Source organism: Poecile atricapillus, chromosome Z, assembly GCF_030490865.1.
Source record: "Poecile atricapillus isolate bPoeAtr1 chromosome Z, bPoeAtr1.hap1, whole genome shotgun sequence".
Lineage (NCBI taxonomy): Eukaryota > Metazoa > Chordata > Aves > Passeriformes > Paridae > Poecile > Poecile atricapillus.
The window spans coordinates 21,734,864-21,795,811 of NC_081289.1; the positions used below are offsets into that span (position 1 = coordinate 21,734,864).

The following is a 60,948-nucleotide window of genomic DNA, read 5'->3' on the forward strand; positions in this document are numbered from 1 at the left end:
AAAAAAACATGAAGCCACCCAGGTTTATAGAAAACCACTTCAAATTTTCTTACTGCACAGCCAGGTTCAGAAAGAAAGTATGGAAAATTGAGTAATACTGCTCAAGTTCCAGATTGATGGCACAGATTCAAAATATTTTAAACCTGCTGTACTCTAGGTTCATTTCACTTTCAAAGCCTGGCAGGAATCCAGCAGCTACCTCAAATGGTATAGTACCAAGATACTTACCAGACATTTCTAGTCTTCTCCACCAAACCAGTTGCTAAGCTTTTTTAGCTTTTTTTTTTTTTTTTTTTTTTGGCATTTGCATTTAAACCTCAGGGACTCGTGTTGATCCTACCAGAAAACTCATGACTTCCCGTGTTCCTTGGTGTTTTATTCTCAAGAATTTTAATTTCAGACAGGTCCACCCCAACAAAGGAGGCAAAATGCTAAGGTCTAAAGTAAATACAGTACAAGAGTTCTCTTAAAAGACACACCATCAGCCTACAGTGCCTGTAAAAAGACAAGACTGTAGATATGCAGCAAATCAGTAATTTTGGTAGAGCTAGACTTCATGAAGACTTGTTCTTGCAGCAGTTGACAGTTGTCAGCTTCATCTTCAGTACTATGTGAGAGCCTTGTTTTCATGGTGAAATGTGAGACAATAATCCTTCCTGTGGACTAAAAATGCATTTGCTAAAACTTAACGGTGTTAGATAAGGGTCTGCAAACAATGATTTATTGGCCAGTTACACAGAGCAAAAGGCTGGAAAAGAACAAACCTCCTAAGAGAAAATGGTCCTGATTCAAATCTCACTGAAGATATTTGCACTGCTTTCCTCACAGAATTTGAGTACTGTGCTTAAGCCTGAACTAGATAGTCACTAGCTTGGAATTAAGTCAGGTGAAAAAAAATCATTATGATTTTAATAAAATCTTTCTTGGGAAAATCTGCTAATGATGACACTTGAATGAAACATCCAAAAGAAAAAGTAAGAATTTAAATTTGCTAAATGTATTTAAAGGCTCTTTTCTAACTGAAAGTTTATATGCACAGACGTGCTTGAAGGATCTCAGGTAAAAGTTTTGTTACCTATGGTTCCAGTGCTGCTTGTTATCCATTGTGAGCTGAGAGAAACTACTCTTCACAGTATCTGAGCAATGTTCTTATCACAAATGTGAATCAGGATAGCATCTTTAGTCGATGAATAAGACACAAGAGCATATAACAGAGAGATAAAAGTAGTTTCTCTCTAAGTCAACACATTACACTCTGTTTTTAGCAGTCCTCTGGTTGCCTTTAGCTTTCTCTGAATCAAGAACAAGGTTTTCATAGAAAATCAATGCTGTTTTCAACTCTACTGAATTTAGTTTGCTAACGTTAGCCATGGCAATATGTGAATAACATTCCTTCTGCTAGTCTCTTTAATAATGATGAGAAACAAAATTGCAATGGAAGAGAAAAAAATAAGGATATAAACTGCCAGTAAATTAGATAACATCTAATCCATGAAAGAAGAGGGCCCATCTTACACCATTTTACTTATGTTTGTATTGTGTCAGATAATACAGAAGCTTGTAGGATACAGGTGCCCCGGGGAATTACCTGCAATTAAATCCTACCACTGCTGCAAAGGAAGAATTTTGTCCAACCTATGAGGGTGATAACTGCTTAGATAAGAAAAGTTCTGATTTCATTTCAGTGCTACCATCTGGTGGGCAAAATGCAGACAGCAAAACTCCCATTGCTGTAACACTGGAACATTCTGATACAGTGAGTTTTTGTTTTATTTTGTGAAGGAAACATAAGATATTATTAAAACAACTTGAACATCTGGTTTGGGGATAAAGTCATTTTGCAGTGTTGCTGCCAACCCTCAGGGCCAAGTGCAAAGAGAACAACCTTCCCTTCCAGACTCTCCATAATGCATAACACCAAACTAAAATTTCATGTCCAACACAAATGAAGAACAAAATATACTGGAGCTGTAGCTGTACACATCTAGGGAAATTCTGCTGATAGCTTGAAAGCCAGAGAATTGTATGAGATTGAAGCTGCAGAATTTTAAAAACTAACAGCAGGGAAGAGGAGTCGTGTTTATTTTATTATGGATAAGTTAAAGACAAAGTTACATCAGGCATTTTGAGGAGAAGAAATAGAAAGGAAAATCACTAGGAAATCTATGTGATTAGTTATTGAAAGGATCTGTTAAGACATCATAATGAAGAGCAGTGTTGTTTTCTTTGGTACACTTAGAACTTACACTGTGAAGGTGGAAATAAGGGTCAGATCTGATCTTCTCCAACTATTGCCTGAATTTTGGAGATCTGGAAGAAAAGGGACTAATTGTTCCAATTTTGTTACTTACTTTCAAATGAATCTAGTCCAAAACCTCAAGCATTTATGCAAACTTCTTGCCTGTTAAGATGTATGTAACTGTCATAACCACACCACTTTACTTTTTACAAAACTTTGAGGGAGTTTTTGCAGAAAAACTTCTTCAGGGTAGAAGTTCTGGTGTTATTTAACCTTAGTATGGCTGAAATTTTACCCTTAGCATTCTTCAGCTTTCCTATACTGTCATTTTCTCAGGTGTAAATAAGAACTGGCCATTGATGTTTCAAATGCTTCTAGTCCCAACTCAAATGCTCTTTTTGGCCCTCTGCCTGCATGCAAAAATGAGCTGTCTTTTAAAAAGTGATTGAAGTTGTATTATACCATCAGGGATTGCTGTCACTTTTAACCTGGCATAAATTTAAACCCAGGTAGAAAAATTTAATCAATAATGAGGTTTTTGAGCAGGTGTGAATACTGAGACTGATATATTCAACCCATTTAACTTGGCAAGTTTTATATAAAAAACTTCAGTGATTAAGTGCTGATATTGGTATTTTTTGAGTCTTGGGTAATGTAAATCTACTACTTCAGAAGGTCAGCCAGTAGGTGACTTAATGTCTCTAAGAACTTCCACTAATGAATACAACAGTAATTCATGATAATTTCAACCTTGGTAACAAGGTTCACAGAGATCTGGTCAAGCATTCCAGACCTCCAGCTTCATCAGGAAATTTGTACTGTGGTTGAACAAGAATAAATAGCCTTCTCTGAGATTTGTCTCTTATATTGGTCTACTGAGTTCCTGCCAGCCTGTCAACTAAAACAAATATTCATATCTTCCAGTATAGATTAAAGTGATTTCTATTTTTCCTACTACAAACTTGGCCCTTGTCTTAGAAGTGATAGAGATCAGATGCAAGGAAGACTGAGGTGAGTTACTGTGTTATATGTAAAGAAATGGATACCGTTTTTTGTCTCTCGACAAAAAATATTCCTGAGGTTTCAGAGGTTTAATCCCCTCAATATATTTCATGATGAAAAGGTGACTAAATCATAGAAATTCACAGATTTTAATTCCAGAAGAGCAGAAAGAGCAACTGCTGTTCATTTAATCAGATTTCCTACAGCAAGTATTTCAAGGGAGTATGGAAGTTTGTGGAGCTTGTGGTGTGTTTTGGTTTCCTTTTTTATTAATGCAAGTGTATTCTCTTTTGAGATATCTCTTTCTTGCAGTACCCCAGAAATTCAGTGATTCAGTGATGGCTCCCATTAAGATCTTCTACACAGAGGAAATTGCACATGCTGGCTCAGAGATGTTACTTCTTCCATATGTACTGTTCTGTATTTTTTGAGGCGCATCACTGATCAGAATATCTTTTGCCAAATGCTGAGGTTGAAAGGAGCTCTGGGAGTTTGATACAGTGTACTTTCCCTTCAATTTAAAGAGTTTACTAGGCATTTATTGTCAGAGATAGGCTACTGGGCTTAGCAGAGCTTCTCTGAGGCTGTGCTTGTGTTTATTAGAACACTCATGTGAGGCCCAGTCACTGCTTTCCTTTATGGAAAAACCACCTCAGAACCCACATGCCCTAAAGAAGAGCAGCTTCTAGTCTAAGAGGGCATGGAGCAGCTGCCTTTCTCCCTGGACAGAGATCTCAGAGGGAACCGGGGGTCAGGAACAGCTGCCTCAGGCTAGAGGCCATATCCTGACTCGGTGGTACTGACTCTTGGATCCAGCTGAATTCCAAGTTTACCATGTGCCCCAGCTTCCATGGGGATGGAATCTTCTCTGTTTGAGAGGCAAAAGATTTTGGATCCCCCTTTACTGACCTATATTAATCTTTCCTTTTTATTTCAAGCCCCGCCTGTATAATCCCAGCCATAAATTATTTCCTAAAAAATGCTTTATTTAACATATTTCTTCATTTTGATCGCTACAATATCTTTTAGAAGGAGATCTAGTTTCTGACTTGAAAACTTGACCTGATAAATTTTCCTTCCCCTCCTCAACATTCAGTAACCCTATTAGATTTGTGTGCATACATTTATTTTTTCATTGGCTTTGAGTTAGGACAGTTCATGTGCACGGAAAAGACCTAAAAACATGGCCAAAAGAAAAGGATGAAAAGAAAGCTGCAAGGATTTCTTACTCAGGCTTTAGTGCCTTTTGAGGAAAATTCTTTTTGACATTTTTTCACAGTTTTTGGCATGTGCTTTGTGGTAGTTTGCAATAAGCATTTTGAGGTAAATACTCCTTAGAGAGCATGACTGGAAAGATCTCCACATCATGATAAGGCGCTGGTAGTACTGTAGGAACAATATTCCTTTGAGATGATCTAGAAGGTGTGCTAGGTTTTCTGTTGCATCATTTGATATTTTTTTCTGATGACCTACACAGATGGTTGCATGAAATTTGTCTTGGGCTCTGGTCTTCTATGGAGGCATGATTACCACAATTGGAATGACCTGATCTTTAATGAAGATTTTCTGGCCTTCCTAATTTTCTTCACTGCGGACTAAAGGCCTTGCTGCTGTCCATGTCATTAGATGTACTCAGAGGGTTTCTTGCTCCCTCCACAGGGGGCCCAAATTGGTTTTTAAACTGAGAGTAGCAAAGATGTAGCCCTGCAAATACTGTGTATTTTTTGATATGTCTAGCAATACTAGATTTGAGAGAGGCAATTTCCTGTATTTAATGTTTAAACATGCTGAGTGGTGAAGTAATGACTATTTTCAATAATAGAAGTTTTTTGGTTTTTTTTTTTTTCCAGTGGAAGCTCATTCCCTTTTCATACAGCAGCTGCTTCCTACAGGGTGACTTTAGGGCTGCAGACATTACAAAGAGGTATTGAAAGTGACAATGGCTGGATATGCTTCAAGTACATTGGAAGAGAACCCTACTTGGCCCTCAAAGTGCCTGGGATGGGTGGCATGGGATTAGAGGATGGGGAATGGTACTCCTATTGGATCTGAAGCTGGATCCCAAGAGTCCATCTGTTCTGGGCTTTTGTTACTTATCCATGCATTAGCAATAATTTCACATATATTCTGCCAGTTCCCCAGGCTTGTCTGGTTGTAGGGTTCCTTCCGCCAGATTTTTCCGTCTGTCTTCTGGAGCCCTTCTCTGGGGGATCACTCCCACTTCCTTTATGTCAGAATGGATAACAAGGCACTTACCTCTGTAAGCCAGCAGAGTCTATCCAACCTTTCCCTGCAGGCTTCGGCTTGGATAACGAGTGGGATTGTCTCTGGCAAAGACTAGTGCCTTGTGATACAGTCCTTTTAAAAGCTCTGGTGAAACAGGGTTTACAGTGATACTGGCCTTTGAGAATTTGATTTCTCTGGTGCTGTTAATAGAGTTGTTTTCTCTCACCTTCAGCTTTTTGTCTCATAGCAGTACAGTCCACTCATTTTTTGAACATACGAATCGTTTCATGGCCAGCAATGATGTCTGGCACTATAACATTTGATCGTGGACAGCAGAACAGAAAGTGAAAATGTAACCTTCCTATAGAAATTTTAGAGATTTCAGGGGAGATGTATGGAATATACAGATTAGAGTAGAACCTTCCTCTAAGTGGCTGGCTTTCCAGGCTTTTGTTATTGGTGCAGTACAGAATAAATTGCACTGTATCACCATTTAACTTTTTACTTCTGTATTTTGAATAGTACCACAGCCTAATGAGTGAAATTCTTGGATTCCAGTACTAGCTTTTTCAAGACCCAGTAAACTCTAGTGAAATTCCTTTTTCTTTTATTTTCTTTTCTGTAGTATTCAGCTATGGAGATAAACATTTCACTAGACCTATGGAACACCTTCTAACAACTTTCCTGAGTTTTACAACTCTGTAGATGGGAGGGGGGAAAAAAAGCCAGTCTTTCTTAGAAGACTTAATTAAAAATAAATGGAGTGGGTAAAAACTGCTTCTAACTTCACTGGACCTAGGAAAAGAATGATGAGTATATAGTCTTTCCAGTGTAAATCCTCCTATATACCTATGTTTGTAGACATAATATCTTCATTTGTAACATAGGATTACTCAACAAGTCACAGATAACTGTTAGACAGCAGGCAAAACTGCAAGCAAACGACTAAAAAAAAAAATAAAAAAAATCAAAAGACCAAACCATAGACAATACATTTCTGTAAAGGCAAGATAAAGTTCAAAGAGAGAGCTCAGACATTAATTTATGGGAGATTTATGACTGTACTAGAGAAATATTTAAATATGACAGTTCCCTTGTTTATGGGTAAAATAGCATGTTCCCACGCGATAAATAAAATGCATTTCAATATTCTTACTCTAGTCTTTGTTTATATGAGTTTATTCCAGAATTCAGACTAAAGATAAGGATTTGCTACTGCAAATAACTAAAGATTAATCCAGATATTGGTGTTGTTTCTTAGAGGAGTAGAAAGCAGATTTATTGAGAGCAGTGGAGCTGCTGTTGATGGTTTCTTATCTTTGGTATTACATTTTGTAATGTGTGGCAGAGATGAAAGCAGTGCATGGAATGGATGAATGATATTTCAATAATTGGTAAGGAGCAGTTAGTAAGAAACATATTTTGTACCCAATGGTGGATAATCTTAAGGTATTCAGCCTCATCTTCAGTGCTTCTGTTGAATTCTGTTGAATTATATGTCCTTATTAAAAATTGGATTTCCCTTATGTCTTTTTCATTGTTAAAGGGAAAAACATTGTGGTTTTGCCATCAAGAGTTGTGGGGTTTCCTTTTTAGGGGAAAAAAAAAAAAAAAAGGTGTTGTTCTGCTCTGTAAATCTGAATGCTGTGTTGAAGAGTGGGATGGAATGTGAGCCCTTTGACTTTACTATGGATCAACAGATAGGGAAAAACCTGCTCACTCCTAGTGCACAGAAGGGCAGCTGCTACTCACTAGATTTCCTGGGAACCATGGAAGCTGGAGGCCTCGTTCAGTCCAATAGCCAGTTTGTAATCTCGGCTCATATTTACATAGGAGAAATATCAATAGCCACTCAGTGAGACCATGAACAGCAAAGAGTGGGGGTTGCAGGGAGAGGAGCATTAAAGCTCCATTTACTCTTCCAGAAATTTGAAACCTTTTCATTTCCAGCCTAACTTTAGTCCTAGACAATGTGCAACCACTGAGATTGTTATTGTCTAGATGTTCAAATTTCTTCTCTCTGTCTAGTTTTTCTCCTTACGTCTGCTGAACTTGCAGTCATTGGGACATCCAGCACCTTTTGATTTGCTGGGCTGAGCGAACAGTTGGTTTAGGTCTTCTGCAAGGCAGGTTCTGATCAGCTGCTTGGCCATTCTTTGTACCTGCTTCATTTTCAATATATCTTTGCCACACATGGGTGGTCAGAATTGTATTGTATTCAGAGTGGAGGCTTGCCAAAGCTTTCTGGAATGACAATAATTCTTCCCTTTCTTTAGCAAGACATGCTAGAGTCATAGCTGTCATCTTCTTTGTGGCTGCATTTCATTAATGACTAATCATCAACCTTTTCCCCCTTCTGTCCTGTTAGAGCTGTCCTAACAAGATCTATAGCTATGAGCTGTAGCTAATAAGATAGATATTTTTTCTTTTGCAAGGCAGTGCTTGATATTCCCATAAAAGTTTCAAAGGGGAAGTTCATTCTCTTCTCACTTTTTAGGCAAAATTGGCTGTTCACTCTGATCTCAGTAGCCAAAAGGTTATTTTAATAGGTGTGGGTTTACAGGTAAAGAGTTAACAAGTGAGGTTGGCTTGGTGGTGACTTTTCCCCCTTTTTCATGCTTTGCCGTGATTATGAGGAGAGATCCAGGGATTAAGATAACCAGAGTCACCCTGTGTCTGATGGTCCCACATCTTGATTGTTGACAAAGAGAAAGAATTCATCAGCTCAGTGTCAGGACCATGTTTTTTAGGTGATTAACATTTTCCTTGACAGTGCCACTTGGCAGCGGTGCTCATGGCCGGAGCTGGACCCTGCTTAGCCCTGCCTGCCTTCCCTCACACCAGCCTGAAGGAGCTGCCTGGGCCAGGGCTCAGTTATTAAGAAATACACACAAAATCTCACAGGTGTAGAGGAACAGAAAAGCAGAACTGTCAGGGGTGCACTCATTCTCTCAGCGGCACACACCTCGAGGTTCCCTGATACCCCAAATCACCACTTGCTTCCTAATGTGCTCTGATGCCCATCTCTCAAACTGTTAGCTCCAGAATGCCTATTGAGGAACTAGAAAGGTCATAGAAACATATAATGGTTTGGATTGGAAGGGACCTTTAATGGTCATTTAGTTCAATGCACCTGATGTGGACCACGTGTTGATTTGTCTTCTCTCTGGGAAATAAATTTAAATCCGTCTATGCTGTTCTCTGTGTTATGGTCATGGTAGTCACCATAAGCTGTAGTTTGGGACATTTGAGTCATTGCTGCAAGCTTTTATCAATAGGATCCAGCACCATCAGTCCTTGATTCCTGGTTGATATAAATACCCCAAGGCTGTTTTCCCACATTTGCAGGGAAGAAGTGTCTATGTTACTTCAAGGATTCTTGGGACACTGCTTCTTCACTAGGAAAGCAAAGTCAGTGGAGAAGCAGACTGGATCTTTGGTCAGTCTCTAAAGACCCCCTTCCCTCTCTCTTAACCTCAGAAGAGCTTCAGGCATTTCCAGGGTGCATCCCAGCCTGCTGGTTTGTATTCTTCTCCAAAGAAAGTAGAGAAAAGCAAGAGAAAGCTTATGGCCAGAATATCTAACAGCCCATGAAGCCAGGCCTGAGGATCAGCAACAACAGAATCTATTTTTCCTTGCCTTTGCCAAACTTTTAACTGGTTAGAGGATTTTAAGAAGCCTGGATAATCCTCTGTCCCTGCTTCCAGTGTTAGGAGCTTAAAATCCTGACAAACTAAGCCCTAGTCAATGTCTTCAGAATGGATTAGGTGGAATGCTCTAGGATTTACTAGAACTCCATTAGGAATACACTAGGAATAGAGTTTATCCCTTCACAGCCTATTGATACATTAATGTTGCTACTGCTACGACAATAAATACCAATAATCATAAATATTACAGCTTATAAAGTACCTGAAGGACACCTAAGACTGATATAAAAGACTATGTATATTTTAAATAACATTTCATTCAATTTTTAATCTACTTCATGTTCACTTTCCTCGGGCATTTGACAACGTTGACATTGGTTTTCTTGTCACTGAAGTACAAATTTCTCTCTGAGGCATGATTCTCTGCCTTCTCCTGAGTAATTTGTTTTGATTTTCAGCTTTCCACTGGGTGTAAAATATGGCCATCAGCAACAAGTGGCTCTTTTGCATGGAAAACACATGGCTCTCTTTGTTTTGGTAAGACCACTTTGATGCATAAAAGTGGCTTTACTGCTCTGCTCCCAGTCCCATGATCCCAAAGCATTTGATCAAGTCTCTCAGTGGTTTCTTTACCACCAGAAAGTCCCTTTTTTATGCTGCTCATAACTCCCAAAAGGCTGCTTCTTGAGCCAGAGAGCAATAAGGCTTTAAGGTCTTTTCATTTACACTGTTATGTTGCTGCCCTGTGCAGTGCAGGGACTTGAGCTGAGTGCTGCAGTATTCCCAAACTGCCATCCTCTGTAATGCAGAGCGCTTCCCAAAGGCTGTGGAGCCAGGTGTGAGGCGTGTTTATGTCCCTGGGCTGCTGCACAGTAGTCTTGCTGAAGCTGGCAGGCTGGCCTGGACCATAAGTGTGCTCAGAGAGGCAGGCAATTCAGAAACTCAGGAGCCACTTCTCTGTGTTCTGGCCACAATTCCTGCTTCCCCTGCCAATGTGCTTATGGTTTGGCATTTGTAGACACACCACAGCTGTCCAGTTGATAAACTGACACACTCTGGGTGGCCCTCATCTCTTGAGATTTTACAACTGCTGTTTGCTCCACCAGACATGAATTGAAGTCTTCCAAACTCTCCCACAGAGACTTTCCTGGTACTCTGGTGTCAAGTTCAGAACAAGAATCTGGAGCAGACTTTTTATTCCTAGTAACACTTGTTTTCCTACAGTGCTGCTCTCTTCAGCTAACCAGTGCCTGTGATGAACACGTGTTTCTGTTCACTGGTTCGTCTGTTCAGCAGAAATCAGAAGGTATTTACAGAACCTTGCAATCCATTAGGCCTCTGCCCTTGAAGGAAAGAGGTCTGTGGATGCACAGTGAAACCCAGGATTACAGATCAAATGCACTGCTGTGCATGTGCATTTATATGACCCTTGTGACTCCTTCTGGTGATTCCTGAATGCTCATTGTCCAGGTTAAAGAAAGAGTCATCACCTACTCATGTATAGTAAAATAACATTGAAAAATGCATATGTGCAGCAGTATTCTTGAGAAATACAACTGCTGGGCTGTCTGCATGTGATGTGAATTCTGTAGCAGCTTTCAGGGAGAGGTATGTGTCTCTCATACAACTTTTGCTTTACTCACATATTACTCCTGGAATATGTGGCTACTTCATCTAGTGAAAAAGGAAGGAAAAAGAATAATGCCAAAAAGAGGTGATGTTTCAAGTGTGGGGAAATGAAATAGTTTTACTTTTTAGTGGCCACCATCAAAATCTTGTCAGGCTGGTTCTTTTCCAGCTCCACATCATGGCATCCAGGTAGCAGTGCAATGCATTTACAGATAACTCTCATTTAATGCCAAATTGATATCATGGTGGAGCAACTGTTGGATTGCAGACAGAAGGAGAGGTATTAATTTCCTTTTGCTTCTGCAGTAGATTCATTGAAATGTGTTAGCTCAGCTGTGTGCAGATATGCTGATGTAATCAAGCCAGGTGCATGCACAGGATTTTCTAACAGGAGGTGGAGATGAGTCTGGATCATGTAAAGAGGAGCTGGAGAACTGTGCAGGATGTTTAAAGGTCACAAGGATGCTTAACATTTTGTATCAGACATGTAAGGAAGAAAAATAGCACAGGGATAGAGTCGTTAACGCACTAAATGGCAAGAAGGGTACAAGTTGGGCACTGGAAGGTCTGGAATTCCAGGTTATGTATGGTGCAAAGGAGAGAGGAGGGGGACTATGCTCCTGGGTTTTTATAGAAAAGGTTAAAGTAACTGGGCTTCTTATAGAAAAGGCAGGGAATTGTGTTAGGATTATTTAGGGAACATTTCACTATGCCACTTGAACCCAACCAGACTTTTCAGTAGGCAAATATTTGTTTCAAGCAAAACAGACCCAGAATCAGCTCCTATAAAATGTATAAGGGTTTTGGTTTTTTTTCAGTCATTCAAGCACTGCATTCTAGTTCAGTCTGTTGATTTTCAAGAGGGTGTATTTTTCTCTTTGTCCTCTCAGGAGCAGAGAGAGAGATGGGACGAGGGTGTACAAGAGGACAGGCAGATAAACAAGGCTGAGTTTGTAGAGAAGGCTCTTCCAGACTGATTCTTGTCACCAGAGACTTGTACACCACTAAAATTCTTAGATATCTTCTCAGATTGTATAAGTTAAAAAGAAATTACATAAACTGCCAGCATTTTTCTCCTTTTTTACTTTGAGAACCACCCTTGTGGGACAGTTGTAAGGAATTTAGTGGGGTTGGCTCTAATAAGTTTCTGTGAATAGTACTCTAAAAATACAGACACAAGAGGAAGCAGTGTGGGGTTTTTTCTTGTTTTGTTTTTAAACAGTTACAGAATTCTACAAAAGATATACAATTATTTTAAAAAGCTTTTCAGGTTATTGTGAGAAACCTTTCAGATTTCATTGCATTCTGTTCTACTTTCAGTATGAAGGTGGCGCTGGCAGGTATTTTCAGTGGAAGCAAGTATGTGCTTTTAGTTCTCACGAAATCCCAGCTGGATTATGTGTTTGATCCACAAAACTTCCTGTGGCCTGATAACTGCAGGTTGCTTCAGTTTTGCATTCTTCAAGAGTTCACCGCTTTGACAGGGATTGTTATTCCATCCCTACAAGAAATGGCATGCTGCTGCAGTCCCAGAAAGTCCAGCTACAAATTCACTGAAAGAATAGTTGAACAAGGAAGTCATGTCCCTCCATGCTGCTCATCAAGGGTGGCCATCACAAATTATGATCCCCTTTGGCCATCTCAAGCAATAACTCCCTCTGTTCACCCTTTCTTCTAGATCACAACTACTGTCTCTTAATATTAGTGGTATTATCCCAGTAGTCTGGGATACCAGTGGTCTGGGATAGAAAAAAAACCCCTTTTATTCTTAGTTTCAGTAAAAGTTTTGTGGGGAAAAAATTAAATCCTGCATGAAATCCAAATCGAGTTACTTTAGTTTCCGGGTTCTATGGAGGTCTGAGGTCAGTTTCTCACAAAGAGCTGGGATGCAGGGCAGTGTGTGGTCTGACACAGAGTTCTGGCACTGGCTCACACAGGAAAGCCCTGGCTCATACCTGTCCCTCTTCAGCTGTCTCTCTTGTTCCCCCATGGACTTGCTCAAAATGAACTGACTTATGCAATGAAAGCTGACCGAGGTCTCTGTTGGTAAATCCAGTATTACAGGCCTTTGCATAATAATTCCAGGACCAGTCTTTCTCTCCATCTTCCAAGAAATTTGATAGCTAAAGATTATGACACCTCTGCAGAGTGACTTTTCCAGAGCAGTGACCATTCCCTGTGAAAGTTTCTTCTGTCACTGCACGTCTACAGTAGCTTTGGAAACAGTTTCTTCTCTCATTTTTGACCACACCAGTTTGGTATTACTAGTGCTGCTTCCAAGGTCAAATCTATATCAGAATTCATTTTCATGAGGATCACTAGTAACCTCTTAAACAAATGACCTCATAAGTGCACTTTTTGTCAAAGGCTTTTCAGAGAGAACAGTAACATAGACACATACACACACACTCAGCAGCTGGGAAAGAAAGGCTCTTCTCAGCACTCTTCATGTATATTTTTTGTGGCCAAAAACTAGAGTGGGAAAGAAAAAGATAACATCTGAGTTGGGATGACCAAAGTACATAGAGAGAACAATTTAGTCTCATAAAACAATGCAAGAAGTTAGATTCCAGTAGTAATTCAAGTGAAGGCAGGATGTTGGGCCAGATCCAAATATCCATGCAGTCCCAGTGACCCAAGCTATCACATGTGATATACCTCACTTCTTTATTTGCTTGATTATTCTGAATGACTACAAGGGCACTGGATGTGATAAAAAAGTGGACAATGTCCTGAGTTCAGCTGGAGTGAGTTAGGATATTATCTTTCTGGAGCTTCTCCCTACAGTAATGATGATACCTGTTTTGGGGTTAATTTTCTGTTGAATAAGCACGTCAGGTTTTAAGGCACTGGTCCAGACTGTAAACAAGTCAGTCTCTTTGGAGCCTGCTTTGGCAGCTCTGCTGAGGTTGCTATTTGTATTAAAATATTTGCTAACCTATTCTTCATAAAGCCAGGTATGTTTCCGTGAAAAGGAGAGGCAATGTTGACATCTGTCCTCTTGCCAGCAGCAGCAATCATATTACCTTTTTATCTCAGCTAGCCCTCCCCCATGCTGATGCCCTAAATAAGGGACTGCTGAAATTCTGACCCAGGGCTCATTACATTTCTGCTCCACACACAATTCTGAATATCTGTGCAAAATTCAGTCCCACCATTTCAGTGGCATTGAGATCAGAAGAAGCCTTACTGCTGAGAGAAATCAGTTATAGAAAGCCCTGGAATGTAAATTTTAGATGAGCTAGATATTTTCACATGTGGCTGACAAGCAATTTAAAGCACTAAGGAGAGTTCAAGAGGGAGTTAAGTGGTCCACATAGATATATGGATACTGGAAAATTTGGATGCATTTAGGATACAGGATGGACAAAGAATCCATCTCACCCCTGAGCTGTTTGGGGCTGTGACTGCATTTTGGTTCTCAGGTCATATTAAGTTTTCTGTAGTGAGTCTGGCCCCAGCTCTAATAGATCATTGTCATGGCTCTGTTCACATTACGAGGTTGGGGAGTGGAAAGAAAACAATCTCAACAATGTACAACCACCACAATTACTTCAATTGTTTTTATAGGTTACCCATAAAATTGTGGGCACTTTTCAGACGTAGAAAATGGCATGGACTTGGACATAGATCTTTTAGCCTAAAGCTTTATCCCAGTGTCTATGCCTTCCTCTTTCAAAGCTCCCATTGATGGCAGTAGTAGATCTAGGGTAAAATGCAGGAAGTTCAGGATTATTATTTATGTTCCAAGATTAAATGAGGTGTCTACAAGAAGAAAAAGAACTTGCTTCTGGGGACAGAAGGTCGCTGTCCCTTTAGTATAAATGTGCAGACATGTAGGCTTTACCTGGCTGAGGGATTGATCCTTCCATTTGCCATTGGGTAGAATAGCTAGTGATAACTTTGCTTTCTTGTTCTGCATTTCTTTTCTTTTGATATACAGTTCAAAGTCTGAGGAAGAAATGTGAAAAATATTTGATGCTGTACACACAAAAAATGATTTAATTCATGCACTCTGGTGTTTGATTTTTAAATGATGGGATATATCTTTAAGGCACAGAATTTTTTTCTTTGATATAGGTATGATTTTTCAAAGCTGGCTTCTCCCACCAAAATGACAGGTTAAGGTTTCTTTTCTCTTCAATAGGAGCAAAGATACATAATGAGCATATTTGGTAGCATTCCCTGTCAAGGAATTAGTACTAAGCATTGCTGCTGGATGGATCCTGAAGTGATTTATCAGCTGATGAAATTAGATGTGGATTCACTTTACTCAGTGCAGATGGATAAATTCGTATCTGACCCTTTGTTCTGGGGATTCCTAATGACTTACTGATATAACTGTGATGGGTTAAGTATACAGGCAAAATTAATTATGTGGGAAGCGGTGGTATGCTTGTTACTCCAACTTATATTGTTGGAAATTCAGACAACCTTCAGGGCATTTCAAATCCTTTTCCCATTTCATACCTGAAGGTTGATCTATTTTTCTGAAGGCACGTTTATTCTTTTTATAATGGTATTATTTGTACTGATGTGAGGTACTACCTTTCTCTGCAAACTTAGATATGAGGATTTCTTCAAGATGGGACTGTCTGTAACAGATTTTTTCAGGTGTCAGTCTCATACACGGCTGCCTCATGTTTTTCACTCACTACTGCTGTTAATTTCAGCCCATTTTCTTCTCTCCTTCCCAGTTCTGCCCATTCCCATCCATTATGGTTCCCTTTCAGTAATCCTTAAGCTGAACTCCTTTTAACTTTTTTCCTTATTTGGTGGTGTGAATGGGCTTGCTCCACAGAAGACAAAGTATTCTACAGTATCTTCATTACACATTTTTTGATTCTCATGTAATTACAGGCTGAGTTACTTTGATATGGATCTGATCCAACTTCTGAATATTTTGTTGGTTTGCATACATTCAGTATTAAAAATTACCTTTTCCTTTTAAAGTGACAAGCTTCCCATATTTTTCCCATCTTTTTTATTAGCTTTCCTTTATAGTAGGTCAGGTTAGGTGCATTGCCACCTCTGCTGCTTCTGTCATCTGTAATGTTAAAACTGACTTTTACAGAGGCTGTTTTTATCTTTGAGCTTTCAGAGCAAGGTCTGTATGTGAGGTAGTTTTGTTTTCTTCTTTCTCTGTCTTCTCTGCTGTCTCTGCTTCTTGTCTTTTGGTTTGGCTTTGGCTTTTGTCTTTCTGGTTTTTTTGGCTTGGCTGTTCGGTAGTAGAGGCATAGTTAATGTGAGGTGGCTGAGAGAAAATATGAAATGGAGAAGCTCTTCCATAATTTAGTTTGATGCAAGATCTTCCATTTTAAGGTCAATTTTGAACCCTACCCTGACTTTTTCAAGCTGAAATTAATCCACCTGAAATTGCACAGGGAAACTTCTATGTCAGACTACAATTTTCCAGGAAAACGTGACTGATACTAGGCAAAATATTTGGGAGATAGAAAGATATTTTACAAAGTAGGGTGATCTCACTTTTTTGGATAATTTCCTGATGTTTATTTTAAAGAAATGTCATGACTCAAATCTATCTTGACCGAGAAGCTCCAAACTTGGGTTACTTTATTGTCCCTGGCAAGGATTGGTACTTTGGACTCGGTTTGGAAGGTGGAGGGGAGGGGGAAGTGTTTATAATTTAGATATTACTTACAACAATGTCTACATACATTAGAAACACATCAGCTTTCCAAATACCACATTCTGGCTTGTGCATTGTTTATAAACCACAGACCCAAGAGCCTTTGTGCTGTTTGACCAGTGTGCAGCACTACACACTCCTTTGGAAGCACATAGCCAAAGGCTACCAGATGCCTGAACAGTTGCTATTATATCCATCGAGCAGGATGTGAGAAGCACTCAGTTTGAAGCATCTTCTGATCTCCACAGGAGTTTCTACAGTCTGTCAACTTCTTGGGCATCCTTAGGATTGTGCTGGCTGCCTCCCTCAGTGCCTCCCAAACGTGACGTCTCAATGAACCTTTCTCCCGGCCCACTGCTTGACTGGGAGTAGTTCCCTGCATTAGCTGTGGCTTTTAAGAAGCACTTACACATTTCTCTTAAGCCCCAGAATGCTCTAACCAAGAATTGAGTCCAAGGAGAAAAGTGTAGTTGAAAGGGGATGTGGAAGCACTTGTGGATAAAAGGATAATCCTGAAATAATGTCATTATCTGAACTGTTCAGGTACTGGCAAATAAATACATGAAAAGTACAGAATTAGGGAAAACTGGACCTGAACACCTTGTTAGAGAAAATGACTTTGTTATGCCTGAATTTTAGTACATTCAAAGACAACTTTGAATGCTGCAGAAGGTGTGCATACCTCTAAATATTCTGGTCCATATTTCCTAGAGTCCCAAGCCTGCTTTTGTGTGCTGTTTTGCTCTTAACAAAACTGATATAGGTCAGGCAAGTACTTTATTAACTGGTATTACTGTGACACATACTAGGACGTCTTAGGAGTGAGTTCTGAGTGAGCTGTGATTCCACTGAATTGTGGAGGTGGCAGACTTGGCCTCCAGCTGCAGATGAGTGCCAGCAGGGCAATTCTGGTCATGGGAGCAGGAAATTCAGCAGAGGCTGCAAAACTCTCCCAAGATGGGCAAATTAGCCCTGACTAAGCTCCTTGCTGGCACAGTGAGTCAGCTACCGGTGTGCAAGCAAGGCAGCTTAGGTTAGATAAGTTTACATTGCAAAACCATTCCATCTGCCACGTAGAAAAATGTTGAAACGTTTTGAAATTCCTCTACTAGCAGTGCCTTTATTCATTATGAGTCTGGGAAATTGTATCACCTAGTAAAACCATAGTCCAGACTTATTCAGTGTGTAAATAGCCACAGTAATTAATTCAAACTAGTGCAATCACATCCATTTCCAAAAAAAGGAGACCACACACCTCCAAGGTACCAGTTCAAATGTCTCTCTCTGAACATCCCAGTGGTCAGGGGAAAGTAGTGAAGCTGAAATGCTTCTTTCTGAAAGCCTCTACAGAGCAGTGCACTGATGAGGGAAAGTTGTCCTGCTGTGGAGTGCATGCATTTTGCTATTTTGGACCCAAGACCTCTGTTCCACTCTGGAGGAATGAGAAACAAATTTGTTACATTAGTGAAATGGGCAATGGCTGCCTCTTCAGTAGAGACCTGGTGTACTCCAGTGATTAGATTTGGGGTAACTTATCCAGGCAAAAGATAAATGGAGCTAATATTTTAAGTGCATCTTCTGAGAAGCATAAACTACCTTTTGCCCCAGGAGGGGGAAATTTTGACTGGTCAGGATTTTCTAGAACACAATATTTTCTTCAAGAAGAGCTCTTCCTTCAAAATCAGTCTCAGTTGCATTTGCTGTCTGTTTCAAGCAACAACAGAAACACTTTGGGGATAAAGGATCATTTTCTAGAGAATGCTTTGGTAAACGAGGGGTCTTTAGCCAAATAGGACAATAGTCAACATAGTTCCTTGTGTACTTCACAGTTAAGTAATCTTAGTGAAAGTTCAAAGGATTGGATTAAATTCCTCTTGGACTTCCTGTGATAATCTCAGTTGGATCATCTGCTCCTACATGCTTGAGTTCAGCAATGTCCGAATCTGTTAAGGAAAAATGATATTTATTAGACACAACTTTCTTTTACAAACCTTCCTCATCTGACTGGGACAACATATGCTATTTAAAGGACTGTCTTGCAACTAATGAGAATTTTGCATGGATAACCAAAAAATTATGTCAGATGGGAAATAATGAACTCTATTAGCCCTTTACAATTAAAATAAAAAAAAAAAAAAGTGGTTTTGGACTTGGCTTCTCCCTCTCCATGTGCTAGGGTCCATTTAATTTATACTTCAGATTCTGAGGGGTTTTAGCAAAGGTTAAATTCACCCTGCCTTGCATTACTGCTTGAGAAGTAGTTTGGTGAACTTTAAAGACCAGGGTCCTTTGATATAGACTTGTATTTCAGGAGGTGTGGTTTGTGAATATTGAAAGATAAAATATCAATCAAATGGACACATACTTCTTTTGGGCAGAAGAATTATTTTTGAACTTGCTCTTTGTATATTTATTGACAACCCTCATTAGCTATTTTTAAGGACATCTACACTTCGGAAGGGATGGTTATATGTTTGTTAAAATCAAAGTGGGCAAATACTAAATGTTCAGAAAATAGAGACTAACATAACACCACTGATACTAAATTTACTCAGCTAATTTTTTCTTCTGGTCTCTGAAGAAATTGAAAATTCATCTGTCAACTTTAGAGCACCAGGTTTTGCTCTTTTAAATGTTCAAGCAACTATATTTAGGAATCATGATGCTGGTGAGTGCTTTGAATTCATGTGATAACGAAAATTCGTAATGTGTTGTCCCATGTGGTAAGAATGCATTGTTATTTTGTTTGGTTTAATCTGTTTTTATAGAGTACTTGAGGAGAAATACATAAATTTGTATAGTTCAGTCTGTGAGTTAAATGAGTGTAGTGACCTCTTTTGGTCTAGATCTTAGTTTCCCTATTTCTAATGCAGAATTTCTCTTGTAAAGATTTGCCTCTATGACAGAGGGAAGGTTGCTAATCCTGCATATTAACAAATATGTATTTTCCTTGAGCAAGGTTAAATGACCGATAGTGATCTGTGTCATGACTTAAATACAAGTATGGGAGGAAGTCTGTGCTGCCTTCCCTGAAGGAATGCCTTTGCTGATTTTTATAGGATTCATCCAAAACTCAATAAGTGAGCTCCTCAGTGCCATTAGAGAGGCAGAAACATTTCCAAGAAAAAGGAAAATTTGAAAATCTGCATTTTCAGCAGTGACTGTTACTGGTTATTCTTCACTTTCAACGTTCACAAACAGAGAATTCAAAGGAAAATTTGGATGAAAATCCAAATGAAAAGGGGCCCCAGTTTTCTGCTTTTCAGACTCCTCTTTTGAAGTGCCTCCACCCAGGCAACTGAAGCAGTAGTCATTTTAGAACTCTCAATCTCATTCTTCTCTTTTCCTCGTCTTTTTCTCTTTTCCTCTTCTCTTTTCTATTAAGGTCAAATCCTGCTTCTCCTGATGCCAATAATAAAACTCCCATTGATTTCAACATCAGCAGGAAATATGCACTTTGTTATTTACCACAACCACCACAATGAATCTCTGGGAAGAATTCATTTATATTCTTTCCAACAATGCCATAAAAAATGGGCCCTTGCTATTTTATCACATCCAAACTGTTGCTCTAACTCTAACATCCTAGCTGTTGCTAACAAGTCAGTGATGATTTGTAAACCAACAATTTATGGTAACCACATTCCATCCCCATTATGATGTGTGGTTTGGAAATGGAAAAGTAATCAAGACCTCCTGTTAAGAGACTTTATTTCAGTTGAGGGTTTCTGTAAATAAAAGCATTTTGAAAGGATCACTGCTATATGATTCTAACTCCAAATTGTTCATTTGATCTAGGTCCCATCTATGCTCCAAATTCCTGCCAGGCTCTGTCTGTCAGGAGTGTGAGATCCCCAACAGTGGCATGAGCATACTGGCAAAACTGTTTTTATCAGTACAAGTATTTTCACTCAACTGGATAGTTTCACTAGACTGGAACAGCAGTTCCATTTCTTGGAGACAGCTATGTCCATTCCTTGGAATACTTTGTAATACTTTATCAGCACACTATAAGGGTACTCTGACATAAATAAAGGCCTCCTACTACAGTTACAGTAAGAGATGAAGGATTGTAGTCAGACCCCTGGTATGCAGTGATGCCCTGGGGAACAAAGAGCCTGCGTAGTTTGTGCAACACTTTGTCTTGGTTGTAAGGACTGTGGGCAATCACTGTGACACTGAGGAGGACTTTCCAGCACTTTAATGGGAGACCACCTAGAATTACTGGTAAATAAACTCAAAGAAGGGAATTTTGTTCCAGTACTAGGTTCTGGGACCAGCCAGGTTGAAAATCTTTTGATCTCTTTGGTGCTGATACACCACATCCTCTCAACCCTGTGTAGGAAGCCCAGCCTGGCTTTGAGGCTAGAAACACTTTAGTGACCTGCTGAAAGAGAGAACAATTTAGACAGTCAAGAGAGTGCCCTACTAATCAGCCCTAACTATTATGTGATATGATGAAAGAGACCATGCTAATTAGGAGATAAAGCTCTCTTCCTACCTCTTCATCTCCAGCAAAAATCACTAGTTGATTATGTTACATATCCCAGAATTGAGCACAATTCACTGGGGTAGGGTGTCACCTTGAAGGGTTTACTCTGATTTTCCATTGAACAAAAGACTCCCTACAAATAAACACTCTTAAAATTTACTTTTATTTTGTGACCTAATTCTATGAAGAAGATTTGAACATGTATGAATCCTCATGAGGTGTTAATTGGCTTAGCTATATTTTAATTATGGTATGAAAATGAAAAGGTATTTTTTTATTAAGTAACTTTCTAAGTAGTTATCTCTGTAACATTAAGGGAAATTACATGTTTTAAAGTAAAATTTACCTCATGTAGTACAACAGACTGAAAAATAAAACACAAATCCTGGCAGGGGAGCTTGTTCAACATCTGAAACTAAGCACAGGTCAGTGACAAAATGGATTCATGGGCTAAGATCTGGTTTAATGTTTCTGCCCACTCCTGACTTTCTGCTGTAGATAGACTGTCTGCTTGTTTTTGATAGCACAGCAGTTCATGAATCTGAGTTGGACTGCTGGAATTTGGTTGAGGAAAAGCAGTTTGCATAATGGAGGGAATAATAATGGCAAAGTAGTTTCCTGCTCTGTCATAGTTGTGCTGTCAGGTGTGGTGTGTAGCAACAAGCGATGGAAAGTCAGAGAAGGTCTCAGATGGGGCTGTCTGAAACCAGTAGCAGTAGCAGTAGTGCCAAGGAGAAAACTGTCACTTAAACTAGTTTTAGAAAAGAGCTCAAATATTTCACTAGAGAGATGCCCAGCTTATTGTCCTACAAGCTGCTGGACATGGATTCTGGTGGGCCTTGAAAGGACAATCTGTCACACTCTGCAACCACTCGAGTGTGATGATAGGGACCACTGCAGCCCAGACTGGTTCATTCCCCTGGAGCAGCATTTGATAATATCTGGCCTCCCCAGTTCTGGAAACAAATCAAAATCTCCAAGCTGGATTACATGATTTTATCCCTATCACTCATTCTTTCCACACAGCCCTTTGGGGCATGGAATAGATATATCTTCTTTTTTCTCAAATATTTATCCTCACAGATGTATTGGGCTGTTCTTTAATTAGAAAGTTAGTGAAAAGGAAGAAACTTGCCCGCGTGTCTCCAGCAGCAGGAGTGTGTCAGGTAAGAGGGTGAGAGCCCAGCCAAGCCCCGTGTTTACGTGACTCTGATGCTGCGCTACCACCTTGTGGGCGAAAGGTAAATAGCGCGGAGCTGCGGGCGCTCCCGCGGGGAGCGGCTCCTGCGGGGCCAGAGCCGCGCTGGCCGGGCACCTCACCGGGGCCGGCTGCTCGCCCAGGACCGCACAGCCTGGATCCTTCAGGATGAGGCAGCTCGGGATCTGGGCAGCCAAGAGAAGCCGAGCAGATTGTGAAAATCTGCTGGAGCTCTGAAGTGTGATAGCAGGTGAAGGGTACCCTTCGAAGGGATGTGACAGAATGGTATTCCTGTGGGATATAAAGAGAAGCAAGTAGGATGAAATCATGTTCCTATTATACTAGAGTACCAATGTCTTTATATAAAGTAACTCTTCTGATCTGCCTGCTCTTAACCACAATCCTCAGAGCTACTTATGAGTTCCTTCCACCTGCTAACTCCACTGACAAGTCCCTTGGCAGTGTGTTGCCTTGGAGTACCAACACCTCCATGGTCTTCTCTCCACATTCCAGGATTGCTGCAGTTCTCTTGAATTTCAGTCCTGTGCTTCAGGGAAGAATAGAAGTGAGAAAGCTACCTAAAAGTCAAGTATTGAATATATTATTAATCAGAATGTTATCGGTAGTCTCTTCATCCCTTCAGGATTTAGCACCCCATGGTGCTTAACAGATTCCAAGAGACGATGTATTCAAAACATTATCATCCTTTTCTCTAAAATGGATGGTGTCTTCCAGAAGATCTGAGACTCTGCACAATCAGATGTACCTCTGATATGCCTCCTCACACATAAGTACAGAGGGATTTGGAAAACAAGGGTTTCTCTGACATCTGTTACATGCCAAAGACTGCCCTGGAATTGTTCAAGGAACGACTCGACCTGGCACTTAGTGCTGTGCTTTAGTTGATATGGTGACAGCTGGTCAAAGGCTGAATCTTGGAGATCTTTACCAACCTTAATGATTCCATGACTCTGTGATTGGCTGAAGGTAAAAGCTTTTGGGGAACTGAGTCTCCTGTTAGTCAACAGGCCAGAGTTCCAGACTGATACGGATGCCAAATTCTGGGGCAGGATGTGATGCAAAATCTTACTGAGGGTTTCCACATCCAGAGAATCTGTCCAATAAACCCAGTTAATCTGATATTATAGAACAAGCCTTTCTCTATTGCTCTTCATTTAGAGCAGTCCTCTGCACATGGTAAATTAGGTGTCTGCTGGAGTAAGCAGGTGAATTTGGGTCTCTGACATGACTACAGGTTGCCTTAGTGGAAGACAATAGAATTCTTTCTGCTTTCCTTCTCTCTCACCTCCTCCATCCTCCACATTTTCATAAGATAGATTGACTATTTAGTCCAGTACTGCCTCTTCCAAGATCATTCTGTCAGAATAATCCATCCTGACAGACAGGAAGCCAAGGAAAGATAGGAGGAGACCTGCATGGATGAAATAGGAGCTGCAGACAAACCTCAAATACAAAAGAAAGAAACATGAAAGAGGTGGAATTAGTTTCAGATCTCCCATAAGGAATATAGGCACATTATATCATGCAAGGATGAGGTTAGGAAAATGAAAGCCCAGCTGGAGTTGAATCTGGTGAGGGATATAAAGGAAAATAGGAAGGGCTTCTATGAGTGTATTTACTCATAGGAAAAGGAAATAAAAAGGGCAAGGGGGGAGTGGAATGTAGGCTTGCTGCTGAATGAGACCATGGAAAAGACCAATGACTTCTTGGCTGGAGATATGGGACAACCAGAATCTTGGTGTGAGACAGTGCACCTGATGGTGATTAGCCCCAGGCACCAGTACAGACCAGTGAGATCCACCAGCTGCAAAGCACCTTGGCAGAAAGGGCCTGATGGGCTGTGGGTGCCGGTGGACAACAAATTGACTGTGAGCCAGGAATCTGCCCTTGAAGCAAAGATGGTCAACAGCGTCCTGGATGGCCTGAAGAAGACCATTGCAGGCAGATGGAGTCAGGTGCACCTTCCTTTGAGCTCACCAGTGTAGAAGCAACGTCTGGAGTGCTGCAGGATAAGCACAAAAACATACAGGGGCAAGTCTAATGAAGGAACATGAAGATTCGAAGGAACATGAAGATTATCCATGGACTGGAGCATATGACATACAGGAGGACGCTGAAAAAGTTAGAACTGTTTTCAGCCTGGGAAAGAGAAGGTCCAATGGGATCTGAACAATCTCTCTATCAATACCTGATAGAGACAGTAAAGAGGATAGATACTCTTCTCAGCAGTATCCTGTGAAAGAGTCAAGGGCACAAAATCAAATATGTGAAATTCCTTTCAAATTTTAAAAGCTTTTTTTTTTTTTTTTTTTTTTAAGTTATTGTGAATGGTCAAATACTAAAACAGGCTTCCCTGAGAGTTTGTGTAGTCTCAATCCTTGGAGATATTCAATGCCTGCCTAGACATAATGCAACAGTTGACCCTCCCTCTCTGTGTAGGGTGTTGGAATAGACAATCTCCAGAGGTCCTTTCCAAACTCTGTAATTCTGTACAGTAACACATTTATTATTCCAGGCACAGTTCTGATAGGACCAGTGCTTCTATGTACAACTTCTTTTCTTCCTTTGTGGCAGAGACGAAAAACATTTCTATCTTTTGATTCTGCTTTCAGGATAACATACAGCCCACAGTTATTGTGGGACATGAGTGAATCCTCATGCTCTCTTCAGCAGCTTTCTATGCCCTACTTCTCCTGTTGCCCAAGGAAACTTATTGAAGCATCACAGCTCATCTCTGTCCCCAGCTTCTGTCTCACAAGGACATGGAAAATACCAAAGTATGTATTATCCTTTCGTGTGGTGTGAGCACAAGATAAGCCTGAGGCATGAAGAACAGTATGTGCACTGCAGGCACTCTTCCATTCCAGCTCTGTCTGAGAGTGGTCCTTTAATTCAGGAACAGATCACACACCCCTTACTCTGCTTCAAGCACAGCAAAATTGCTGCTCAGAACTACCATGCATCCAGGACTCTCTCCCATTTTTTCCCACCTGCTGTGCTTTTGCTTTTCTCTTCCACTGACCAAAAGTGTGAAATAGCAGAGCTGCTGTGGAGTAACAGGTTGTGTACTACATATCTTGAAGATGTGCTAATTTCATCTACCAAGATCTTGTTAGTGAAAGATTTTTATGTCATGCTCAAAATAACTCCTTTGCTGAGGGTGGAAGTCTGTTAATGTGACAAATGCTGAACCTGTTTCTCTGGAGAGAAATTGCTAGCAGAAGATTGTCATGGCGTTGTAGGAGGAATTCAGAGTAAAACAGTTCTTGATGGTTTTTGTTGGTGCCCTCAGCTACATGAGTACCGTCTTCCTCACTTATATGAGTGCTGCTTCTTATGTAAAAAAATATTTCGTCTTGCTCCATGCTTCCTAAATGATAGAATATATCTTGCTCTGTGTTGCACACAAATATAAACAAGATTTCACAGTCTCCAAATCTATGTTAGAAAGCAAAAGACCTGAACTTCCTGGCCTAAATTCTCAGGCAACATAGCACACCATATAGCATAGCCTAAGACAGCTCTTCTGAAGTTGTGTTGTAATACCACTTTTTATCAGCCTAATACAGGGCTAAGCCATCAGTGCAAATCATGCAGGGCCCCAAAGTCCTCTGTAATAATTTTAGTGTCTTCAGCTGTTAGTCAACACTCTAAGGCTTTGGTAAACTTCCTGAATGTGAGGAAGAATTTGCAGAAGTTCATCAGGAAATTCTTTGTGGAGTTCTTCTTTTCCACTTAAGTAGTAAAGAGTGATGTGTTCTCTAGCCTTCTCTATAATGACATCATTGCTTCTTTGTTTCACATTTTCAGTCTTGGACAAATAGAGATGTCAAGGCAATAGGAAGTCAATTTTCTCCATGATTTTCTTTTTTTTCCCCCTAATCTATCTTTAGCTCCTTTTAACCGAGTAATATAGCAGTACAGAAATTAATGATGTATAACAAAGTACAGAGAAATTGCCCAGATAGCCAATATCATCAGAAAGCCAGTACCACATTAGTGATGGGGTGGAATTATTCCCACACTGTGTGTGCACATGATAGCAATATTGGATGATACATTTGTAACAGAAAACCCACTCTGGTGACCTTTAATTTGTTTTCTGCCCAAGGATAAAGATTATAATTGGAGAAAAGTTACTAAGCAACAATGGCTAGCAAGTTTAATTTACAACACTCCTTCCTCCTCAGCCTCCCTGCAGCTCACACAGTATTTCACAAAGGGGCTAAACCTCAGATTCAGTTGCAAAGCCTGCCTTTGTAGGACACTAGAGACACAGGAATCAAGTTCAATCATTTTGTTTACTCAGATTTAAACCAAGAAATATGAACTAATTCAAGAGTCAGAACCAAATTGAAATGTCTGAAGTGCAAGAATTAAACACTGTACAAAATTCATATCATCATCCAACACACATTCCATTTCTAACCCATCAGTTTTGGGATTCATTCAGGAAATACTTAAAAACAGGCTTTTTTGCCTTTTTTCCTTTTTTTTCTTTTTTCTTTTTTTTTTTTTTTTTATCTTACAGGTTCTATTGAGACTGCTCCTAACAGCCTTGTACAAAACACATTGAGCATCTGTGTCATCTTGTGAGATGTTATTGAAAGACAGCATTTCTTAATTAACAGATTAATAGATATTTTCCTTCTATGAATTCATTTTAATTGTCTGTTTATATCAGAGTAACTAAAGTGTGCCAGTCTACCACTTCAAGAAATATTTCATAATACTGACAGTTGGAGTTTTCTTTCTCTGTCAGTAAATATAATAGGAAAGTACTAAATCTGCACAGCGATATGACTGTAAATGGATCCTCTATTTTTACTTCCACATTTTAGCTATTAGCCTGCTCAACAGAAATTTAGCTGTTGATTCTGAGTCTTCAAGTGACATCAAACTGGCTTCACTAAAGTCAGCAGTACATCCTGTTTTATTGCATGCCATGCCCAAACTCCACAACTTCAGCAACAGCTGAAACAAAACACACCATTGTAAATGGTATCCAAAATTGTTTTAAGGCAGGATCCTTCTTGTTACTGTACCTGACAAGTGTGAGGTGCTATGTTTTATATTTAGATGTTTGTGTTTAAATCTATCACAGTTAATGTTGTGAAAGACGTACCTTGAAGATTAACACCACTGGTTGTGGATGGGAGTAGAGATTTTTTTTGGATACATCAGATGGTGGCTGTCACCTTCTTTACCCAAGTGTAACAATTTTGCCAGGTCTGAACTGCCTTCATCAAGGGCCAGGTTTAAGCCTAAGAATCTCCATGTGTTGCTCAAGTTCCACCCAAAACTCTGGGAAAATAATCTTGAACTTTCTCATGTTCAATGAGCTAATTTTTCCCATTTTCAAACACAAATCAAAGGGATCAATAAATAACATTTTAAACTAATGAAAATAAAAAATCTTTTGATTAAATGGTTAAACAGGGTAAAAGACAGGACCTAGCATATAGTTACAGCAACAGTAATTTTACAGTCTTCTGTTGAGATCGCAGTGCTTGGACAGCTGCTCGATTTTCCTTCCTAAGGCAGCCTTCACTCAAAATTTAGGCCTCCTGTGTCTTGCAAGGCAGAAAGATCTTGTCAGCTTCAACTTTCACAGAATTGTAGAATCATAAAATTGTTAAGGTTGGAAGAGACCTTCAAGATGATCCAGTCCCACTGTCCACCCAGCACTACCATTGTAATTCCTGAACAATTAAACCACATCCCCCAGTGCCAGATCCAGGTACTTCTTGAACACCTCCAGGGACCTCAACACCTTCCTGGGCAACCTGTTTCAATGCTTGACCACCCTAGCAGGGAACAAACCTTTTAGATATCTAGTCTGAATCTCCCCTGTCTCAGCTGAAGGTCATTTCCTCTGATCCTCTCACTGCAGGCACAGCAGAAGAGACTGACCCCCACCTCCCTACAGCGTCCTTTCAGGGAGCTGTAGAGAGTGAGGAGGTCCCCCCAGGCCTCCTCTTCTTGATACTAAACAAACCAGTCTCCCTTAGCCTGTTCTTCATAAGATGTTTTCTAGACCCTTCACAAGACTTGTTGCTCTTCTTTGGTGTGTTGTTTTCCACACAACATATAAAAACCTCTTTTCTAAAGATCTGTTTTTTCTGTTCTCTGTCTTTTATAACACATGTTCAAGTTAAATGCCTTAGATAAGGCTAACATTCCTCAGGCAGGGTTAAAAAGTCTTCAAGTGACCTTGACTCCTCCACACTCTCACAGGTATAAAATTTCATCCTTTACACTAAAAAGCTCCCATTCAGACAGAAATGTTTCTCAAATATAATGAAACAGCCTATGCAAAGCAAACATGTTTCAGGCATATCTACTGGCCCTTTCTGTTCCTCATCTCTTTGCTCTGCCAGTTGTCAGCCTTTCTGCTCCTTTTCTAGTCTGTCTTTCTTTCCCCTGAGGAATTTGTGTGGTAGGAGAGGGTGCCAGAGATTTGCTTTCACTTTGGGCCTCAGCCACCAGCTTTACCCAAACCTAATGTATATTTAATATGATACAGCCAATAACCCTTTCTGCCAACCTCTGATCATGTGCCAGCTGAAGAATGCTGCGAAGTAATGTCTTCTGACTAAATCTCAAAGCCCACGTATAAACTCCTGATTAGTGGTGGGTGAGATTGCTGGGGATGTGTGTATGTACCCCTCTGTTTCTGTGCCAACTGGAATTTCTCCATACTGTAGGATATCTATGGAAGCAGGCTCCAGAGAACCTTCTGTTTTTGCAGTAGGTGCGTAAGGCAAAGCTGCTGCAGGGTTCTTCCTGGTAGCTTCATTTCCTGAGTCAAGAAGTCGTGTAACACTTCTGTGCTCAGTTAATTGGTGGTCATGATTCACTGGGGGGGTTATGGCATTTCAGTGATGGGTGTAAGGAGATCTTCATGGGTGAAGCTGTACATGGAAGAATTTAATGATGTAGGTTTCTTTGGGAATACACTGTCTTTTCCATGGAAACTTGATTTGTTGTCTTCTTTCCTCATGGATCAGCAGAGACAAAGAAGACTGAGGAGTAATGAAGTTTCCTTTCTTGGAAGGTCTTTTCTTTTTTCTTTTTTTTTTTTTCCTCTACTCACCCCTACTTCACCATAACCCACCACCCCAGCATTTCTTGAAGTGGTTAAGAAAGGTTTATATTCACCAGGTAGTACAAAGATCAAAATGTTAAGGGAACCAGAGGGAAGTGATTGAGAAGGTCTTTCTGAGGATGACAGCTCTGCCTTGTAATACAATACTATTTCTCATGGGAGTGGGTGGGAGGCCAGCCTAAATTTCCTCTTGCTGTCCTGCCAAATTCCCCAAATTGCATAACTGTGTATTCTCCTTACACAGTGGTACCCTTGGCATCACTAGCAAATCTGCAGGGAAGCAGTGAAGCAGCTGGAGGCTTGAAGGTGGACCAAAATTGGTAGAGGACAGACTTGGTTAGCCAAAAAACAAAACAAACCCAAACCCACAAACTGAATTTACTAACTCTCCCATGTATAACTGAACAGCACAATACAGTTTTAATAACATACACTATTTTGTTCTAAATGCACTCCATCTAGGAAAAATAAGTTTATCGGGATAAGCAAAGGGCCCATGGGGAGTTCATCAGTTCAGTTTCAAGTCACAAGATGTGTTTTACTTGGCTTTGGAACCTTTTTGTGCAAGATTAATATGAAACCTCTGAAACGCAAACTGACAAAAAGACATATTTTTACTGGTTGGTGCTTCTTCCTCTGTGCCATTAGTTTCATCAGGAGGCCCCGTCGCTGCCTTTCCCATCAGCGCTGCCTTAGACTGACAGGAGGATGAGGTACTTGTTGGCTTCTGTGAGGAAATGAAAGAATGACTATTGGAAGAGCAGAATGACCAGTAAATGTAACTCATAAGGATGTACCCCTGAAGGCTTTTGTTTTGTCACTACACTGAATCAAAAGAAAAGAATTTGGACCTTCTCAGAGGGGAGTGTCAAACGTGGCTAGCCTGGGGTAGGTTCTGCCTGAGCAAGGAGGGAAAGATTTACCTCCTTTGGAAAAATATTTACACATCTTAAAATCGCAGGTAGCCAAATCCATTACTTTTTGCAGCTTCACCAAGTTTCACTGCAGCCTAGCCTAGCCCTGTATGCCGGCTGATTATCACTGCAGCAAGGAAAAAGCAAGTACACCCACAGTGGTTTTGATAATATTGCTCCTATTGCCAGCGTGCAGCACCTTAAACAGGCTCAGTGCTGTCACTGGGATTGCTTGAGAGGCTGGGTACTACTCAGCATGTGTAAGGGTGGGAGAACCTGGCTCCAAAATGGTTTCTTTTTCTCTCCTTGCTACAGGACCTGGAAAAGACAAGGGTGTGTGGGCGGGCCTGGAGTCCCTCCAAAGAAAGTGTGAGGCCTTGGGCAAAACAAATCCATCAGGTCTCTCATTTCTTCCAAATATAGGTCTGTTCTGAGTAATAGCCAAACTCAAGTCTAAATTCCTCATTCAACCGTTTCAGAGGGAATACATGAAAAAGACCCTATGGCCCAGAGAGTCTGTCTATAGAAAATATTTTGATAGCTCTTCCGCTCTGGCATTATCTTCCACTTAAAAAGAAAGAAAAGGAAAACACATAGAATTGGAACACATGATTCAATTTTCACTGTAAAAGAACTGATTGATGAAAATAATACTTCTGAAAACAATCTGTTGTGAGCTATCAAATATTTTTGCCTATGCACCAATTGGCAGGAAGCAGACAGATAAATTATTACAATATGTATGAAAACAAATTGCTCTGAGGAGGCATGGTATTTGTATGTGTGTGTGTTTATGAGCAGGATAAGTAGAATAAAACCCATAAAAGCATGCTGAGAGATCATCTTCCATCACAGAAATATACTGGAAGCAAAGGAACTCACTTCAGCTCTGTCCCTGGCTCAGTTTCTAGCAAAACAGGGTTTTGTGATATGCAAGTGTTCTCCAGGAGTAGAATTTTTAAGAAAATTAAAATAGAAAAGGAGCTTGGGATATTCCTGCTGTTAAGAGGAAGGGGGTCTCATAGCCATTTTTGCCAAGATACTTCAAAATTTTTCAGTCATCACCACATTTTAATAAAATTGAGCAGTTGCAACAGATCCCTAGATCCTGAATATTACTGCTCATGGGAAAATTTTAGGAAGTGCTGTAGACGTGAAGCTTTAAGAACCAGCATTCTATTAACTTTCAGTAAGACAGTTTCTGTAGAGCCTGACAAGTGGACAAATTGCAGTAAGATAAGGTCTGTATGAAGTAACAGCCTGTGGATTGCTTTGTGGTGACTGTCTGTGTACCTGTTCTGATCCCACAGTGAGCAGCTCAGGCAGAGATGGTAATTCACTTTCCAATAACTCTTTTTCCATTAGGAGCCAAACCACCTCACATTTTCCTCAGAGCTCAGACCCCTACACTGGCAGCTGGTGGGTAGCAGCGGACCAGGCAGCCACGTGATAATTACAATTTTGAATAAATAAGTAGAGCTTCTAAGTGGCATGGGATAAATCTGCCTTTACATTTGTAGATAACTATCACCCAGCTTGAGCCATGAGATCCACATTTTCCCTTCTTATGCCATGCCTGTAACCTGCATCGATCCCGTCTTGCACTGCCGCTAAGAGGAGAGGGAACCCTTCTGGTCTGGAGCACTGTCTTCTTTTTCTGAACTACCCTCTTTTTGTGCATTGTAAAGGAAGGAAGGGGACACAAACAGCATGAAAATCTGGAATAGGCAATAATAAAACTGATTCTGGGAAATGTGACCTGTGGAATGTAAATAAATTTCAGGCACATCTCAGGAGCTGGAGAGGGAGACAAGATGAATTGTAGAACATACCAGGTATTTTTCCATAGGAAAGCTATACAGCTGCTAGTGGTTTATCTTAGATTTTCCAGTATGTTTATTATAGGCTTGGCCTTTTGATCATTACTACAATCATCAGGACATCAATAAGAGGCAAAGATTTCTAATGGTATCCAGGGGAATCTGAATTCAATGAAAAAAGCAATGGAAGCCTATTTGCTAAAGGGCTTTTTACAAATCTTTCTTTACACAAGTATTTCCTTCCCAGAAGTTAAATTTCCCTTTCAAATTAAGCATCCTTGTATGTGACAGAGGCAGAGTATCTTAGACCTTTTATTTCCTGCCTTTTCTTTCAATGAAGGTACAAATACTCTGTGATCTTAAATGTGACAAGAAATTATTTTGTCGTATTTCAAGACTACTGAATGAGTACTTAAAAATAAATAGTGAGCAGAAGTGCTCCTCTAACAAATTCTTCTATTTGCATATTTTTAGGGGACCATTCATAGTTTGTGGGCAATAGCTGATGCTAATTGCTAGATGCAAGGACTGCTAACTGGAGACAGCTAGCCAGCCTAAGAGGTTGTGATTGTGTCACTAAGGCAGCAAGTACAACACAGTATTGATGAAAGATTACTATGCTATTTTGTGAAAGATAACTTGAAAAGGTGGCAAGGGAAGGAAAAGAAAAGGGTAAGAGTCCCATAACTCATACATATTCTACAAAGAGGTGTAACTCATATCACCTACCACAAATTGGAGTAAGTCTTGTTTGTCGTCAAAACATTCTAAGCAGGAGCTCATTATTTCATCTATGTCAGCAGCCTAAATTGCAGTGAAAAGATTACCTGAAGTGAGCTGATTTGAGCATTTAAGATTTCTGCCTGCGAGTACAACTTCATCACTAAGCTTTCAAGTGCTAGCACCACCTACAAGTATCTCAGTGACAGGTGAGATGTACTGCTGCATTTTTATGAGAGGTTTTCAAGGGCCAAGCAGAAGTTTTTCAGTTCCTCTTTTATCTGGTGGAGTGCCCTCTTGACTTTCTGCAGTGAGTTCAAAACCTCAGTGCTGCCGGTGAAGGGGTCATAGTGCAGAGCAAAAGGCTTCTTGATCTTCATTGCATAACTCCTGTGGGGAGACAGGACAGAGCTTCCAGTTCAAAAGGCATTTCCTTAAGTGCCAAACCCACAGGACCTCATTTCTCAGGGTGTAGTCACGGCCTTACTGGGGAGCAGAGGATGCTGTGACACCTCCTCACTGCTTCTCCTGAGCCTTGCCTGGTGCAGCACATCCTGCCCACGGCTGAACCACTTGCAGCCCCAAAGATCTGCAGAGCCTCATCTCAGCCTGGCTGGCTGAGGCCCGTCTGTGCTCTCACAGCTCTGCGTTCACACAATTCAGAGTTATTACAACCACAAGCTGAGGAATGCAGGAGCACAGCATGTCTGCCGCCTTCACTTCCAAGAAATAACCTGGAGCAGCTCTTTCTGTGTAATATTCTAAAAACCTGTTGATACTAGGCATCCTGGGCTATTTTTCTGTCTCTATTAAAAGAAAAAACATGACTGCTTGCCATTTTTGACAATATTTCCATTAAGTACCCGCTGGTAGGAACCCCCTGTACTGATGTTGCCTTATGTTTTCCGTGCTGACAGATTCTTGTGCCTTCAGTTATTTTGAGCAGCCTTGGCTGTGCAACTGTCTTGAAAAAAATGTATGAAAAAGCTTCATGCCTGAGTGGTGTATTCCTTGTCCTCGTACGTTCTTTGCAGGTTTGCCTGAGTCAAATGCTTGGCAAGTCCTCTCTCTTCTGCCAGTGAGTTCTCACCTGTGCTTTTACACATATTAAAAATTTAATGTGAGCATTCAGATTTAAGATGAGGAGCTTAATTAGCCGTGGTTATAGCCCCAGCAAACAGTGCTTCTGGGGAAGAGGTGGGGAGAGTAAGGAAAAGTCTGGCTCAGGTTCTCTTCCTCTAATAAATTCCTCATTTCAGCTCCTACATGCTTCCCCAGTAGCTCCACAACCAACATCCTGCCTCCAGCCAGAATTGTTCATGTTGTTCTAACTGTTGGAGATGAAGGCCAGAATTTAAACCCTGCTTACTTAAAAAAAAAAAAATAAAAAAAAAAAAAAAAAAAAGGATCCTTACTGCACAACATCACACAGTTAAGGAAATGTGTTTAGAAACATCTCAAGCTAACTTAAAATAATGTTATTTGCAGACAGCTACTTTGTAGAAATTAGATTGCCCCCTGAATGCTGATTCTGGATTCTTGTAAAGATATAATCAGAGGAGAAAGGCAATTTTGTTTTTAAGCCCCCTGCTGATCCATGTTAATTCCAGCGACTGCCATAAAATTTCCATGTGACCTTGGGTAAATCAGTTCTTCACGATCTGTTTGTATGGACTAGAACAAAGGGTGGGATTGCACTCTTACAGTTCAGTTACAGAATCTGCTTCAGAAGGTGCTAAAATGAGGCATTTTTAAGATGAAGCATGGGACAGGGCATAGCAAAAACAAATTCTGAATTTCTGTGAACCTTTTCTGAGATACACAAGCTCTTGCTTAACTTTTCTCATACAAAAGCCACTATGCAGATGCAGCAAGATAGCCTGGCATGGTTGTTGCAATAGTAATAGATGCATTTGAGATTAAGGATCAACCCAGTGTGCCCCCCTCAACGAAAATACCCATAAACTCTTTACTTACTGAAGCTTGACCTTGGCATCTTCCAGATTTTCTGCTACGAAATAGACAGGCTGGAAGGCTTGATCCTGATAGGGGTGAACTGCAGCCACTTCTGGATCAAAAAGCTTGTACTCTGGCTTGTTTGACAAAGCATACTTTGTAGCAGGAACAATACCGGTTGGAGCAGGTGAATGAACAGAGAAAGAATTAGTCCCTGCTGGGCTGTGAAATTCTCTTTGGTGAGTAGTTAGGGGTAATATAAAGTCCTGTTCCTTTATAGGTCAGAACAGTTTTTCATAATTAGCAGTTAATAAACCAAGTAATAAGTATTTAAGATTAAAAAAAAAAAGAAAAAAGAAATATGTATTTCCTGTATGACAGTGATGTACAACTGGATAGCACAGCTATGTTCTCAGACAGGGAGGGGAAAGTCTATGCCACCCCCCAAAATATAAATACCCAGAAAAAAAAAATCATGCTGCTTTTTTTCAAGTAGTATCAGAGAAGTTTTGCAGACCTGTCTAGGATTAAAGTCCCCTAGCCCATGTCACAAATGTCATGCTTCCTGCTGCAACAAAGAACAGAAGACAGAATGCTTCTGGTATTTTATGCACAGCTCCCGGGTCAGTATAGCAGCCTAAAATCTTCCCTGAAGTCCAAGATATAAATGAACACCGTACTGCATGTGCACGTTCATATTTTGGAACCCACAGAGGTTCTTCTATATGTTCTTCTCCAGTTCTTTTACATTGTCCCCCCCAGGAAAACAGGAGGCTTATAGAAGTCATTTCTGTCCACACTGCAGTCCATAAGTACATCTATATCATTTGTTTACATATACTGGAAACGCCCTTTAAACCAGCCACCAGTCTGGCACCTGCACAAAGTCCTGGGAAGGCAGCTCTGCTTAGGCTTAAAGTGAGTTCCCAAACACTTTGTCTGCCCCTGAAACCCAGGTGAGGTACTTTAAACCTAGCTCAGCCCCACTGACATTCAAACTGTATCACGGATGTGCCTAAAAGCTGGTTGGGCCTCCAGCTGGCCAGGTTGGTGAAGTGTCCTGGGTACAAACCAAAAGGAAAAAGGAATGCATCCCATCAATGCTGAGACCCTTTTTTCCACCTTCAGACTGGACAGTGGGCCCCATTCACCTAGGGACAGTCTTTTAGTACCCACCCTTCTCTGAGGTCTGCCTCTTTCCCTTTCTCTCCTCTTCCCCAGTCTTCAGAAGGCTCCCTTCACCATTTTGTAATCCAAATGTCAGCTCTCAGAGTATTACTTGTAAATAACTGGTAAGAGTGGGTGATGCTGCTCAAGACTTTCAGTTCAATCTGCTAGCTGGAAAAATTCAGACAGTACTCTTAAGCACATATTTAGACATTTCAATGAACTGGTGCAGAATTAAATACCAGGCTTTAAAGAAAACAAACCAAAAAAAAAACCCAAAAAACCAAAACCCCCCAAGAATATACAAAAGACGGTGTTTTTCTTGCTCTTCATTTGCAGTGTGTAATTGAAGAGTAAACCTTGGATAGCACTCATACAATCTAAGATGGTTGGTGTACACAAACATGAGGCTGCTCTTAGAATCTTAGAAGCTCTGGGGAACTAATGGGAAAAGATTTCAGTAACTCAAAACCTGACAGGGGTCCCACTATACTGTCAGTGTTGAAGCAGAACTGAAATCCCATTGATTTCAGTGGAAGTTCAGCTTGAAACCGGATGGCCTTAAAGGCCTCTACAAGTTAAGTACTGGGTGTGCTGCAAGAAAAGCATATGTAGCACTGAGTGTTGCCAGAAATGCGGTATGAGCCATAAGATTTTACAGTATGTAGGACAGAGTCCAGCTGAGTGTTAACAGAAGAAGCATTTGGGATAATGTAGAACAGCTGACAGAATATAGTGAAATAAACAGTGCAATACTGAGAGCTTTTGGGGAGGAATTCTTACAGTTCAGAGGAGGCAAGTTTGGCCAGCAGTCATACACCCATTACAACTGCTCACTTTAGACTCAGGGATGGTTAGCCTTCTGATACCGAGGTGCTGTTACTAAATTCTTTGTTAGATAACAGGGGTTCAAGTGCAAGAGTGTGTCAAGCTCTACCTCTCATCCTCTGCCTTTCCCTCAGATTATGCCCTGAGTTTGGGCAGCATCAACTCATCCACAGAAATTATCTACCTGAAGCTGGGATCAAACTGGTAAGAGTGGGTGCTGTGGAGAGAAGGGAAATGTTTTGAAGATTTCATAGTCAGGATGTGGTTCCCTTGGTTACAGTCACACACCCACAGACAGGCAGTCCAGGCTGCAGTCCAGGGATGTTCCCAGGCTTCTTGCTGATGCTAAGTTCTCATATAACAAGCTGGATGACTGCTGCTTGCCCTCCCCTGCTGGTGAGTTGTTATCTTCTTGTAGCCAGCCATCTAACCTCAGTAACTCATGCCCTTATTCCCTCCTTGGTGACTGAATCATTCTGCTACTCCTGGCCTAGAAGCCTTCAGGTACAAGGAAACCCCTCCCTTGCCCAGGCTGCTGCAGTCTGTCTCCTTCAACACATGACCCGCAGTGAGATTCCTACAGCATTTGCTATATTCACTGCCAACAAAATGCCAAAACTTCACTGCCTGTGCCAAATATGTTGATCAGCTAAATGATAGGGAATCAAGTCTGGGAGGTCCATGCCGAAGTCTGTGTCTGGGCCCTCTGAGAAGACTGGCAGATAATTATTAGGTTGGATAATGGCTTTCTGCCGAGCAGCAGCAAAACCTATCTAGAGCAATAAACTGAAGTCTACCATGAGCCTCACTGTCTTCCAGTGTTCATCTTCTCTAACAGATCTGTCTAGACACTGCTTTATTTTAAAAAAAATAAAAATCCCTTCTATGAAACAGGCACTGCACTACACATACTTTCTCTCTTCAGCTGTAAAAGAAGCAGCTGCCACAGGTTTGCAATTTGCTAACAGGTGCTTAGGTACTGAACCTCACCTCTTTACCCATGCTGCCAGAGCCTATACTGAAGTTAGAGTCAGATGCTCAGGCAGACTAGAATGAATAAATGGAAATATTTCTATATTTCAATTCTGTTCTCAATAAAATTCAATGAGATGAAAACAGTCAGCTAAAGAAGGAAACTTCAGCACTTAAGTTCATGGATATAATTAACTGGTGTACAGCAAGTTTCAGGAGCTCAAGGTGAAGCTCACAGAATCACTAAGCCACTGTTCCAGAAGATGCACAGTGAGGAACTTGCAGAGCTCACAAAGGGATTCTGCTGGGTGCACAGCAGAACTGCTGGTTAATTGCTTGCCCATCTTCCAACCTAGGTGCTTTAAGGTGAACATGCTGAAAGGGGGATAATCCTATTCATTACCAGTTGAATATAAATGCTATCACTCCTGCATGCATTTTCAGTAATATGATGGATAAACACAGAGGTAGCCCCAGCTCTATCAAAAGTGTATCCAGTAGCTTTACCCAGCAATTACCAGTGATAAAAGTAATGACAAGAAACTGCCATTTATCAGCTCAGGAACAGTTAGGACTTCCACTCTCAGCCTCAGAGGTAGGGAGTTTGAGATGCAGTTGTACTTTTTTATTGTATATAGGACAGTTTTGTACACAAGCTGTCCTCACCTATGGTTTTAACCAAAAGCAGAAGAGCTTGTTGGTGTCTGAGGAAGAAAAGAGTAGAAATAGAGGAGAGAGTGTACAAGTCTGGTGCACTTTACTCCAGACACCAAAAGGGAGCATTTCTGATCAGATTTTCACCTTCATTTGAGCCAAACTTAAACAGAAAAAGGGGGTAAACACATCAGATAGACTTTGTCTTGCATAGTGCTATAAAAGCTACATAAATATCAGCAATATGATTACCTCTGCCTTTTATTATGCTGCTTAGCATGCAAATGAACTTGATTTAAAACCATAAAATATTAAGCCAGGCAGAGTAGAATAAATGTTGCCTTGAATTGTGCTTTGACTGGACATTTCTGGTTTTACTGCATAAACGAAAACAAGTTTACATTTCCTGTTTGTTGTCAGTGAATATAAGAAGTACTGAAAGATTCCCAGATAAACAGTAGCTTCAGCAGTGAATAGTGTGGAGTCGATAAGCAATCAGGCCAAGATCAGGCTGCTATGTAGAAAGGAGGTGATGTTAGTTCCTCTAGAGGGCTAATGAACATCAGAGCTTTCAGCTTATCAAGAGAGAAAGCTCTCCACAGAGTAACCTCACAAAAATCTCAGAAATTGCAGGTGTTGTGAGGAAAGACAATGCTAAACTCAGCAAGTGGTAAAAGTGAAGGTTGATATCTGGGAAGGTTCCCCTTTCTGTGTGTTAATTTCAGCTGTCCTTCTGGAGGGACTCCTACAATGCCTTGAGATACATCAAAATGTTGTTTTTTTCCCCTCCTGTCAATTGACTGGGAAGTGAGTTGACCTGTACACAACTGGGAGAGTTTTTTAAAATGTTTATTGTCATGACAACCCAACTATCTCCAGTTCTGGGAGTCCAAGCTATGCTAATTCAGAAAAAATTCTGTGTGAATGTATTATGTATCTGGCTGTTAGGCTGCTGAGTTTATGTGTTAAGCTTAAAATATATCTCCCATGAAAAAAAAAATTTAAAAAAAGGTTTTGGTTTATAAAAATGCTTGAAAAGAGTAGTATATATTTTCCTTTGGCTCTTACCAATTATAAATGTCATCCAATATCTGCGCAGCTTGAAGCATTTGAGCCCTACTGATACCAGTTTAGGGCTTTTGCAAATAAAAAGTGATCACCTGCATCAGTGCTGTTCAAAATTAAGGAAAACCAATATCTCTCCTATCAGCTGTTTGGTCAAAAGGAGGGAAATCCTATTTTCTGTAAAAGTGTACAAGTCCTCTTTCTACAGTTAATCTGCCTAAGCAAGGCTGTATGAAACCTGTGCTCGCAGATTTTGATCTATGTAAAACCGGAGCTGACATTAGTTTTGAAATGTATTTAGGAATGAAAAATACTAAAGCAATTTCTTTCTGTCAGTGTCCGTGCTATTTCCAGTTTCTTTGCACTTCATTTGGTCCAGTCAATCAGTGCCTTTCTGGTTCATATGTGTGTGAATGTCAATAGCATGGACAAAAGAGCCAAGCTCATAATAGGCATAATATTGCCCTCTAGCGAGTAATTCAGAAAGGAACGTGAGTTTTGTGTCAAACTCAGCTGCATTACTACTGGCAGAAGCAGGAAGAAGTAAATCTGATATTTAATGGGATGGTTGCTTTCACTGCATTTTGTCTCCTTAGATGAAATACAGGTACAATACCACAGTAGCTTTTCCCCTACTCTGTAGCTTCTGTGAAGGGAGAATTATTTCCTTGTAAAAGAAAAATTTGAATTTCAAATCATATTAATTTTTGTAGAAAAACACAGTTTGCTTTTACCAGAGTTCAGGATATTGGATTATAGGAATCTTTAAATACTATGCATTTGACACATACCATCAGCTCCCCATAAGATGAAAGCAGTCCTGCCCCATAAGCTTTGATCAATCCATTTTGCTTGCAGAGGCCAAACTCCACAGTGAACCAGTAAAGCTGGGAATAAGAGGAACTTGTGAAAAAAAGTCTGAAGTAGCAGGAATTTTTAAGCTTCTCATCGTTCCTTTAATTTTCTTTTATCCTCATTCCTTAATATCTTTGTATCTTCAAATTTTATAGTTGCATATTTTAAGAAAATTATTTTTTCCCCGGAGCATATAATGCACACTAAACATAACATGTATTTTTTCAAAACTTGTTGTCCCACTTGGAAAAAAAACAATAAAATTTTGAATGATAATACATGGGTAAATAAAGTCATAAACTTTTCTTTCTTTGAAAGATGTGACAAATTACCCTGCAACTTCTTACCCAGAGCGTCACCGTAGTCAGTGGAAGCTGACAGATTTCCACCCACAGCCCCCAGAAGGACAAGTAGATCCTGACAGAGGGTTCAAGACCTTTGGAAAGGTACTTGAAAGGAGAGTTTCCCTCCTTCTTTGTCTGTATGATCTCACTCAGAAGAATTGAAGAACGCCTTTTTCCATATTGTGCCAATTATATGTTAGTCATGCTCCAGCAGCAAACAAAGATACATTTCTCTGGGCTTTTCTTGTGATAAAAACATACTTAGGACCCTACTTCCTTTATCTGCTGGACAACAGTGGATGAAAGCAACTCTTGGCTCTGGCAAACTCTTAGTGCTTCCCTTATTATAAAATCTGAGGAAATGGACAAGTCCTGGACGCAGCCTGATGTCCTGAGCAGCTGGATAGGCATTGAGCAAAGGGAAAACATGGTAAATATGGTAAATGAGGCATTTCAAGAATATGGCTTTTTTTCACAACTCTTCAAGGTTCCTTTAGAGACACAGAGCACTTTTCTGCCTCATACACAGGGACAGACCTTGGCTTCATGGGTATGGCATCTTCAGGACCCTGCTTAAAGAACCATAAGCAATTTGTAAAACTATGGAGAGCTCTGTATTATTCCATCGATTTTCATAAATTATCTTTCTTTCTCACACCCTCCCTCAAACACTTTCTCATTATGATGACTTGGTTTCAGCCTTCAGATTTATCACTGAAGAAATAACATGCCATTTCCTTTTGCAGAATCCTGAGTTGCTTTCTCTACAGTTCAGCACATAATTATGTGTTTATATTCTGTTAATAATCTTGATTCTTATTATTTCACAGTGAAAAGTCTTTTGAGTATTTTCTCATTTTGCAGGAGGCTTTTTTGACTGCAAAATGAGACATTGGAGGAGGAGGAATTCTTTTTAGTTTCTTAAGATATCCTGTATTTGGCTTTTGGTTAGTGAGGTTCTTTTAAGCTCTCACTGTTTCAACAGAGTACAAAAAATGTATTAGTGGCACTCTGGATGACAAGGACACTGGCAGTTTCCCATCTGCATGGATCCACCTGCTTAGAGAAGTCAAGGGCCTGAATGAAATAATGGCATTTCAAAATTTGTCTTACAAATGTTTTAGACCATAGCAACAAAAAATTTAGAGGTTTCTTAAAGAAACTTCTAAGTTAGTTACCAAAATTATTTTTATGAAGAACAGAGAATGACAGGGACTTCCAGAGATAAACACAGAAATTGTGTTAGATTGTCATGTCAGGATAAGGAATACAGTTCAGGTTCTTCTCTATTTTCACTTCTTAGAAAAGGAACTCAGGCTAGATTAGGTATATAAATATTAAACATTTGAATACTGGGATTTTAATCCAGAATAGGTTTGCTGTTCAGAATACTTGAACGACACTTACAAGATTGTATTCTCACAGACCCTGAATGGCAGGGAACCCTTTAAAAAGGTGTCCTTGTTCTACCTCCCCAAATCCTAGATGATACAAAGAAAGTTTCAAACATGACACCCATTTTTCTACTGACTTTAACCCTATCTCTTGTCTAGGCCTATTCAGCTGGGGATCAGGAAGAGCTGCCTGCAGAAGAACGCTTTTTAAACCACAGGCCTTAACCCAATCTCACCAAGACTTGGGGAATGATATAAAATGGCTCTCTGGGACTTAGAATTTTTTAAACCTAGAAAAGGCATGTATCTTAATCTCACTCTAGCCTCTCTAGACCCAGATAGTAGAAGAGGAAATGTGGACTGTCACTGCCACTGTCTCCTCACATCACCAGCCCAGGACCTGGACAAAGTTATAAAGGATTCAGCACTTGTAGCATTCTTCAAAAATAATGGTAGTCTTACTTAGTCCTAACCCAAGGGTGGATAAGTGCAGATGGATTTTAGGTGAGCCACAACCTCCTTCCTGAGTGGGACTGTGGATTGGGAACTTCAGGAGTGACATTCTCCTCTCATTCACTACCTGTACTAAATGAGTCTCACTCGGTGAGGGTACGTCTCCTCTCCTCCTCTGAAAAAGTCATCAAGACTGGTAAATGGTTGCCATTATCGGAAAAAAAACATCACCTGGCCTCCAGACAACTTTCAAGAACAAGCTAAGATGGCAGTAATGGGCTGTACAAATTGTTTTGACGATTGCAGGCAGCCTAGTGACACAGAACTGAGTGGCAGTACCTGCTCTCAAATTGCTTTTACATGTTCACCTATTTGGCGAGGTTAATGAATATGGGATGAACGAAATTCTGATGGTTCCCTGCACCTTGTGTAGGAGAAAATACGGGTATCCCACTGGGTATCTAGTGTTTAGGTGAATCTGGAATGTGAGTTGGGACCATCCTGTGTCTGAAATTGTAAAAACTCAGCTCAAGAAATATATTCTTATAAAATAAAGAAGTGTAAGCATTTCCTGATGGAATCACACCATTCTGAGCTCCCCAGAGGGAATCCAGTCCCTGCTCCAGCACCTTCCTAACCTATGGAGAAGAGACAATCCTGCTGATGCTCCTGTTTCTGCACTCAATCTGAGACACAAAACGAGCCTTCCCTGCACAGCAAGGGATATGCAGTGAATCGTTTGGACTTTGACTCCAATATTAAACGGCCATCTGTACTTACTGTGGCCAGTTTCTCAATCTCCTCTTCAGATGATCCAAGAGAAGCCAGTCCAATATCCTAAAGCAAGTAAGCAAGCAGACAGTGTTACACTAGTGTGATTATTCAGCCCAAGGGAGAGAAAGAGGGGAAGGGGGAGGGCCACATCATTTCTAGCATGAATAGCATGAACTATTCATTGTTTTTGTCACCCAAAATGACCTTCCATGGCTTCCAGGATGCCTACCTCTCCCTGGCCCCCAGCTACATACCACTGGGAGCCACATTAGATGAGTGTTTAATCCTCAGTGTTCTCTGTGTAAAATTAACCATCTCTTGTCTTAATGCTGGGCTATCTACACCAGGCAAAAATTTACAGGAGGGCATGAGAAGGAAGGACAGCAAAGGTGGGTTTTATCTTTGCCATTACCTTTCTGTCCCTCACTCTGACAGCCCTTATGAGAGAGTCAGATCTGTGCAGGGGTGATTCTGTTAGGGATCAGGGATGATCACTTTCATCTGTTCTCCCTGTTAAATGTTACTCTCACAATAGGAATCTGTAGATGTCTCTTCTTTGCTATCCCAGGAGCCATATCATGCAACAAACAAACAGAATTAGGGCATTTTCGCCATTCATCGTCTCATATTGAATGGAGCGAAAAAGAATGTTCATGGGGTGAATTTCAACTGTGAAAATACTTTCTGGGGACAAAAAAGTGAAGTGTGAAAATTCACTGAATGTGATCTCATGTTGTATAGTCTGTGTTATTGATAGGAAAAAAAGAAAATTGGAAGCTTTGAAGATGCTGTAATCTCTTTTTTTCTAATGTGTCTCAAGTTCCAGCATTGAACTGAACTTGTTTCTTCCAGAATAAATTATATATGACTAGGATACTTAAAGTACTGCTCTTCTGATTCTGTTAATAACCAATATTTATGATCAATATGGTTACTGGCATGTATTCAAAAACTGGACAACTACATAACAAAACTGGAAACTACATCATATGAGGTGAACTGATTTTCTTTTAAAGATATTTTCATCTTTACATCATGTTGATACCTACATCATGTTACCCCTCTGATCTTATCATCAGTTTCCACACTGTCCACTGATTGATAAGCCTGGACAATGAGATATCTTCTTCCCCCTGCTATGGTTTTCAGGAACATTCGTAGTTCTGGAGTCTTTAATTATGAGAGGTCACTGAGTTCAGCTGGGTCTGACACTGACTGCTCGTACTAAACAGCCCCTTATTGTACAAAGGAGCTCTGTTTGCTTTTTGAAGCCTCCTCACCAGTGTGAGCAATGCTGTGAGAATCTGGTGAGTTGTAAAGGGAAAAACAACTCTGATGAATGACATGGTGATGGACACAATTAAGGTCTGTTGTGAGACAAGAACATACATCCAGAGACAGAACCAGCTTGGAGGCTCAGCAGCTGGTGCTGTGTAGGTTCATGTGCTGTAGGACAGGAAGCCAGGGGAGCTCGGTCAGCAGAGCTCAGACTCCAGCCCCACAGAGGCATCCTTCTCCAGAGTGACACTGCCCTCCCACAGAGAAGTCCCACAAGCTCTGCCTGCCCTTCCTTTCACACTGTGTCTGTAGGGAGCAGTGCTACCACTCCCTTGGAGGAAACCCAGGTTGCTGCTAGCCCACCATGCCTGGAGGTCGTGACTCAGGCACAATCCAGTCTCAGAATTGCATTTCATGGTGAGCTGTGTGTATTTGAGGCACCTTTGGCCTGCTGTCCACAGCAGGTGGTTAAAGAGCCAGCAGAAAATGTTCTTACCTGTGAGAACTGGGCAAACTCCCTGTCAGCCAGCATGGGAACATGACCCAACAACTCATGGCAGCAGTCTCTGGAAAATAAGTGACCTTCTTGTTTATTAAAGGCTTCCTTTCCTGCCTTTCAAGAATTCCTGTGAAGGACTTTAGCCACTAGACCCCAAAGGGAGCTGGTGTGAGTGCTGCTCCAGTGGCTGCCTCCACACCTCGCCTGGCTCTGCAAGGATCAGAGCGTTCCCTTGGGCCACAGGCAGCCAGCTTCCCCCTGCCACCTTGTCTATTGTCTCCTTGGGATGGCATGGGCACTAAGCTTCTATGTCACAACATCTTTGAAAGGTCCCTGTTTTGTCCCAGCATACAACAAAAGCGTCTGTGTGAACTTGTAATTTCTCATGAAATGTAATTGCTGTTGTCTGGCCAGCACTTACTGGGAGAGTTTCACAGCAGGAAATCAAACTCCAGCAGATGGTAACTGAAGGCAGGATGAAAAGATTAAACCAGATATTCTTCAGTCTTTTCCTTCCCCAGACAACTTTGCAAGAGACAGAGAACCACACCCTCTCATGCATGACTTCCCCTTCTAACTCTCCGGCTACCAGTTTCTCAAATTGTTTCATTCTGTGGACTACTGGATGGAAGTCCAGGGCCAGTCCCAAGAGAATGATCCCAAACACATTCAGAAGGATGGAATTAGGGCATCAAACTTACGGTTCTGGGGAATGCATAGGAGAAGAGAAATGCCTTATATACTGTGTGCACTGGAAGACACGAAATGCCAGGCTGGCAAGGAAGTCACGAGCAGACAGCAGTCCTGCAGCTGGTCTCAGCTGGAAACCTGTTCTCTCTGCAGAGGGAAGGGACACCAAATTCAGCTGTTTCTAGGGTTAACTACACAGCACATTTACCTTAGCTAAGTAGTTTCAGGGATCCTTCCTGCTCTGTTGGAATAGTTCCCTCCACCAGGCACCGCAGGCACACCTTGGCTTATCATTGTTGATGTGCCCCTGTGCTGGTACAGGACCAGTTCCTGCAACATGGAATCACCCATCCATCCATCCTGTGTGCATTCACATAGCAATGTCCCAAGGTGTGGGGGTACTGCCCACCTCAGTGCCCATTTTTGCACATATACACACAATTAATCTGTGTTTCACATGACAGTGGTGTGTCTGAGGTCACACGTGGTCCTTATGATCAAGCAGGGAACAGAACCTGCATCTGGTTTCTTTTCTGTTTTTCCTTATTTTTTTCTTTTTTTTTACCATTTTGTTTGTCTAGAACTCACTCCAAAGCCTCTCAGTGATGTGATCATAGGCGTTTTGCTTTGCACAAGTCCATGAAAGAGGACAGTAAGAATGCAACACTTTTGCACTGTGATTTCAGTTTGTACAGCCAGTGTTACCCCAGAGCACCCTGAATTACCAAAAAAAGACTCTGAGAGACAACCAAAAAATAAAACAAAAAACCAGTCTGGTGGTCAATAGAACTCACACTACATTTCCATGGGAAACATGTTGGTGGTCTGTAAAGCTAAGAAAATTCAAAATCACTGCTTTCAAAGTGAGCCAATGATAATATTTTTGAAGTTCTATATTCAAAATGTGCTGCATTCTCAGCTCCCATAAATGACATCTCATCTTCTTTAAAGCATAATACTGCATTTAAAAAAAAAGTCAGAAATGGCTTTATTCTCAATTATTTATCCATATTCTATTGTGTCATGAAGCCTATAACCTTTTCTTTCCCTTTTTTGTGCAAACAAACAAACAAACAAAAAATCCCACCCAGAAACTAAGCCATTTTCAAGATTTGTTTTGATCTGTTTTTTCATGTTTCTTCCAGAATTTCTTGTCTTACTCTGTCAGGCTATCAGTACTTTTTTCATTAAAAAGCAAAACAAAACACCCAGAGAAAGAAAAAAAGAAAAAAATTCAAAAAAGTGACAAAATATATAAAGAAATATAGGAAAGAGAGGACAGCAAGGAGTGCTTCTTTATGACATTGTGATGGACTAGATGGTGGGCATTTGTCACAATTTCTTCTATTGCTCCACTCAAATTCAAAGGTAATTAGTTCAGAACTGCCTCAAAAATGAACAATTAAAAAAAAACCCTATGGAGATTATGTATCTACCTTTATCTATTTTCTGATCCAGTCCAGAAGAATATAAAAATTTCAGAATCTGGTGATCTTTGGGCTGAATTCTGAGTGAAGTGAAAATTGCACTAGCTGAAAAATATATTGAAAACCAAGACCTTAGTAATTCAGTCTTGGAAGGACTACGAAAGAGTCTAGGGGAATTTATATAGCTTTAGCATCCATGTTGGAGGAGAAGGAGGGAAAATTAAAATTACAGCTTGTGTTCCCTGAGATGTCCTTTTAAATAGAGGCCAGTGAATCAGACAGTCTGCTGATGGAACAGACTTGGAGAGTTGCCTCGAAAAGCCCTAGGAAAAAGTGATCTGCTGAAGGTAATATCTGCAAAATCTGAACTTCTAGTTCATGACTGCACAATAAAACCAGCAATCAGTAGAGAATTGGGGGTGTGGCTGGTTGGACCTGCTGCCCAAAGATCTGGGAAATCAAAGTGCATTGCAGAGAAGGTCTTGAGCAGTTGACCTAAAGTGATCTGCAAGGCTTAATTCTTGGCCTAAAACCCGGTGTATACAGGCAGCCTGTGCATTGTAGTGTGAGTTTGCTTGAGTTCACTGGCTGTAATTTCTTCCAGCTGTGGAGCACAATTACTGCCTAAATCCAAACATCTTTCCTAGAAAGAAAGATGTGCCTAGGTTCCTCTAGTTAACCCTTTAGAAAAACACTTGTCATGTGTAAATAATCACACTGTTAACCTCTTCATTCCCTTTAAGTAATTATGAAATATTCATGAAGAACAGTTCATATCTCTTCAAACCAGTCTAATAGCTAACAACAGACAAATAGACTGAATCAAAAGGAATTGCTTTCTCATGTTCACAGATACTGCTAAGTTAAAGAGAAGATGGAAGTTTATCTGGCTGTGTGGGCTGGTTTTAACATGATCACTTTCTTTCCAGGTTATCCCTGTCTCTCTCTCTGTGCCTCCTATGTTTTATTATTTTTCAGAGCTGTACAAGGTGAGGTTCAGAGTAGATATTCAGAAGCATTTCTTTACTGAGAGGGTGGTCAAACACTGGAACAGGCCCCCTAGAGAATTGGAAATGACCAATTTTCAAAGCCTAACAGCATTTGAGAGGAGTTTGGACAATGCCCTTAACAACATGCTTTAACTTTTGGTCAGATTTTAGACCTTGCAGATGTTTCTGACTCAGACTGAGTTTGGGCCTTGCAATGATGTCAGTTTTCATGCTATTCTAGAAAGAATTCTGCATAGTGAAATTACCTTGTTAGAGGAAAGCAAGCCAAGATATCCATTCAAAGACTAATATAATAGGACTAAAATTGTTTCCTCACACTTAATTGTGTCTAGCTCTTAACACAGCTCTTCTGAAAAAATTCTGTTTCAGTCATGCATAACCTGTAGGCTAAAATAATCCAATTTTAATCTGCAGTTTTATGAGGGTAGGATCACTGCTCCCAGGAACTATTCAACATTTTCCTTAGCTTTCCATTTCAGAATGGAATTAAATGTCTCTGAAATGCTTGATATTCGTTCCCAGTTAGTTCATACAATTATCTTATAGTAGACACCTTGTGTTTATAGTAAATGAGTTAAAACTCACAGAGGATGTCTTTCCAAACATTGTTGGCAGGTTTTTCAGAGCTGCTGTTTACTTTGTTTTGTTTTGTTTATGACACAGAGAAAATTTAGAACCAGAGCCTATCAAGGAAGTGAGCAGACTCCAGGCAATTAAATCCTGTCAACTAACAGGAGCAATACAAATAGAATTATGGCAGGACAGTCTTACATTATCCTAAATTCTCCCACTTTGAAATCACCTGATTCACTTAAAGGATATGAATATCTGTGATAGTCAAGTCAGAATCACAATTCCTAGAGCTCCCTGCTGTCAGCTAGAGTGTAAATTAAATGAGATCAACTACTTCAAGACAAAAAGTAATTATCAGCCCAGTTATTATAAGAGGGATATATATAGGGTTATTATAACCCTATATATATATAATATATTATATATATAATAATATATAATATGTATAATGTATAATGTATAATGTATAATGTATATATATATATATAGGGTTATTATAAGAGTAAGATGGGTGGTTGACTAGAAGTGGGAATACATGAGAAGATACATAATGCCTACACAGAAAAATTCCCACAGCTGGATGCAGTGGTGTTCATGGAAGACGATTTTCACATGGCAACCCTCCCTTCCCTTACACTACATGTGCAATAAAAACCTTGTCATCAAGCAACTTTATCTTCATGAGAAAGGCCAAAGTCTTAGAAAACTTGATTTCCTGAGTATTTTATTTTGATACAATTTATTTATATTTAAGCCATATTTTTCATTGTTTATTTAATAAACAATAATAATTATTTATTATAATAATGTCCTCTCTCTGGCACATTTTTTCACTGAGGAGGAGGCTTTACAGATCACCTTTCTTTAGTAATTCTTGATAATCAGGTGGTTTACGGAAAGCACATGGCCTTGGGAATCCATGCAGCCTGTGGCTTCATAAAAATTATGCAGGCTCTCTTCCTCTCCTGCTCCTTGCTAGTCATCCCCCAGCTAACAGGTCAGCCTAGCAAACCTGTGTGTCCTTTTTCTAAGGTCACCTCTTTGTGCCTCTAAGGACCAGCACCACAGTCCTTGTGCTCTCCTGTCAGCCACGAGGTAGGCACCAAAAAGTTTGGTGTGACAAGTGGTACGACGCAGACAGAAAGAAGCAGAGCTGTTTCAAGGCGACTGCAGATTGATAAGCAGGATCTCCTGGATATCATTTCTCTAGCACACATCCCCATCGTGCTTGGTGGATCAGGAAAAAAGTGTACTCGAGAGGTACCAGGTACCTGTGTTTGGGTTTTATTGTCAGCATGGCTATCAAAGCATAAAACAGAGCCAAACCCATAGAAAGGCTGTGTGGAAGTGGTGCTGAGCAGGGTCTGCTGTGACTGTAGTGCTGCTAGTACTGGGATTAGCTGGTTAGTGCCACACCAGCTGCAGCCCCTCACAGAGCAGACACAAACTTACAGCTTGGTCCCTGGATGTGCCTGACATGAGCGTTCCGTGTGACATCTCTCTGTGTGTGAAGGATCTACTACAGCTCATCAGCTCTGCTCACCAGCCTGCTCCCTAGGAAATGGTTTGTGGTGCACAAACATATGCAGGGAGCCCTAGAATAAACCATGGCTTATAATGGCTGACCTTTTAAAAACCTGGAGACATCCTGAAGCTGAGGGATGTTATCCTCTCGGTAGCCACAGTGTTTCTCGAGCTGCTGGAAAGCATCCAGATACTGTGTACAGGCGTGAGTAGGGTAAAGGCTCCTCAGCTTCCTGTAGACTTCTCTCCTGAAAATCAAAAACAGGACAGCATGAGACACCTCAATAAAACAGTGCTTATTTGTACCATCTACAGATCCACAGAGAGAGGTAAACCCCCAGCATACATCATGGTATAAGCTTGGGACACCTGGCACTTGAAAGCTGGTGCTGGCTGGATGTAGCAAATCATTACAGCTTTTTGTTCCACTTTTCCTTCAGAAGGTGTCCTTTAATGTTACAGAACTCTAATTCTGGGACAGAAGTGTTTCTTGATTAGGCACTTTCTTTCTAAGGGTGTTGGAGGCATCAGGGAAATCCCAGGGAGAGAGCTGAGTCTGGGATATTCTCTTGTTCAGTTTAAGAATGGAATGAATCAGGTATTCCCCTCCTTTCTATGCTGGGGTACAACTTGAAATGCTGGTCCCTCCTTTTCCACCCTGAAGCCTAGCCTAGATTTGCCTCTTAAAACCTCTGGAAAAAGCACCTTTTCTGTTACTAAAGAGTAATGTCTGGACAGGTGAAGAGGTTGTATTTTTGCAGTTCAGAAATGCCTGGCATGGTCTATGTGTTTGAAAGATTTGCCAGCTTCTTGAAGCATTTATCCCAGTACACAAAAAGACACCAGCTGAAAATAATATATGTAACCTGATTTGGGCACAAACTTTAAGTTTCTCACAAACTTGATGGTGTTTGGATTTAGAGTTGTGGTTTGGAATATATTTAGCTCTTGCAAAATAAGTGAGTAGTAATAGGATGGCAAAGAACCTTATAGAAATGGTTATTTTTGTTCAGACATGGCCCTAGGGTGTTAACAACTTTATAAACATTGTTTTATGAAAATTGAGATCATTCTTGGAAATGCTGGGTACAGGAAATGATCTTTCACTGGTTTTGTAAGTTTTATTTTTATTTTTCACTATTATTATTATATTTATTCTCTTTTCTGTGATGCTGTTGTTGCTATGGAGATGATAGCCAGTCCCTGGTAATGGCTCCTTATTTGTACGAATGTCTTCCACAGTGTGGGAGTAATGAACCAGAATGGAGCGGGGGAGGAAAACCTTAGGAGGAAAAAAAAGTTACAAGAACAGAGGGAAACAGTGGCTGCTGTCACTATTGCAAAAGCCACGGGAGACTGGGCCTTTTCCATGGAGGAATTAGGAAAAAATGAGGAGGACTAGCATTCAAGTGTTGCCCTGGCTCATTTCCTCATAGAATACTACTGACTTCAGTGGGGCTGCGTGGGATTTGAACCAGGACAGGGTCCATGCCCAGACTGGAGCCTAGAGAGAGCAGGCTTGTTTACACTTCTGCACATATGTTCTCTTTTATCAAAGTGTCATTCTGCTGAGTGTCCAAACATTGGCTACCACAGAAATGCAAGCAGTCCCAGAGACCAGTGATGAATTATCCAAAGCTAAGTGTTCCTCAAAGACAATCATCTAAGTACACTCTCCAAAGTCAAGAGAAAAGCAGCTATGAAAGAACTGCTGGAAGCACACTTTATTAAATACTCTAGAAAGGAGCATCCTAAAAAAAGATGGAGCCAGATGCTTGAAAGACTTTAAAGGCATTCTAACCTCATTTTACGTAAATTTCCTTATTGTTCAGGAAAAAAAAAATGGCACTATTCAGTTTCATTAGGAAGATGTGACAGGTGCATCCCTATAATTTTCTGCTGAATTCTCCATTTTTTTTACACAGCTTTTACCCATGTGGCATCTCTGACTACTTAGTTTCAGGGCCTTCTTTCCAAGATGTCATTTTGAAAACAAAAGCTCAGATGATCTGTACCCTCTGTTTTCTGAAAGTCATATTTCTTGGCTGGCTTGGTTTTCATTTTTACAACCATGTTGCTGCAAACTGAAGGCATCCAACAACTCCTCAGAGTGACACCAAGGGAATTTAGTCTGTGCTGCAAATTTCCCCTGCAACTGCACAGTGCTCAGTTAAGTTGTGCTGTAGCAGCTGACCTCAGGGCACAGCCTCAGGAGGCTGTGATAACAATTGGGAAGACTAATTTTGGAAACAGTTTTACATAACAAGACAACCTGGGGTTGGCTGTTTAGGGAAATGGGAAGATACTCCTTTAAAAACCTATTCTGTTGCCATAATGGATCTAATTCTAGGTGGAGAAGAGCTGGAATGACGAAGGTTGGCCACAAAAGAGAAAAACAGGAAAGAACACAAAATTAAATTTTCTTAAATATGACATTCCCACACGACATCCCATGCCAAGATTGTTGGCTGGTGGTAGTAATCAAGAGCATGACACTGACCATCAATCTCTGACTATTGAAAGATGCTATAAAAACCTATTTGAGCTTAATAAAAACGTGTCCTCCTGGATGAGCTGGATGCAAGATTTTTATGTGGTCATGGATTTCTGTGGCACAGTAGATTCTATTTAAAATAAAGTAAGTATTGAAAGAGATGGGATGGCAGTGTGATTGAGGTTCTGGCATGAGACATCTACTTTTATGGATTTAAATCCTGGCATTGGAATAAACTTTGCATGTGATTTAGGGCAAAATACTAAAGTTCTAGAGTTTTCAATTGCACAGCTAGAAAACGTGGTCTTCCTTCTTCCTTTCCCCCAGCTTTAGGCTTTCTTTCCATTTAAATTTCTGAACAAAGACTCTCTCTTACGTGCACATGTGGCAGCACCTTGCACAATCCCAGGACTATGCTCTTACTTGAGACATTTGGACATATTAATGCTTTGCAGTATCACACAAATGTGAAATTACTGCTCCTTACTGATATGTTTTAAAGTTAGTGGGAGGCAGTGGAAACAGAGGGATTTGAAGTTAGAACTCTGCTCTCTTTCAAATCTGATACATGCTTCACATAATGTTTAAAAAAATACTTTGAATTGAATTAATTTTGTTTAATTCATTTGTGGGGTTTTGGGGTTTTTTTGGGGGGTTTTGGGATATTTTGGGATTTTTTTTTGAGTGGCAGATCTTCAGGAGAAACAAAGCAATGCTGCACCCTTGCAAAAGTAACTTATCATCATTTAACATGATATCTAAGGCCTTTTTACAGTGTAAATAATGTATGTTAGAAGGGTATTTAAAAATCTCCTCTACCTTCAGTTTGAGAAAATGACACATATTCATGTTAAAAGCAATGAATACTTGAAGGAGAGCAAGCAAGGCTCCTCTGTCCTGTGAGTACTGAATTAGCCATATCCTCTGAGCAAATCTCTGTCCTGTGAGTGGGCATTTTCTCCTGGTAACACATTTGAAAATGTGGTATTTCTGCCAGCACCGTAGCTATGGTGTATTAGAGATGAGTTAGAAGAAGTTATTCTATAGGGTCCAGGTATTTTCTGGTTTCTAGTATCCTGATGGGATCTGCAGGCAGGGAGATAGTCAGGAAAATGCATTTTGCTCTAGGAATTGAATAGTTAAGACCAGCCCTGAGAATGGCTTTCTGCAAAAAAAATGACCAAAAGATGACATTTAACCAAAGAGTAAAATGGGGGGGGGGGGGGAGGGGGGAATAATTTTTAAATTATTCATCAATTATTAAATTTTTAAAAGGTTATAGCTGTCTCACATGGCCAGTCTTTCCTGGGACTGCTATGGAATGGATAAGTACCAAACTCACCAAGTTGCTGTTTCCTGTGCTGTGTACTCAATGTGAGGTAAAGGATCTCCTCTGTAATGAAGAGAAGAAATATGACACGTCTCAAGATTTCAAGTTCAGTTTCCAAGTTTTTTTGGGTTTTTTTTTTTCTGCCTGCACCATGAATTTTTGCCTCAATGAAAATAGAAACAGCAAAATAATAAATAATGAACTGTCTATTTGTCTTGGTTGGCTCTAATGTGGGTGTTCTCTCTTCTGTTACAATGTGGGGAGGAAACAGAGGGCTGTGTAAGAACAGGATCTGTGCTCTGGCTCACAGATGGAATAAGAGACCTCCAGGCTCGCCATCACCTCTGCTGAAGGCAATCTAGCAAGCATCACACATTGTGTGCCTGGAGGGGCCCTCCCTGGAGGATGTGATCAGCACAGTACCATCACTGGGAAGCTTTCATAAACCCAGGAGCAGAGAGTTCGCTGCCCAGGCGTTCATCGCGTGGTTAGCACTGATTCTCTGATGGGTGGTCTTTTCTCCTCACTGCTGCTTCTTCTGTAGCTCTGAGTCAGTTCAGTTCTGCTCTTGGGCAGTTCTGAGCTGTGCTGACTCTCATACTTGATGGAGGAGAGAAAACTCTATTCAGAAGTCTCACTAAACTTTGGAGACTTCACATTGCAGTTGATAATCAACGACCAGTGGTACCTATACCTTTGATTTACCCTATCAGAAAGCAGTGCAGTTCTGGTGAAGGTTTACACATAAGGAAACATTTTCCATCACTTACACAAGAACTGAGAGCTTTTTACGTTTTTAGGTAGTTAGTGTGCATGGACAGAGACATTTAAAAAAGCAAATAACAAAAATAATAAATCACTTTCCACTGTCGAAAATACGTTCATAAACATTGTTCTTCAAATTTCCTTGAAAAAGATTAGCCTCAGCTCAGGACTGAGTCCTTAAAGGAACTTGAAAATTGAAACAAAGGGTCATACTGCAATCACTTCTGCTAAAACAAAATCCAGCACTGGGTTGGGATATGTGAATGCAATCTTAAGATTTTGTCATAAAATGTATTTGCTGTGTCACCACGAAAGTCTATTTCATATGGAGTGAAAGCTTTTGTGGCTGAAATTTGTTGTCTCAAAAGTGGCCCCACAGATACATTGACAAAAATATCACATCTCTGACATTTCTTGCACATGGAAGCACACGTGGACCATTAAACTTTCCCTTCAGCAGCCTTGTACTTACGCTCTGTAATTAAAGGCCAGGTCGGCAAAGAATGCCCTCCGTTTGTTATACTCCAGGTCAGAGTATCCCTGGGTTAGAAAATAATCAGGAAAAAAAGTTTTACATTAAGGTAAATTAATGTAACAGTGAGGTCTGTGGGCATACACAGAAACCATCAGAACTACCACTGGATCTGTGGGAAGTACAGGCTCCCCACCCAATTCTTGCTGCCCATTTATTATACATTGTGATAAAGAGAGACTCAGTGGTATCTATTTAAAGGGGAAGTTTGCCTACTGAAACCAGTGTTTTCTTTCTGCTCCTTCTGTTTCTACCCGAATTTAAACTTCAAGCAGGCTTTGCCACCTATTAAATATGCATACAGACATGGAATCACATTCTTTTTAATTTTACATCATTCATAAAAGGAATTAAAACTTAAATCTGGAACTGTGTGGTAATATAACTCAGAAAACAGCGTTGATCAGCATCACTGTACAAGTATTTATTATCCTAAAATATTCAGAATTTACTGGAACCACTTTGTACACTAGAAGCCAAATCTGTCCCTTAGGTTTATTCACATAATTTTTAGTGTAGCAATAATACCAGTAACCCTGCAGTTAATGAGTGTTGTGTGTATGCCTCTGAGGAAAGGGCTGGATCCTGAGAGAATGTTTATTTTGTCGTGTGCTGTGGATAACATGTTCATTCAGGTGCCACCCTTGCTTGTCAGTGGCTGTAATAAGTCCATGAAAAGCCCACGAAGAGCTGTTGGGCCAGATTCACGCAGATGCTGTGACATCTCAGCTTTGTCCCTGTGGGCTCTGTACCCACCCTCTGTGCTGCAGGAGCCTGCTGGGGGACCTGCAGCCAGTGACAGGGTAGCCCAGAAATCAGTGCCACAGTGACATCAGCTTGATTGTTTTGGACAGTAAAGAACAAATGGAAAGTGTGGAGATAAATGGAAAGTGTGGAGATAAACAACCCAAAGGGTCTATTTGGTAGGAAATGTACATGCAAAATCTTTGCTGAGCTACCTGCAAATCAGCTTCTTTTGTGCTTTCCTCCATCCCCCCCATTTTTGAGCTCTGCTCAGAAGCCTGGTAAATCAGCCCATGCTGTGCTCCCTCCTGCCACAGACAAGTGATGTGCAGTGCCTGAGGTAACTTGTTTTCGACTTGTTAGGTATTTCTAAATTGCTCTACATTCTTCAATTTAGATTTATCCCCACTCAATACTCCAGTAACTCAGCACCACTGCTGCTTTCTCTCAACCTCTTCAGTGCTCACACCTTCTATTTGGCAAAGGATGAGGGGAACTTAAGTTCAAATAATTCCCTATGTCTGTTCATTTATCTAATGAGAAACAGCCTAAGAGTTAGCTCAGGAAAATTACAAACACTTGGATGGTTTGTATCAGAAATAAGTAAGGAAGAATGAAAGATGTCCTGGTTAAGGAGGATATGAAGCTCTCCTAGAGCGTTATAGTTGAATCAGTGATTCTCAAAAAATAGAAGATAGACTTAAAGACATGGAAAGGTCTGTTTTGTATTACACAGAACTGTATGCAGCTCACAACAAAACAGGGTGTAGGTTAATGAAAGGGACTAAATAGAATTTAGACATGTAGAGGAGGGAACGACAAAAATGTTCTTGTAGGTTCTGTTGGCACACATCTACATCTTCACTGCATTCCTCAGAGCAAAGTATGCCTTCTTTTTTTCCTTTGCATGCATCCCTTCTGTGTGATGCTTGACAGAATAAAATACTTCTGTGACCTGCCTTGTCAAGTGACAAAAAGCTCTTTGGATCCCTTCTGTGTCTGTGCCTAGCTCACATCTCATCTGTACTAAAGCTGGGAAACTTTGATGAGAAACGGGTGTTTGATTGTTTGTTTTTTGTTCCCAGGACTTTGCCTTACTATCATCACTAGAGCAGGACTCCACAGTGCATTTTTCTTCCCCTCTCCTAGAGTCTGTGCTTAGGGCATGGCTAAGAGTGCACACATAAAGCTGTTACAGTAAAACCCTTCTTGTGGTCCATTCCTGCAGGGACTCACACAGTCCCTAATTCCACTGATGATGAGCTTTTATCTGCCCCTGTGCTTTTTTCCTCTTCTTTCATGAGTATTTCTTTACTCCTGAAGTTTCCCTTACAACAATCTCCCTACAGAGTTTGTCTTCTAAAGAGGAAATAACAGTAATGTTAAACTTACTGGGTGACCGTGGTCCAAACTGGGATCATATTTAGTGATCAGATGATGACACTTGTCCAGATCCTGAATTTTTCTGGGAAACCAGGGCACTGGAAAGAAAACAGAGAGTTCAGTGAGAGAAAATCAAATACATTTTAGAAGGCAGAGAAAATAAAAGCTGTGCTAAAGATTACAAACTTACTTTTCGTCAATACTTAAGAATGTTCATATCTACATGTTACCATAATTGTCATATATCTCAGTAGTTGACTTATTTCCTAACCAAAATGGCACATTACATGAAAAATTAGATAATTTTAATTGACTTGAAATTGACTTGCTGTGATAATCTCTCAGTTTTAATTAGTAGAAACAAATTCTAAAGGCAAAAATAATTTTTTAGATCAAATATGCTCTCTGTTTGACACAGGACAGCAAATTTATTTCTACATTTTGGATTTAAGAATATATTTTGATCTTGCCTAAAAAGCAGTCTTACATTTTCATACCTTTAAAAGTGAAACAATATTTTAAAAGGAAAACATGAAATTTCTGAAGTCTCTAGAAACCAAAGAGGTGAAAAGGAATCTTCAAGTTTTTTCCTTCTGAGTAATTTTTTTTCCAACAACATTATTGTTTAGCTATAATTCCAAACACCTTCCTTCTCATGAAGTGGGAAGCTTTTCCAGTGACTAAAATTAAAATAAAATGTGATCATATTAATTTAAATGCCAGCATTTATGAGAAATTAATTAAAAAATAAATGCTGGAAAACCACAAAGTTGATATTGATTTCCAAGGTCAGACTGATGCTATAATCAGAATTCCTGTGTTACAACTCAGAAAGATCCATTTGGGGTCACCTTAATCTCATACTGGACAAGACATCAAACATCTCTGTATGGAATGGTAAATTTAACTTTTGCTGTATTGTATTACATCCAAGCACATCAAGTTTAGAGAGTACAAATCTAAAAATACCCACAGATGCTGGGGAAATTATAGGGTTTTCATACATTACAACCAGTTCTGTGATAAGTAGTAAGAAATACCAGTCTGACAGATGCCTTATGTGCACCCAGAGCTTTTTTCTGAGCCTTTGTCTCTGGCTGTACCAGTGGTTCTGCATGCAAGGTACCTTTCCTGCTGTCTATTGCCATATCCCCTCAAAACCTGTACCTGATCACAGCTGCCCCAATGTGTCCCCATACACATTTTGCCTATTCCCTACAGAAAAAAAAACATATTAACACACCTTCTTTTAACAGTCCTTTGTTTTTATTGTAGTTCCAAATCCTGGCACATCTGAAACCTCCCAAATCCCAAGGAAATCCTACAGAAATGCTTCTCCAGCTCCAAACCCCTCTTTGTGTCTCCAGTTTCCCTGATAATAGTGATGCCCTTTTGATATGCCCACAGTTCCTGAGAACAGTGGGAGAGCTGCCTCTCCCTGTTAGCCTGACAGTGAATTTCAAACAACACCTAAAGGTGCCCAAACAGGACTGTGTAAGTTAAAAGTGCTCTGGGAATATCTGTCTGGCCTTGTCAAGGGAGGGAAATCCCATGGCAATTCTGTATTCAGAGAACTCAGCCTGTGAGCTGGACCCTCAGCCTTCTCCTCTGTCATCCTCAGGATTGTATTAAAGGTCTCTAACAGCTGTATTCACCCGTTCCTGCCTGAAAACAGGAGAAATACCTGTCTGCTTCTGTGTTTGTCCTGAAACTATCTGCACAGCTTTCAGCACACAATCTTCCTGTCTTTGAGGAGTTTTTAGTTCCTTCTCAGCTTTGTTCTGCTGCTGTATCCTTCTCACCTCCCTCTTTGCTGGAACACTTCTCACCTCAGTTCCACTGGCTATGATGAAGTGCCTCTCTTTCTGCACCAATGGCAATGGGAAGCAGCCATGCAGAGACAAACAATGAATGCACACTCACTGGCTTTCCAAATTGAATTATTATTATTATTATTATTATGAAGCTGAAGCTAAAACTAAAAAAGTTGCTCCAAAAGAACTGCACTAAGAGATACATGTATTTCTTACCTTTGTCTTCTCTGCTGGTTTTCACATCCTTTGCTACTCTCTTTAAGGAGGTGATAAGGATACCAACCTCAGCGCTGTGAACTTCACATTCAACAAAAATGTCAAGATCATCCACAGAGTTCTTGGGCTTTTTGGCTCCACGAGTTTCAAAGTGATAGATTTGAGTTGCAAACACCTGCAAGAGCCAAGTGTTGATATGATGAAGCTTCTCCAAAGACTGAAAATCCAGGTAAGTCTAGATACATTTCTGCAATGTCTTTAAAAGATGACTGAGATATTAACTAGAAGAGCATGTTAAGCAATGAAGCCAAATAATGTCTGGTTTACAAAGAGCTAAAATGCAGACAGAGCTGAAGGCTAAACACTATAGCATTGGGTAGAGAAAGAAGGAGATGAAAGATGAGATACTGTTGACTGTAGAATTTAATCTGTGCAGAAAGAGCAAATGAGTGGCTGGGTAACTTAAAACCCTGCCAGAATGAAAGCAGATCTATTGATGCAAAATAGCACCATAATCACTAAATAATTGCAAAAAATAAGTTACAAATACAATACTTTAGAGTTATTCATTTTCCCAGATAAGAGTGAGCACCTGGTAGGGGGACTTCAAGTGCCCAGGCTACATAATGCCTATGAGGTTCACAGCTCTTATAAGTCTTTGTATCTCCTGCCAGATTCACTGGCTTCTAACATCCCCACAGTCTGAGTGCTTGAAATGCCAGCCACCACAACTGCTAGAAAGAAGCAGCGGATTGGTATCTGCTCTAAACAGCCCTTGCATGAAATGGTGATTCTTCTGAAAGAAGATGCTGCCTCCCTCCAGAGCACTCTCCCTCTCGGCCATGAGACCAGAAAACCTCTCTGAGCAGCTGGAGCCAAACCAGGACAAGGAGACTTTCCTCAGGAGAAAGGGGGGAGGCAGCATGGGGTGTAAGTCAGGCAGGGAGCAGGAGAGGGGTGAGAGGAGGAGGAGAGATGCAGACTGAGAGACATGAAGGCAGTAGGGACAGAAGAGAGGGCTCAGCAAAGGAAGGGGATATTGAGGTCTGTACCTCAAAGACTTGGGCTGCCTTAGAGAGCTCAATCTTCCTCACATTGCAGAGAGTGAGGGTCAGGATGAGAGAAGCTCTGTCATCCTCCCTGTTGGAGTCCAGGCTGCCTTGACTGTTTGATGATTCTGCACTGCACATCTCCTCCTTGTTGGCCTCTTCTTTTGGGCCTGACATCCCCACCAAATCAGTCTTCATTGGGAGATAGGGGAGTGGATTGCAATAGCCAGATATTGAGTGGGGGGTGTGTGAGCAATGGCCAGGGGAATTGGTGGGACTGGAGGTGCCGTGTGTGGTGAGCTCAGAGCTGCCAGAGGCAGGGACACGAGCTGGTTGCTGCGTATTAGCGTTGGGACATTTATCTTTGCCGTGCCAGACACATCAAGGGAAGCCGCCTCTGTAGGATGTGCGCAAGAGCCCAAGATGGCCCTCCTCCCCTGGGTGACTTCAAAGAGCTGTCCTCCTGCTCTGTTTTGAAGGTGTCTGCAA

At 40.6% G+C, this 60,948-nt stretch overlaps 1 protein-coding gene across 1 annotated transcript; it reads right to left on the minus strand.

Annotated features, from left to right (window-relative positions):
* Positions 1 to 32,899: 32,899 nt before the first annotated feature.
* LOC131592795 (tyrosine 3-monooxygenase-like) lies at positions 32,900 to 60,636 on the minus strand. Its single transcript, XM_058864576.1, has 12 exons — positions 60,463 to 60,636; positions 59,411 to 59,585; positions 57,390 to 57,478; positions 55,194 to 55,261; positions 53,969 to 54,019; positions 50,235 to 50,380; positions 45,610 to 45,745; positions 44,906 to 44,975; positions 43,138 to 43,194; positions 40,103 to 40,198; positions 34,647 to 34,780; positions 32,900 to 33,059 (listed from the first exon to the last, which is right to left on the minus strand). The coding sequence occupies exons 1-12, from the start codon at positions 60,634 to 60,636 to the stop codon at positions 32,900 to 32,902; spliced, it is 1,356 nt and encodes a 451-aa protein (XP_058720559.1).
* Between the last annotated feature and the right edge of the window lie 312 nt (positions 60,637 to 60,948).

What these genes read in the sequence shown, in the direction of transcription:
- LOC131592795 (XM_058864576.1), bottom strand. Translation starts at nt 60,636, where the DNA reads ATGTCAGGCCCAAAAGAAGAGGCCAACAAGGAGGAGATGTGCAGTGCA. An exon ending in AGGCAGCCCAAGTCTTTGAG is followed by an intron (nt 59,586 to 60,462) that starts GTACAGACCTCA and finishes TGGCTCTTGCAG; the next exon opens with GTGTTTGCAACTCAAATCTA. An exon ending in AGATTGAGAAACTGGCCACA is followed by an intron (nt 40,199 to 43,137) that starts GTAAGTACAGAT and finishes TCTTATTCCCAG; the next exon opens with CTTTACTGGTTCACTGTGGA.